The following is a 60,948-nucleotide window of genomic DNA, read 5'->3' on the forward strand; positions in this document are numbered from 1 at the left end:
ACACCAGTTGCTGCTCTCTATTCAGCTGGATCTCTTAGATGTGTTCTAGATGGGGGGCTTGGCTTGCTTAAGGACAGCAGGGAAAAAAAAGTCTTTGTTCAAGCATTGTTCTTCCTTCTGAGCACAACGGGGTTGTGTTTTTTGTCCCACAGTGCCACAGGTTTTCAACACAATGGATGGAAATGTGAACTCACAGCTTTGAGACGGCAACACATCACATTCTGGGGACTGGAATTTGCTTTTGAGCTTGAGCTGTACAGGCATTAAAGGATTCATATCTCTTGACAGTGTCATTGACATGCAAAATGAGTATGTTTATCCTGTCCTGCAAGATCTGTTTAGGAAACACATCTGACATCCTAATGAAGGACAATTTTCAGTCGGTGTTCACAGAAGATAAGCAAGTTCTGGACCACCTTTCACCTACGCACAAAGTCAGAGCTGAACAACAGCAAAAGTGTCAATGTGCTACTGATTGAGCCTGTCCTGATGCAAGATTTTGGATTCCTGCTCCATCAGTTGGAATCCTGAGCTGTGTGCACAGTACAGAAGTCTTGCCACACAGTACTAGCCCAGCTCAGGCCTGTTAGCATCCAAGAGATCAGCTACCAGCATGCAGAACCAGCCTGTTCACACACAGCAAGACAAAACATCCATCCTGGCATCCTCATGAATGTGCAGCAGCCACTTTTCAACCTGAGCATGTTGGGCCATTATAGGTGCACAAATTGATCTGGAATTATTCAGCAGCCAGATGTCTAGAACTGACTGGACCACTGAATTACCAAGAAAAACAATCAGCTATTTGCAGAAAGTAACTGGGCTGGAAAGCCTACAACCTGCAGCAAAAGGAGTCAGAGTCCAACCCATCCCTTTAATATAACTGCTGATCATCATTATTTCCTGGCTACAGAGGATGAAATAATTTGCTCATCATCTTTTAAATTAAGTTATGTAGCTACAGTACAGACACTACAAGCCTGTGATAGTAGAAGTTGCTGTCACAGAGGAGCATAGAGCAGTAGGCATTTTGAAAGCACAGTTTCATATGACTATCCAAAAGAAAGCTGGGAGAGATCCAGGCTGTGCCTACCACTGAGTCTACTGATGATGTAACCACCCCACCAACTGAAGTTTAAAAACAAACACACAAACAAAGAAAAAAGGAACCCCCATAACAATTATCCAGGGATGCACTACATCAGGGCTGGCAAATTCACAAGCTGCACCTGAGCAGCCCAAATGTTCCCCTCCCAGCAGATGTGCACTTCCAGCAATGAGCTGAACTCGCTCACCCTGCTGTGCATGGCATGGCCAGAGCTGTGCAGCCCGTGCTCAGCAGTGGATTTCACACACTGGCTCACTCCCACCTGGCTTTCTGCTCTGAGAGATGATCATCGCAGTGCAATCAGCATTAATCCCTTGGGGAAAAGCACATGTCAAGGTTTACAGTCCAAACACACACAAAAATGCACTCTATTGTGCTAGGCTGGCTCAGTTCTGCAATTGGGGAAGGGCTGACACCACCCATAGAGTCTGGATCAGCTCCTTCTCCTCAGGGCTTGGTTTATCTTCCAAACAGAGAACTCTTTTCCTGACGAAAACAGACAGCAGAAACAAAACCAGAAGTGTGCTGCTTCTCAACATCCTGTCCCCATTCCACTGCTCACAACCTCTTACCCTACAAATCTCACCTCCCAGTCTCCTTTCTTGTCCCCTCCTCACTTAGGCTGGTATGATGCTCCTGTTCACAGGGAGTTTGTCTCACCTTTGAGTCTCTGAGTGCTTGTGGTTTGCAGCCAAAATGGCATCCTCTTGTCCAAAGGGAAAACACTGCTCCTAAAAAACCTTCACATAAAGCAGGCATTAAAGTTGTCCCTCCCTTCCCTGAAGATATTTTGCCACAGCAGTGTTTGTTGGGAAGGGAACAAGTAATGTCCTCATGATAACGACAAGTATCTCAGCTGCAGAGGGAAGGAGTGAGCAGTGCTCCTTGTCTAGAGGGAAAAAACAAGTGACAAAAGAAACAGGCAGATGTTGAGGTCAACCAGCTCTTTAGATACCTGTGTGCTTCTGCAAATGCTCCTTCCTTGCTCTGTATTCTTGCCAGAGCCCATTTTTCTATTCAGACCCATACTAAAGCAGTGCTGGCTGGCTCTGGACACTCTCAGGCAATTCCTGCTGTCTCAACAGCCTTTCTTATAAAGAAAACCATTAATTTTTATCTTTTTTTTAAATTTGGTATTATTTGTTTTGCCCCCAAATCTGGCTTCAGGAACGGCTGATGAATGACTAACATTTCAAACAATCAATTTTGGTCAGAGATCAAGCAAGAACCTGGATGGTAAATGATTGGGAGTGTTATTGATGATGACAGACAGATGGTTAGCAAGACTAACACCAAAGTTACCTCCAGCACCTTGGCCCCAGTGACCCATGAAGCAGCATTTTACATGGCCATCATCTCCATCAAGCAGAGGATCAGATATGCTCACCCTGTGAACAAAATACTTGGGAAAACAGCTGTAATTTTTAACATCCTTTGATCTTCCTATTGCCTCCCAATATGCTTATTGCCACTTGAAATCAATCTCCTGATGACTTCTCCGGGAAGAGGAGACATGTCCTGCAGCCCATGTGTTACAATGGCATTCTGAATATCTCTGGTTGTCAAACACTCTTGAGCACATTTCTTTTCTAGGAGGGAGTCCCAGGTGCTCCTGTAAATTATGGCTGATGTTGGTGCCTTGGGAAGGCTGACCTGCAACAGAGACTGGACAGAGCTGGAGAATAAAGTCGGTATTTATTGAAAGGTCTTTAGGATACACCTTGGGCAGGATGGGGCCTGACCAGGGCTACACCCAAGGTGGACCCAAAATGGTCAAAAAATGGATGACCGGTCATGAGATCTTACATTTTTAAGAGTTTTGGTCCATTTGCACATTGGGGTTTAATTGTCCAATTACAGCTTCAGGTTGTGAGGTCCCATCCTTCTTGTTCCTCCCTACAGTCCACCACTGTTTGTGCTTTTGGGCCTGAAAGTTGTCCTTGGTCTCCAGCAGGAAAATGATTTTTGATTTGTTTTTCACAGAATGTGAAATACATAAAGTTAAAACTTAAGACATCAAAGTAACCACATTGCTGTCCACATAAGACTTTCCATTGTCATTCCAGAGGATAAATGTGTCTTCACTTCCCCTCTGCAGAGAAGTACAAGTGGCACCCTGCCTCCTGTCCAGAGGTAAAAGGATGATCCCTATATATGGGCTCAGAAGTGACTTGGGGACTTGCATGAGGTAAGGCCATGGTCCTACACTGGCACATGTCATTATTACATGGGTAAAGCTTCGGTAGTCAGCAGTAGTGAAAAGGAAAAAAAAAATACCAGGAAGTTTTCATATAAAATGTTCAGGAAAAATGTTTTCAGGTTTTCCAGTCTTTTGGAAATATTTGAACTGTGTGAAACTTCCCTCAGCTTATGCACAAGAGAAGGAAATAGTAAGGATTTGACCAATTTGGGTCTATAACAGGACAAAGAATTTTTATAAGCCATTTTTCATCACAATACTTTTTCAAAATTCCCCCTCTCATCATTCTCCACTAAGATGTGGAGAACTCCCATTTTACTGATGTCCCCTTTATAATTCTCTAACTTTGCTGCTTTGGTGCAGAAGCAAGTGTCTACCCAGCTCTGGCTTGGATTTTAGGGAAATACCTCTATTTTGCCTGTTGCTTTTTAGGATCTTGCACATCCAATAACCTGCAAGACTCAAGTTAGTCGAATCAGAGGCAAAGGACAAGGAATCAGAGGCAAAGGACATAGGACAGGGCAACCTGGCATGAGTCAGGCAGTGCTGTCATCAGTCCAGAGATTCTGACAGGTTTCCACAGCACAGAAAGGAGGAGGCAATATGAAATTATGGACAGAATATTAAACCAAAAGGAAGAAGCAGAGATCCTCCCCAAGCACTCCCTCACTGTTTCTCTGTAAACAAACAAACATGTTAATAAGCGAAGAGCAAAAAGTCAAAGTCCTCAAAAGGGATAGGGAGTATGAAAGCCAAGACACACGAGAATCCTGATAGGAAGAGCAGTGCTGGAGGTTAAAAAAGGCAGTGAAATATAAGATGTCAGGGAGAACTCCATCAAGATTAGAAAACATTTTTATTATACTTGGCATGAACAACAGAAGTCCTCTAACTGTGGCTAAGACATGGAAGGAACATCTATAACACTCCATTGTATATTAATTTAACATCAAGAAATATGTAACTCTCTGGGAACATGAGGCCTCCTTGTTGCCAGCTGCCTGCTGTGCCAGCCTGGCTTCTCACCCTCCTCACTCTGCTCCTGGCCAAGAACACTTCCAGAAAGAGGGTCAGAGAGCTCTGGGGCTGAGTTTGCTGTGCCACCAGGCCCTGAGAAGGGGAAAAGCCAATGTGCTTCACTGGGGACACCATCCTGCTGGCAGGGGAGACATCCTCTCTCCAGAGAAGGGATGGAGCCACAATTCCATGACACTGATGGAGATTTTCAGCGTTAGAAATCGTCCCTCAGCACAAGGTGTTACCCCTTGGGTTTTTCCACCCTGACAGCCCCTGGGCTGCTCCACAGGCAGTGCTGTGAAAGGTGCAGTGGAAAAACGGCAAAAATGGCAAAAGTAGACAAAATGCTGTGCTGAGAGACACCTCTGCTTGTGATGTATTGGGGAAAATCTCCCCACTGGAAAGCTTGGCAAGCACTGGGACAGCTTAACCAGGGAAGTGGTTCAATCTCCACCCCTGGAGGGATTTAGTGGGTGTGTAGATGTGGCACTTAGGGATGTGGTTTAGTGGTGGGCTTGGCAGTGTTAGATTTACAGTTGGATTTGATGATCTTAAAGACCCTTTTCCAACCTAAATAAATGGTTGCATGGGTTCTGTGTAATACCTCTGCTGAGCAGGAATATCACAGCTTTGTTTGACTGTCCTCCTGAAGCACAGGGTGTGACCAGGAAACTGAAGAACCCCTTTCCTATGCATAGGGACTTTCTCTCCTTCTTTCCAGCTTCTCAAAAAGATGCAAAGAATGGGATTTCAAAGCCATGGTATTTCCATGCATGGAGTATGAGCCACCAGCCCAGAGTTTTGCGCATCCTGGGCATTGCTGAGGGAAACTCACACCTTAATAAAGCATCAGCAGCCATTACTGCTGCACTTTCACCTGGTAAAGCAGAGTTCTTGGTGGGGCAGTGGTTGGTGTAGAACATACCAAAAAGAAGAAGATTTTGCTTGTAATGTTTCACTTACAAGGAAAAGCTTTGAACACTTTGCATTTCAGGGCTCAGTAGGCAAATCCTGGACCAGGCAAATGATGAGTGACTGGTGTTCTCAACCCTCTCTTTTCCTCCCTCTTCCCCAGCTGAGGAATACATCATGCAGGATCCTACACAGAGGGTGAGCAGAGGTTTGACAAACACAGGGCCAAGTACATAACAGAGACTTTCAAGTGGTTGTGCTGAGGCAGTAATTTCATGGTTTGTTCAGTTCCAGGCTTTAACTCCAGTGCCAAGAATCAATGCCACATAATAATGAAAAGTCTAAAGCAGTTTTTAAATACAGAGAGAGAGAGAAATGCAGTGCAAAATACAGCTAAAAATAAAACAACAAAAGTAAGCAAATAAGGAATGCTCAAAATGGGCATGGCAGTTTCCTCTGAATCAAAATTAAGACTCAGTTACCACCCAGTCTAGTGAACCTGGAGTGGGTCTGGAAGACATTAAAGATTTGGAATAAAAACCACAGAGTTGAAAAATTATATTTGATTACTAATTAAAATAAACTGCAAAAACAACAGCAGTATGCTGCCAGTATCATTGGTACTTCTGTAATGCATCCAAATACACTGTGTGGAATTGAACTGTTCAGTCTTTGAAAGAGGATTATTTGAATAAAGATGCATAACCAAGTTTAGGACTTTAGAAAGAGTGCAGAGACATCAGCCCATCCCCTGTAGGTTCTGAAGCTTAAAAGCCAAGCCCCAGCTGGGACTTGAGACAGGGATGAAGACCTGCATGGATCAGGCTCAGACTAGACCTGCTGCTCAGGCTGGATCCAACTGGAATCCCCAGGCCCAAAAGCAAGGTGTGCAAGGGGATGTTCTCAGGTGCCAACTCATATCCTATAAAAGATATACCATCTTAATTTACTGCATCTTTTGGCCTTTCAACTACAGAGTGTACTGAACTCCATAAAGTGCCTTTGAACTTTTATGGAAATGTCTTTATATATATTTTAGCAATTTTATTTTTTTTATGGATGTCAAGGATTCTGGAAAGGGGAAAGCAAAGTATCTGAGGGTTTGGGGGGGGGGGGTGTTTGGTTTTTTTGAGGGGTTTTGGGGTTTGTTTTTTTCTTTTGTTTGTTGGTTTGGTTTTAAACACAGTCTAAGCTGGGTTCTGCCAACTATCAGTTTGCTCTAGACAATCTGGGCTGTGATTCCATCAGATCAGCCATGGTCAGGGAAAGCAGCACAGCCCGGCTGGGAGCCTCCCAGAGGAAACACAAGTGTTGGCAGACCCGATGGCAGTAATCCCCCAGACAACGTGGATCAGGAGTCCAAAGAGCTTCTTATAGCTTGGAGACTCACAGGAGGTTAAAGATGGAACTGTGGGCCATGAAAAGCTGCCCTCAGAAATTTTGTCACCAGAGGAACCTTTGTCCCTGTCCCTACTCTCATTCCTGCCATGGCAGGACTCCAGTCAGCACCAGTTCTAGGGGAATAAATGTCCTCCAACATGAAATTTTCAAAGGACCAGGGATCTGAAAAACTAATCAGATGACTGGTTCATTTGTACTCAGGAAACTGTGGTACAGTTTAAAAAGCTCTGCAGTCTCTTTTGCCTTTGATAAATGACATACATTAGCCACCCCAAAGGTCTGCTCAGTAGCTGCCACCCCACTGCAACATCTTGCTTTCTTCTCCATGGGAACTCTATAAATTCACTATCCTTTTCTTGCAATCCATCTTCCTCATTACTTCTGTCAAGGAACTGCTTGAGCTTCTGTAATTCAACCATATTTTCCCAGGCACAGCTAAAAGCCTTTGGTTGTGTTCATGACAGGAAATGCCTGGTTATCTGTTAGGTAAACTGATTCATTAAATAAAAAAGGCTTCCAGGATAGTTTTTGATCTTTTAAAAGCAGTTCTCAGTCCAGTCCTGTTGTCCTATTTCCTTAATACAGTCTTTACCCTTGTCTAAACCCCACAGCAGTATTTCAGGGGCAGTAGTGGTTAAGACCAGCACAGATCTTCCACAGGGCACCCACCAATTCCTGAACTTATCAGAGGGCCTCAAGGTCAGATATTTTGGCTTCAAGGCTTCTCTTTGCTGTTTTTTACCAAAGTGTATCCATTCCTCTTCCATGGTGTCAAAAAATCAGCAGTCAGTCACTTTGTTTTATGCTGTCTTTTGCCCTTTGAATGCATTTAGCATTGCCCTAGAGGATAAATAATACTGGTTTGTCAGATTTCTACAATTTCTAATCAATCCAGAACTTTTCTCCTTCTGCTTTCTTTCACTCTGCCTTTCTGTATGTATTCTCCTTAGCTCAGGAAAACAGATTCTGATTTCCCCTAGGCCAGTTTTTGATTTTTGTTGTAACTTTACCTGCAAATGTCATTCTGCTCATTAGGTCAGATGTGAATTTTTGACAGCATTGAAGATGACAGCCAGAAGACATGGAAATGGTACCATACAAAAAGAATTATACCAGGGGCATTTAACAGCAGAGCACTGTCCAGAGGGAACCACTGCATCAGGCCCTCTGTAGATGGTTTATGAGTTGCTCACAGTTAATCTGGCATTTAATGCTGGACCAAGAAGGCAGCCAAGGCCATGCAATAGCACTGAGATAGTCTCTGTAAACCCTGTATAACTTTGACCTTAGCAGGCACAAAATAATACTAGTATCTTTTTATGTTTGGTTTTGTTGTTGGTTTTTTGGTGGTGGTTTTTTTTTTTTTGTTGTTGTTGTTGTTTTGTTTTGTTTTATGGAGGAAGGGAACATTCTTTATTAAATCTTTCATTAAACTAAAAACTGTTTTCACTTAAAAAGCCAAAATTGCCTTTCATCGTGGCAGACCTGTGTCTTCAACTTCTATATTTGCAGAATACATACATACCTTTTAATATATGGTGTATATATATCTATTGCATGAGCCTAACCAAACTCAGAAGTAATAGCAGGAGCTTTCAAATAAAATTAAGAAACTTCTACCCAAAGAAAATGGCACTTACTGTGTCCTCAAGTGTACCCAAAAACGCAAGTCTCAGAAAGAAATGCCATGCTCTCTTTTTTTGACCTGTTCTTTCTGCTTTCCACTCACAGTTTGAAAACTAATATCTTCTGGAAAGAGAAAGGGAAAAGGGGGAATATGACACGAAGTATGTCTGGCAAGGCAGGGTAGAAGAAGGAATGGACAAATACTGACCTCTCTGAGCTCACCAGGGGCTTGGCAGGCACCAGCAAGGGTCCTGAGCATCTCTGTGCTCCACACCCTGTCCCTGCTCTTCCCTCCTCAGCGCCCAGCAGGACGCAGCCCCTCACACAGGCTTCAGAGATGGCTTTATGACACTAAAGATCTGTGAGCTGGTGCCCTTGTGTTCCTTCTTTTACAAAAGAGGAATGTGTTTTGGCTGCTGAACAAGAACAGTAAAGATGGGTTGTAACAGATACAGTTAAATCGCTGAAACCAACTTTTTTCATTTTATCTCTTCGCCCTCCCCCCCCCATTTGATTCACACAACAAGCAAATCCACTCACTGAACATAAATAGATTTTCATGGGAAAGTTCGTTTTAAAAACCCTCAAGTATTTTTTTTTTTAATAATTTAATAGATATGTCAATGAGCAGCTGTAAGCTAAAATCTTCGTCAGTCATTCTTACTCTTCTAACAAAATCAAACCTAGAATCTTCCTGGGTAATTCCCATCTTTGCATAGGTCAAATGCATAAATTATGTTACTTTTCCCCAGGCTTCCTCCACAGCCAAAATTAAGCCAGGATGAGCAATAAATTTCCTCACTAGATGGAGCAAGAGCATCTAGATAGTAGTAGAAGGTATGCCAAAGTACTGCAATGGGACTCCATTTAAAAGCCTCGGAAAACCGCAGAGCTCGTCTCATTCCAGCTCTGTCAGTGCTCTGCTTCAGTAGCTGAGCAATGCTCAAAAATCAGGGGGAATTCCCTGATATGGTAAAGGTCTTCAAAATGAGAGGGGTTCTTGCCACCCATTTCTTCCCTGGTTCCCATCCTCAATAATGCTGACAGACCTAGACAAACCATACTCTTACTGGCTTTGTTTCTGGAGGAACAGTAATTTTCAGTGGTGGTGCCTCTTGTCCAGCTCAGCCCCCTGGGCAGGGTTTGAGTTGCTGATGGTGCAGGGACACCTCAGCTACTGCAAACCCATGGCAGGAAGGCAATTTGATTTTTGTAGCCACTGTTGGTTCTCCCTTGCTGTAATAAGTGAAATTTTCAGCCAGTGATAAATCTCCTAGTGGGGACTGGCAGCACAGAGGGTCTAGCAGGGAGTTCCATCAGTTCAGGAAACCTGGAGGGCTGCAGGGTCTCTTGAGGTAGGAGCTACTGGTTGTACTGACTGCTGGGGTGATGTTTTCTGCAGGTTGTCTGGCAGCTCCAGTTAAATCCACCACTGAAACTTATTCCTGTTTTCCCACAACCTTAGATCTGTGGAAAAAGTGTCACAATTAACCCCCAGCTCCCTGCCAGCCTTTGCACTTTGGAGGCAAACTGCATCCTCTCTCCTCCTTCCTGAGACTTCACAGTGCCTAATTAAAAAAAAAAAAAAAAAAGAAAAAAAAACAACAAAAAAAACCAGCAACAATAAAACCAGTTTCTTTCCTAACTGGAGATTCAGCAAGTCCTTTGTGATCTGGCATTTGAGACTCTTTTCTGAGGAAACTGGTGTGGAAAATACCACCACCATTCTCTAGGGCTGAAAAATATTAACAAAAGAAAATGAAATGTAGACAAGCCTAAGGATTTTTTTTAAATGTTTGGCAACCTTAATTACCAGCCTTGTTGCCAGCTTGTGCTGCCTGTGTCTGCCACCAGAGGAAATGACAGGACAAACAGAAATAAAACCTACAGGCACAGAAAGTTGCAAAATCCTACAAAAACTGTCCCATGTTAACAACAAATCACACAACAAGGATCATTTCTCCTCAGCGTTTGATAATCAAAGAACTAGACTTTGGTGCAACATGAGGAGAAAAAGCCCCCGTTTCCCTCCAACTCATTCCACCCCATAACCCAGTCCCATCCTGAACTTTCTGCTGCCTTGAGGGAGCTGCAGTTTTACACAGAGACTGGCAGTTTCTCAACACTCTATTGTGTTATTGATGTGAGAACAATCATTTGGCGAAATGACGTATGTGCAGCAATTCTAAGGGAAAGACAGCTCACAGCAAACATTCTTAGTGGGATGAAACCCCCCTGTAATATATTTATCTGCCTTCCAGAGAGCAGGAGCACAGTGATTTTCCCCCAGGAATGCTGTCTTGCAACAGGAACTTTGTCCTTTTTCCCACCTTCCTTGCAGAGCATGACGTATTTCACAAAATGCCTGGGTAAATAACATTGCATCTTGACAAGGCAAAATTACAACAAATAAGAGGCAGAGCAAGATGCAAACAAAGGCATAAAAATGTTCTTAAAATGCCAAATATTTTTGTAGCAGATTACAATAGCTTTTTTTCCCCTCCATCTTTTTGTCCTCACAAAATGTTTTCCTGTTGGACAAAGAAGCACAGACTTAAAACTGAGTTTTCTCCTGTTTTCTTAGACTATTTTCTATTAAAAAGGAATTTCGAAAAAAAAGCCCCCTCACTTCCCAAAATAATCTCCAGTTTTTATAAACAGAATCTTTGTACCCCAAAATTGTGGCTTCTCATTTCATTTTTTTAAATCCATGGGGAAAAAACAAAACAAAACAACAAAAAACAAACAAACAAAAACAACAACAACAACAACAAAAAATCCACACTTTTTTTTTTTTTCTTTCTGAAATACTCTAAGGAGGAAAAAAATCACCATAACCAGCTCTTCACAACAGTAGCACATGCTGGCTCCTGCCTTCTTTTATATAGAGATAAGCACACTTTGCTGCAGGATTAGATGGGAGACTTCCAAGTCATACAGGAGGTGGCAGGAGGATTGCTCTTTCTGCAGCTTGCACACCTCAGACTGCTGCAAGTGTGCACAAATATCTGCGCACACAGTGAGACTCAGGTGTCTGACTCAGGTTTGCTTGGATTCTCACTGTCAAACTTTGAATTGCCTTTATGGTCCTGCATGGGAAAGAGGTACATATATTCATTATCTTATGTATGGACTTTCAGGAAATACATTTTCTCTCCACCTATTCATATTTTACCTTATTTTATGGGGAAAATGGGGTTGTTGGTCATGCAGCTTGCCCATGCCCCTGATATATTTTGAAACCCCTCTGAAGTTCCTGCAGGAGTGGAGGATTCATGAGTTGCTCCCAATTACCCATGGTCTTAACCTCTGACTTTGAATGAAGCAGCTCCCAAGCCTCCTGCATAAATCATAGATTCATAGAACGGTTTAGCTTGGAAGTTTAAGGAAAACAAAGCCTCTTGTCCTGGGTTCCCACCCAGAGCTCAACCAACAGCAGCTGCTCCCCGTGCCCCTGCACTGAACATGCTCCTCAGCAGAAGGGACCTTCCAGACCATCCAATTCCTGCCCCTGCCATGGTCAGGGGAACCTTCCTCTAGACCACGCTGCTCAAAGCCCCATCCAGCCTGCCCAGGGCACATGGTAGCCACAGCTGCTCTGGACAATCTGTTTCAGGGCCTCACTACCCTCACAGCAAAGAATTTGTTCCAAATATCCAATGTGAACCTGCTCTCTTTCAGCCTGAAGCCATTCCTCCTTGTCCTGTCACTACCTGCCCTTGGAGTCCCTCTCTATTTTTCTTTTAGGCTTCCATCAGATACTGCAAAGCTACAAAGAGGTAACCCTGGAGCCTTCTCTCTGCCAGGCTGCACAATCCCAATTCTCTCAGCCTTTCCCCATAGGAGAGGTGCTCCATCCCTCTGATCATCTTGGTGGCCTCCTCTGGGCTTGCTCCAACAGGTCAGCATCCTTCCTGTGCTGTCTGCGCTGTCTCCCAAAAACAAAGAGACAACTGAGAATTGCTGTCAGGGAGACTGGAGCTTCATTATTTGAAATCTCTCTTACCTGTTGTTTATATGCACCAAACATAGACACTGACAGGTTCAGCTGGGATTGAGCTCTTAATTATCAGATGCATCCAATTAAACTGACTGCAAAGTAATGACTGGATGCTGACATTAATACTGTAAAATATGTTTTACAGTTACAATTGCATCAATGAGAACCGTAATACACTAATTTCCTGAGGCTGTTTTATTTACTTCAAGTGGTTTGAACTTGAGAAACACAACTGGGAAAGCATAACAAATGCATTTCTTGGTGGTTTGCCTAGATGTGTTACAAAGCTGAAATCTAGACACTGGTCAAATGGTTCTTTATGAATATTGGTCATAGGTCTTTCTTTTTTACTTTAATTTCCTGTTACATTTCTATTTAGAATTTGAAATTGTCTGTCCTGAGAATTTCCCTTGTGGTTGCTCCACTTCAATCAGAGAAATTCATGTGGGCATTTTCTGGAAGCTAAATATGCAGGTCTGAACTTTTTCTCAACATCAGAATTCTGCAAAATATTTAACACTCCAATAACGAGAGAAAATAGTTCAGTTCCCTCCATCTTGACCTGTCTCTCCAGCAGGACCTGCTGGAGCCTACAGAAAATGAAAATCAAAGGTCTGTAAAGCCTTTGACTTTCTAAGAAAAGATGTGGATGTGTTTCTCTCCTGAGTCACACTGCATTGACCCTGATGTAATCCTCATCCCTGGCACAATCACAGCCTGGAACCAGGAGCAAGGTCACAGCCCCAGGATGTCCTTGGACACTGGATTTTCCTGTGCTGCAGCTGAGGAGCAAAGACATTAGTCTGCAGACATCCTCTCAGGGTGGTTTTGGGCAGCACAGGACACTGCAAGCTGTGCTGGAAAGCCACAGCCCTAAATAGGGTGGAAAAGAAGCTGAAGTTACACAGGACACCAAGCTTACTGGGTCATCTTTATGGACAGCAAAATCCAGCTTTGGGGCAAATGATTAAAAAGATATAAATGTGACTATCCGTGGTTTTGTTTGCATGCTACATTTATGACCTACCAAAATCAACTCTGCAGCTCAGAAAGCAAGCTAATCAGGCATGGTGATGCCTCTGTGCAGATAAAACACATCCTAAGTCGGATCTAGTCACACTGGAGCACCAAGTCACTGGAGAGAAGAAAACAGTGGGAGGCCACTATTAATCTAAACTAAGTGAAATGTCTAAAATTGGTCTGATGATTCACATCCTAAAAAGGCCTGATAGTCCTTCTTATCAATAAAAGGAGCCAAGGGAGAACTAGTGGAAATATTGATACTGCAGACATGTCCAAGGAGGTGAGGCAAAGCCTGTCCCATCAGTCCCCCTTGGTAAAGAAAACAGTGTTATCAGGAACATGCCTTGAAGTGCTCCATCAAAAAAGGCAGGAACTCTTTCTCTGCTTTCAACTTGGCATCGTGGTTGTTTAAATTGAACTTGAAAAACTTCCTGGCCATTTGCAATAGCATTACAAGGACTTGTGAGAATGATCTTCATGCTTTTTGCAGAGCTGGAAGTTTTTTGGATATTGATCTACTTACATGAATGAACTCTTATAGAGATACCTATGGCATGGTTCTACAAATGCAATGTAAATTGCCACTGAAGACTTCTGAGCTCTCTACAATTTTTACATACTAAATGCTTCTTACAGTTCTTGGAGCATGAGTGAAGAGGCAGGGAAACTCCATTTTAAAAACAAGTGACTCTTTTAAGCACATTGCAAAGGCAAAATGCACAAAGCTGTTGTAAATAGAAGGCAAGGTAGAAATCTCAAGCTTTCCCAGAAACCTCATTTTATTACTCAGAGCTCCTTTAGGTTGATGATCAGGCTAGAATTCAGGATTATTCATGCTTTGCAATGTCTAGTTCTCTTCCTGTCTGTCCACGGAGGCTGCTGTCGTTAAGGGCCCTCCCAGGAATCTCACAAGAAATATGCTGACAAGATATGAAGGCTGCATTTCAAAGCTTACTCTTTATTTCTGCATCCAGGGGAAAAAAAAGCTTGTGGGGAGTCTGGTCCTCTCCCTCTGCAGGCAGTGGGACCTCCACAATTTACTGCAAAGAAAACAAGCCTCGGGATCCCAGGTTATAAGAATCAAGGTGAACACAGCAAAAGGAGCGTGTAAAGAGCTAAGTTCAGTGCTGTTTTCAGTCAGGAGTTCTGTGGTCGGCAGTAGACACGTTGAACACACAAGGGCTGAACACTTGTCCAGCAACTGGACCTGCATGACAAAGGCACTTCCTCCCCTCATCCTTATCCCCATGCTGTCTCAGAGCTGGACAAGATCACACATTCACACACTCTGCATCCACTTAAGACAGCTCTTCAAGTGACCTGCTTTTTTTTTCAAGTGACATAAATGCTGAGTTCAGTGGAAATTATTGTGCATAACACTCAAAAACAGGGACATAGGAGGCAAACCTATTAAGCACCTTCTGAACCAAGACGAAATAATGAGGTTTTGTGGAGCTTTTTTTCTCATCTCTGTGAAAACCAAGTCAAAGCTACATAAAACTGCAAAAGAGACTGCTCAGTGTTTCAACAGCCCTTAGATGATCCTTTGGGGAGTACAGGCATATCTAATATAGCACCCCTAATATTTCTGTAATTGATTTTTCCATTCGTTAACTCAACCAATTCCTCTTTATTCCTGGCACGCCACCCTTGGACACTGAAGGAATTAACATCAAGCAGTGCCTGTTAAGTATGATGCTTTTTTGAGGGATATCATTAACAAAAGACCTGATCCATGAGGTGATGAACAACCACAGATCTCAGCAGCAGTGGTGGAGGCACACACTGGCCTTTGGCCAGCCACAGCAGTAGAAAGTCATTTGTCATGTAGCACTGCTGAGCCCATGCATGACAGAAACTCACTGCAAGAGCCCCCCAGGTCACAGAGCCCTGTTCCACCACTGTCAGCTATGAAAAACTGCTGGGCATCATGGTGGGAGAGAGATTCGCTGGAGGAACAGCAAGAACAGAACAAGCAGATAAAAAATATTAAGAGGAAAACAGGTCACTCAGTGGTTCTCTCACGTGGGTGGCTTTTTCCAGCTAAAATATAAAAATCCTCATTTTCCCCTGTGCATCGTTGGAATGCAGACAGGACTGTAAAATATAAAATGTGATCCAGCTGGAAATCCATACCTCAGCACAGCAGTTCTCAGGCTTTTTCAGATGCATCTCCTTCTCAAACCTATTCCACACTTGACCCTGTCTCCCCCCATCTAAGCTGCTCTGATAAGCAGTCCGAAGCTGGCAGGACACACCATTGAGGAAGATGTCATGGAAGAAGGCTGTGTGGGAGCACCTGGATAGTACTTTGTGGTTGGATGGAGTTTAGAGTGGGGCCACACCAGGGAACAGGGAAAAAACCCACAAACCTGACAAGATGTGAGGAACACAGTAGCCAAAGGCATGACCAAGAGCCAAGTGATAACTCTTCCCCCCAAACAAACATGAAAGACCATGTGAATTTTCAGCCAACTGGCATTTGTTTCCTCAAAGTGCAAGACAGCAGCTTTCTATGGAAACCATTTTGGCACTTGCCAATGTTCTTTGGGTTTTTTTTTTTTTTTTTATTGTTCTGAACAAAGATGTCAGTATTTCTGGTGGATTCTGACCAAATCTGATTCATGCTTTCCAAGCTAAGAAAATAGGACCAAAATCCAAGCTCCTGTGGAGTTTAAGTTCTAAGGTATCAGAAGGGAAGGGCAGAGAAGCTAAATAAGGAACTGGAGGACAATAGGATATAAAGTACTTGTGCTAGTTAAAAGGAGGCATTTCTGGCCATGGAAAACACTCAAGACAACCACACAGAAGGGAAAGCCCAGAATATAAGATTTCCAGTATTGAAACAAAGTACTTTTCATTTCTGTAGGGTCTCCTAAAGCTTTCACCTGAGAAAATGAGGTCTGGGAATGTTTATTCTGTTTTGCTGTTGTCCAACAAAAACTAAGGATCAGTTCCCACAACATCTCATGAAACTGAAATGTGTATGCTCATGTACTTAAATTCCTTCAGAGATATGGGTTGAAGTATACACCAAGTGCAAACACAAAGCTCATTAGCTCATCACTAACGAGCACTTTTCACACTAATGTGTTAGGGAAGGTCATAGAATGAGAATTTACAGGAATCTTCCTCCATCAGCTACACCTACAGACTCACTCTATTTGGATAACTCACATCAGTCCACTTATTTCAAGACAGGTCTAAGGGAGTCTGAACTGTCTTTCTCAAAGCTCAATTTGACAGCATGCAAAATACTTATAAATTCCCACAAACTCTGACAGGGAGAGAGAAGAATACAAGAGCCCTTGGAAAAAAAAATAGTATGAGAGTATCTGAAATCACACCCCTGAAATCCAAGGCACCTTCCAGTCCCTGTTCTTTTTAATTTGGCATTTGGTCATTGCTGAGCACCTTTTCTCATGCAGCACTGACTGGTCTGGTGGAGCTGCTGATGCAAGACTAAAGTAGAACTAATCTGTAGAAGCAACCCCAGGTGATGACTGCAATTTATTCCACAGCAGAACTAACTCACCCTCACACCACTTGTTAAACCATAGGTCAGCTCTGGCAGAGATAAAATGTGCTGCCTCTCAGGAGAGGTTGATTACACCTTGCTGTTCCCAGGTGTACGCAGGAGTGTAAAACTGATCCTGTTTTCCTGTGCATGCTTTACCACAATGCACTTGCTCCACCTGTTGTCCACTTGCTTTTCTGCAAGTCATCTACAGCTGCAATGTGTGCACTTGCTTTGCCTTTAGGGATACTGAGGGATCTTTATGCCTGCTTTCTCACTCCTAGCACAGCCAGTATCACTGCCTTTCATAAAGAATCTGGAAAAAAAAAAACGACCTGCAATTCAGGAACAGTTGAAGAACCATAGATCTTAGAGGTCTAGCTCAGCTTTAATCACAGTACTTACTGAAAGCCTGACAAGTGTCAGTCAGGAAAGCAGGATGCACTGGGTAATTACTCAGCAAGGCATCTTCACTCCAGGTTATGTTTAATAGCACATGCCCATGCCTACTTTCCAGCTCTTCTGCTAGATTATCACCCGGAACAAGGAGGAGAAAAATGGCTTTTAATGAAAGAAACAGGCGTTTCCACAAAACAGCTCTGGCGGCATCAGGGTGCTCCGTGTGCGTGTTCAGCTGTGCCATTTGCTCCTCATGGGTATGAGAAACGACCAACATGGAAGATGGCAGCAAAGTAGTGCCTGGTTCCTCTGAGGCCAACAGCAGCCCAAATATAAGTATTTGCTGTCACTGGATTCACACTGCTTTCCTGTGAGAGAGAAAGAGAATTTCTTTCCCCAAATTAATATATACTAACACTTTCATGCAAGTACCAGACTGAAGGTGAGGAAATACCCATGTGCTGTGCTGAGGGGGAGCTGGGAGAGACCTGAGAACGGAAGAACATGGCTCTGTTAGTGAGGCAATAATGCTTGCAGATTCAACATTTTTAGTGCCAGGGGTCCTGTTAGGGCCACAACTGCTTTCAGAGGCCTGATAAGAGTAGTTGCAGAACCACAGCAACAAACACAGAATAATCTGAGCTGGAAAGGATTCACAAGGATCATCTACATTGCCATCTCCAACTGAGCTGTGTGTCAATGCCCCTCCCTTCAAAAGAACCATCATGAGTCATCTTCAGGCCACTTCTTTGCACTGGGAAGGACAGCACAGCACCGCACCAGCCATAGCCTGGTATCTGCTGCCCTCCCCTGCTCTGTCAGCATAACGGGAAGAACAAGAACAGAGAGCCTCATCGCCTGCTCCCCCTTTTTTCTGTAGCATGGGGACAGAACCTGGCTGCTAAATTCTGCTGGAATAGCCCCAAGGAAAAAGGCAGTGAGAGGAGGAGTGCCATGTCACAGCCATCCTGCTCACCGTGCTAAACTGGAGTTCCCTCTTATATTTACTCACCCCCAGAACCTTTGACCACCATAACCCAAGGAAGAGGCAGCAATACCTGTCCAGCACAGCTCTCAAAGGGAGATTCCAAACCCTTCTGCACACTCTATTTGAATCATTAGTCAGTTCCCATGACAGCTCTGAGCTTCCCTGAGTAGCAGAGTTGTCATGTCAACTTCCTCTCCTGCCCATAGGAATTTAAAGCTGAGGCCAGCAGAGAAGAAGAGAAGGCAAGTGTCATTTATTGAGAACTTTGAGAAAGAGCACTCTCTACAAACTAAAATAAAAATAAATAAAAAGGAAGAAGAAAAGCAAAGCTGAAAGTTTGAAAACCTGATCAGGTAGAGAGTCAAGTCTCTCCTCAGGCTGTGCAGAGCAGGTTCAAAGCAAAGTCGTTGGCACAGAAGTGTGGCAGACTGAAACCAGGACAAGGAACAGTGGAACAATCTGAGGTGTTACTAAAGCAAAGTACAAAAAGTGACTGGGGGAAAGGGAGGGTATACACCTTAAAATACCAATACAATTTTGAATTGGTTGGCAGAGGTGCCACATTAACTGCAAAATGATAAACATCAGTACACAAATGGCTTAGATCTGTTCCATTCCCCACTCAACCTCAACACCATCACGAGATGAAGTTTTTAGAAGTCTGTTTCTTTAGTATGCTTTTCTTTTTTAAGCCCCACAGCTGTCTTCCCCATTTCTACCTCAATGTCCAGCTTCTTAGGACTTTTATACTACCTCCCATCATCCAAGCAGCCAAGGGTTTCCATGTGAAGGCCAGCAGTAAGAGGCAGCTTGCAGTTCCATGTGCTTGTCATTGGAGTTCAACTCTGCTTGGCATCTCAGCCCTTTGGAGAGTGAGAGGGTTGGCTTTGTCTCCAGAAGCCACAGCTTTAAACACACCATCAAAATGTAATTTGATTTCTTACTGAGCAAGCATGGGAATCAGTAAGCATTTGTTTAGATCCACTGTTCTGGAACTAAAGTTCCTTGTTCTAAGTAAATGCCCCCATAGTTTTGAAGGGGAATGAATGTATTCCCTCCAACACAGCTTCTTTACACGTAAAAAAGAGGAGGTGTTGGCTCCAGCTCTATTTTAACCCAATTGACTGCATAATGTGTGACAAACAAGTGCCTGAGAAGTTTTGGAACCCTGAAGGTCAGTTTTATTTACTCATCAGCCCTGAAAAGGAAACAAAGGGGATAGGAGTAGAAGAAAACAAAGACTGAAGCCAAATTAAATTGAATTTCAGGTGAATTTATTGAGTTATAAAGAACCTGCCAGCTCCACCATATTTACAAAGGTTTTCCAAGAGGATCTTGAGCTATTTCTGCTACTGAACCACATGTTAAAAATGCATAAACAAACCAAATCAACCACATCTATGATGTTAACTGTAAAAACACCAATTACCTTATAGGACTTTGAGACACACTCAAACATAGGGAAAAATGCTTTCCAAGCACTGATCCCTAAAGCAAGATTCTCATTTCTCCCTCTGATGTAGCTATGCCTGAAGATCAGGAATCCTTATGCCACTGTTGATGGAACTTGGTTTCTGTTCCTTAATATACATGGTTTATGAAATCAGGATTTTAATTAAAAGGTTACTCAGAATTGCAAGGCGTTAAAATAATCCTCAAGAGCACAATGAAATCCCTAGTTGGTTCCATTTGATACTTTTGCCAGGTGTTATTGCTGCCAGATGTGCACATTAAAAAAATCCTGTCATCGCTTTGGAGCCACAATCCAAGCAAACAAAGTCAAATTCCCCAGAGCCCTGTCACTGTTCACATCTTAAGCAGCACTGTAGAAACAGCACCTCCCAAAAACATCACACTGGTGTTCTCATCTTCCTGTCCATGACTCAAAGGATGATTTCAGTCAATTTCATCCATTCAGCTGCAATTAATGCTCCCTAAATTCCCTCATCCACCTTTCTATTCCCCTCTCCACCCACAGAAGAGATCATGGATTCTCTGAGACAAGGGGAGGAGAGAATCTATCTCCCAGTTCAGCTGGGTTCATTTCCAAGTATATTCCAGCTGGGTGTCACATCCTGAAGAAGTTCTGCATTACAATTCCCCAACACCAAAGGGATATGGACGTGGCCTGTCTGCTCACACAACTGGATGCATGCACTTGTCACTGGCAACAGGTGGCTCTGCTAGTCTTGTTTAGAAGTCTACAGTAACATTTATTTGATATTAAGCTTCACATATTACTCTATTTGGGGAAGAATGCATTCACTTGATTGCCAGTGACCCTTCTCAGGGTTTTCACAGGTGAATGTCTAATCAGCAATCTAATGCTGTAACGCTCACTGGTAAACTATCAACTAAGATTCAGAGTTACTCTAAGCACAGAAAACTAAAACCCCAGAAACTAAGTCAGTATCAAACCAAGTAGCAGAGAAGCTGGTAGTATCATTTTGGAGGAAATAAAAACCAAAACAACCAAAAAACACTGAAATAGCTCTCTTGTGCAAAGAAAGAGGAAACCTACCAGCTTTATGTTTAAAAGAGAAACACATAACTTTGTTCCTACTGCAAGGGCTACAAAAACAAAACCAAAGAGAAGCCCAAGCACCATTCATGCATGAGAAACTACCTTCTAGCAAGAAGTCTTTTATGGAGTATGTGCTACTCTAATGTGAGCTGGCATCAGACCTGTAAAGTCTTGCTCCACATGTCAGCAAGACTGTCAGAGGCACACCACACTGTCACACTGCTCTCCTCAAAAGAAAAAAAACATCCTCTCACACTTACAAAGCAACCTACAGTGCTGCAAAGCAGCAGCTCCTCTAAGATTTTGAAACTTTATCATCATATCGAGGAAATTCCCATCATCAACACTGATATTTGTAGCTGGGCCATGCTAGAACACATTCAGTTCAAGCAGCACACACAAGTGTCACCCAAACTGAGATCCAAGGTCAGAATCAGACGCTCAGCTGTTGAGACAGGTGGGTCGGTATAAACTTTTTAACAGTTTCATATTTTCAGGTAAAATTAAGAGCAAATCTTCAGAAGTGGAACTACCCTGGGTGCTTGTGTACATAAAGAGAACACCAGGCTGCCACACCTGGTACACTGCATCCAGCCACGGGGTGAACTGGTCAAACCCAGTGCCAAACAACAGCGAGGCCACACTCAGCAGGAATCAAGCTATGATTGTGAGGAGAGGTTTACAGGAGAACACTTTCAGGTATGGCCAAACATCCTTCCTTACAGGGAGGATGGCTGAAGGAGCTGCACCCAGTAACACTTCTGACACGCTTCATGCATCTCTTCCAGCCCTTCAGAGAATTTGATACAGATAATGCGACAATAATGTCACTGTGGGACACATTTATCAAGATACCTTTGCGACTCAGGAAAGCTTAGAGGGGTTTTTCCAATGTCACTTTTGCTGAGGTGAGCAGGAATTATTTATCAGCTTGACTAAAGCCATACCTCTAGTACATGTTACCGAAGTGTTTCAAAGATATTCAGGTCCCTCACTAAGAGCTACATGATAGTTTAAACACTGAGCAAAAAACCTTTGTGCTTCTTTTGTGGACTAAAGTCTGACTTAAATCCTATTACTGCAAGCCAGCAAAATGCAGTGCTAGGCTTTGCAAAGATGGTGGAGGAAAAGGGGTTCCACCTAGATTCCTTAAAAACTGAATACAGTGTAACAAAGGACAACTATGGTAACTCTAGTAGTCAGAACATCTCTACAAAATTCTCTGGACCATGAACTGGCCACAGAAGATTCAAAATAGCAAAGGCAGAGAGAGAGTAGTCCAGCTGGAAGTGTTCTGAAAGACTGAAGGAAATCCATCGAGAACAAACTGACACGGATATTGTAAAACAGAAGAATCATAGTTGCTAACAGAGTTATCTGGTTCCATTTTATCAGTGATAGTTTTAGTGCCTATAATGTCCTGGACTTCAATTAGTCCAGTAAGCTGGTGCTTTTTTCCTTAACAGATTAGGACTAATTGTTGGTAGACACCAATAACACATCCCTTTATTCCTCTACTGGGCCACCCTCAATGGTGGATCTGGGGCAGACTGCCCTGCAAGTTGCCATTACCTGAATCATCTCTTCCTTTTCCTGTATTGAAAACCTCAATGCTGCGATCTACATTCCAGTTTTTGAAAAGGCAGAGGGTTAAACTACCAGCCTGAGGTTCAACAATTGTCCCTTCCAATTATTTAGTGCTCGAAATTGAGACATTCACACAGCACAACCTAGCAGTCATACACACATCATCACTTATTACCAGACTGAATACAGCTGCCTTAGACAGTGGGATTTGACTTCTCGGCAGATTTTACTTTCCCTTGATCTTCCACTTTTTTGATGGCAGCTTGGATAGCTTCTTGATCACCCAGGAACTGGTGAGGGCCCAGAGGGCGCAAATTCTCATCAAGTTCAAGAAGTATGGGCACACCAGTGGGTAGGGTGACATTGATGATGTCCTCATCGGAGATGCCTGCCAAAGAAAAACAAAACAGAGTTACACCTCCAGCTTCCTCATTGCCTATTACCTTATTTCTTTGGTTACCTAGTTTTGAAACAGTCAAGGACACCTTCCAGCCTCCATCAGCATCACCAAGGGTCAATTCCCAGCTAAGCTACAGCTTGGAAAGTGCTTTAGGAATAGCTGAAGGAGAGAATTCCCATCAAGGTGAAGACAGTATACATGTGAAATAAACAGGAAGAGATTGCCCTGGAGACTACACTGTTCCTTTAATACAGGACATGGAGTACAATAGGTTCCCCTCCATAATTTCCAAACTCACACATCACAGAAGATAATGACAGTCCACATGTGCTACTACTCCAACACGAAACTGCCTCTGTACACAGCCAATACAGACTCTTTAAAAAGGCAGGATAACAAGGTTAATTTTTCTCCTAAATTTTCTAGGCAACTCTTATCACACAAATTGTCATAAAAATAAGTATTTAATTCTCCTTGTGTGAGAATCACTCTTTGCCCACATCTGATTTCTCACAAGCATGTTTTCTAGCAGGGTGTACAGTGCTGTTCTCAGAATTACTACATACAGGATATTCATTTCCACTTTCCAATGAGGGGAAGAAAAAGGAGGCAGAAAGTCAACTTGTACAGCTTGAAGCATTTTTCTTTTTTCCACTTAACTAAAAGAAAAGCGTACCTAGAAACAAAGTTTATTTCATGCAGATGTGTAATTAAAATATTCTGGGCTCTCATCTCAATGAAATTGCTGGTGACTTTTATATTGAATACACATTCAAAGCCTCCAAGTGAATTTCAAGACTAAACATCCTAGTCAAGTTTCCACATGAGGTCTAAATAGTTGCATTAAAAGCAGTGACTGCAAAGACATTAACCCTCAAAAAAAAAAAAAAATCAGGCAAAAGAAAGCTAGTGTCATTGGGAATGTCAATATTTCCTTTTTCCTCCCCTTTTGAGAAACACTGAGGTCCCAGCAGCAGCCTGCTATTGTGAAGCAGGGCTGCTTTGAGTAAGTCACTTAGAAAATGCACACCACCAAGCTTCTAAAGTGATGACACCATATGAACAAGGTGCACCAAGCAAACATCCTCCTGGAGCAGCTGACAAAACAGATGGTCCTCAGAACACATGGGTGCAAATTTACTAGAGATTTTCACATTAAGTAGAAAAGCAGAGCCATCATATCCAAAGGAAAACACACACAAGTCCAGCAAATGAGCAACAGTGGGGTGACAACAGATCAGAAAGAACAGACTTGTTCATGAGGTGAGGATCATGTGCTCCTGCCCTGAGACTACACCAGCACCCACCTTCTGCAGTGACCTATTCTTGCTTTAAGCTCAGCACCTGGGTGAGCCCTAAGTTCCAGAAGGGCATGGAGCACCAGAAGCAAGCCTTTGCAAAAATCTTACACCTTGTTACACATTAAGCATCATTCCATTGAAACAAGTCACGCTTAGATAGCTTAAGCAATTCTTGCATACAAGGAACAAATAATTCACTTGGTGTAGGCCACAGAATCAGACCTACAGGGAAAAAAATCCTCAAAGAATACCTAAAATTTAAAAACGGTACAGAAAGCAATGGGAAAAATGCTGCATCCGTTCACCAGGCACAAGCACTGCTCTCAAGGACTTGCTTGCAAAACAAGCAGCCAAGCTGCCTGAGCTCCTTTTTCAAGGATTCTTAAGCATTAGATTTTAACAACACTCACATCACCATGTATATTCCCAGAGAATCTGTGCCTAGGAAGTGTTCTGACCACCTCCTAAGTTCAGTCTCCCAGACTAAACCATTCATATACACACAAAGCAGATGAAGTCATGCAGGAGAGTTTAGGCAAACCACATAATGTGGTCAGGAGACATGATATTTAAAAGTTGCCTCTGGAGATGGATTAAACAAAACTAGCTGTAGCTACATGGATTCGAAGATGCATTTTACTGTTTTTACAGAACACAAAGTGACCACAATGTCAACTAGTGCTGATTTACGAAGCAAAACAGTGCACTCTAGGATAAACACACAGCAGCAAACATGATGGGTTCTCTCCTCAGGACTTTTCCTCATACAGAAGTGTTGCCTCACAGCCAGAAGTCTGAAGAGTCAGATGAAAACCCTGAAGAAACAACAGTGTCCCGTTGCTGTGTACAGTATTTCTGTTCTTCAGGAAGCAAGAAGCTGAGAAGGCTGGTCACACAAGCTCTGTGGTTGCAGGGAGAGCTCATCAGAACATTCCCCAGCCAGCAGGCCAGGAGGACAGCCCAGGGATCACACCTTACAGCTGCCATGGCTGCAGCGGGAGCTCACTGCTATCCAGTTACTCCATGTGCTGTAACTGTAACCAGCTGACCTTTTCCTGCCCTCCACCCCAGCTGCCTGTGTCACAACCCAGCCCATGGCACAGGGAAGAAGGGTGAAACCCGGGCAAGATATTAACTGCTGACTACAAGGTGCAATGGTAAATAAGATCACTGAAGAAGCAACACTCTTCCCTCCAGCTTAATACCAATCTTGGGTCTCAGCACTGCTGAAGTACTGTGCTGCTGGAAGCAGTCCTTACCCAAGAAGGTTTAAAACCCAGGTCCTACCTACTTCTAATTGTGAGAACCCACAGACATTACTGAAGTACTCAGGACAACTTCCTCAGGAACCCAGATAAAATGGTGACTAGGCAACTGCACTCCTCCAGTGGACATCTGCCATGCTCTGTCCTGAGAACACTGTTCCTCACCTGAATACAGGGACAGGAACACTACAGGAATTTGATACAGCATTATTACAAAAGAGACCTTTCAAAATCACAGCCAAAATTCTTCTCCAGCTCATTTATCCTCCATTAGCTGAACTGGGTAACCAAACACACCATTTGGAAATATCTCCAGGCAAGCTTAACAATTCACCTTCACATGGTAGCTCATGAAGTGTCTTTTCCTACAGAGAAAAATGCCGTGTTTCTGAGCACCTACAGCACTTTCACAGGGGCTGGTTCAGCTCCCCCTTCCCCCTCTCACCTGTTCTTACCAAATTCCTCCCTTCTACTCTTATGGTCAGAGGAACCCAAAACCCACACAAGTTATTGAGAATAAACAACAACCATCCTCTCTGCATGTCAACTGCACTTGAGGCCAGATGATTCATCCAATAAAAGAGCATTTACAAGATCAAATACATAAATTCAGCCACAAAAGCTTATTTAATACTGGTGCACTGTGAGTTCCACATCAGGTCATAGCATCCTTCCCACATGCTTAATGAAAATACTACAGCTTTAGCCTAGTAAGGTAAATGTCCAGAGCCACTTTCTGCCCTCCCTGCAGGCTGACAGAAGATCTTCCTTCAACAGGGCACAGGAGGGAAATTAGCACACTGTCAGAATCTGGCTCTTGATCTTGACAGAATGCTATCTTGCTGTGCAAATTTTAAGGAAAGAAAGATGGGTGGGCTACAACCATGGTTGTAGCATATCATTTACATTTATTTCACTCATGTCTGCCAAGATTTTCTGTCTGTGTTAGGTTTGCACAGCCAGGCTTTAGTAGTAGGGAGCTACAGTGGGGCCCCAGAAAGGAACTGTGGTGGGTTGACAGTAGCAGGACAGCAGGTGCCTACCAAGCTGCTCTATCAGTCCCATCCTCAGCACAATGGGTGAGGAGAAGACACAAAAATGATTGTGGGTAAAGATAAAGGAGGTTCACTAAAGCACAAGTAGAGGCCAAATACAGAAGCAAGGAAAAACAAAGGATTTATTCTCTACTTCCCATCAGCAGGCAATCCAGTCACTTCCCCCTAATCAGAGCTTCAGTATGCACAGCTATTGCTCCAACATCATTACAAATACCCTTACTCCTTTCCCTTAGCTTTTACTGCTGAGCAGACATCATAAGGGGTAAGGAATGTCCCTTTGGTCAGTTTGGGTCAGTTCTCCTGGCTACATCCCCTCCCAAGAGCTTGCCCAATCCCAGCCTATGTTTGGGGACAATGTTGGAGAGACATTGCTGATGGTGTGGGAGCACTGCTTAGCAGTCACCAAAACACAGGCCAAGGTAATTTCCAACCAGCTCACAAGAAACAAGCAGCAGAAGCACTGAGCAAAGACTGGGGGAAATGACAGGGAGAGCAAGACCACCTCATTTCAAGAGCACTGAGTTGTTAGATCTCAAACTGTTTCCTGCAACTGCACTCATGACACCACATTCACATAAGTAGTATCTCCTCAAGAAGCCTAAGCAGCAAAACTAGTGGAATAACTCTGCACACAATCTACACAAGGTGTCACAATGGGCAGCTCCACTATGTAAACTATTGGAATACTACTGGAAATTCTAGAATCAGGCATCCAACAAACCCCTGCTTTGAGGTACTTGACACCAGCCCCCGGGGTTAAATAGCTGGCAACAAAGAAAAGTTGAGACAGCCCACCAATCCTTCATGTGATAAATCAGTCCACTGGCCTTGGTCTCCAATCAGCACTTCAACAGAAACGGGACATGGTGGTCACAAGTATTACACTAATATCTTCATAAAGGGACACTGTCAAGAGGGTTCCAATATGAAGAACTCATTATTAAATAAAGAGAAAACTATTATCCCACAAAGAATTGAGGAAAAAAAAAAACCTGCAAATAGATTCTGTGCATCCAGGATGGTCATTTAGCAAAATAGATTCTACAGACATTTCATACACCTTAATGAGGTCCACTGCAGGCAATGAGAAAACAAGAACAAAATCCAAACCACAATCAAGGCTGCCTGAGCATGATACTGTAATGTTGCTCTAATGACTGCATGCAAGTAGAAAGCAGAACTACATTTCCAGCTCTTGACCAATTACTCAGAACAAAGAAAACAGAGATTCAGAGAATTGCAGTCCTGTTTCAAGAAAATAACCCTTTGAAATTAACTTCAAGAGACACTCTGCAGTCTTTTAAGAAAAAAAAATCAAATTGCCACTGAAACAACTAGAATTGTTTCATCAGATGCAACTGAACGAAAACATTCTTATTTCCCGCCATTTAAAGTTTGATCTACATCTTCCAAGATCAACTTAATGCCATGACTAAGACATCCAAGCAGCTATGCAAGATTGCTGCTTGAGGCATCTGGAGCCCACTTTTCAAAATACAAAAAAAAAAAAAAAATTGAAAAAAAAATAAAAAAAAAATAAAAAAAAGGGCTCCAGCTAATCTGGAGGGGCATAGAAAACTCTGTTCAAGCGCAGGACACACTAAGCTTATAAAAAAGAAAAATCCACAAAAGCACAGCCCATCTCACAGTGGGTGCTATAAATACAGTCGATTGGCAAAGTTTAAGCCCTGCTGAATCAGGTCCAACTCTAGCAGGGTTCCAGAGCAACTCACAACCTTTCAGGAGAGAAAGGGAGAGACAGTCAGCAATGCAGATAAGAAACCTCTTAGATTCAGCTAGGTTTAGGCAAAGGGGAAAAAAAAAGAAAAAAAACAAAGGCAAATAGATTGTAATACAAGAGGCCTCAAAGCTCTATCTATGCAACCCTTCAGGCCAGTTCTTCAGAAGTCCAATCTCCACTACACAAAGGGCAGGAGAGGCAGCAGGTACCTGCCAGTTGTTCCTGTGTGGGAGCTGGGGTAGCTCACAAATGGTCCTTGGGCAACAGAATTAGATCCTCTGCCAAGGACTGCTCACATTCCCTATGTAAGCACATGCTGGGAGGGTGAAGGTATAATGCAAGACAAAGGATAGCTTTATCATACTTGGAATATGGACAGTCCTGGAAGAGCTACACAGAGTTAACAATTGTCCCAAATAAACGCTCTGCAGCACTGCTCCTCTCTGGAACAGCAAGAAATCCAGCCATGCCAACTCCAAAGCAACCCCTTCCAGTCCCTGATGCTGCCAGCCCCTGTTGCAGGCCTGCACAGAAGGGTGGCCCAGGATTTCTGCTGGAACCCTCATTCAGCTGTTACCATTTCACCCCCAAACCAGCACGGTTTCATGGAGCTGGTTCAGTTCTTGGGAGGCAGGGGAGTCACCACAGCTGCAGATCCCTCTTCCCCTTTTTCCTTCATCATTACGCACAGTGTGGACAACCACTCTGACCACACCATGGAACTGACTGAACCAGCCCTTCCTCCTTCATCCAAGCAGTGACCTGCAGCCCAGGATTCACAGCCTCTCTAGTTCCAGAAGCCATTTGTACCTTCTCATTTCACAGGCTTCAGGCTCCTGAAATCCTGACTGTTCCAGCACGGCCAAATACAAGAAGTACTCAGCAGGCTACAGTACCACAGTACTCAGTACCACAGAACAGAAGATTTTGTAACTAAAAACACAAACAACTGAGTGGACACAATTCAATCTGTGCATATTTGTAACTACAGCTATACTAGGCTGCATTCACATATATATAATCACTGAATTCTGCTCTACCCACAAAGAAATTGATATAGTTCAACTTCCAGTTCAGGAAGGCCTGGAGACCAGGAGATGAAAGAGGAAGGGAGGGAGGACTAACAATGAAAATAATGGTTTTTATCATGAAGCCCCAAATAAGTCCTTTTCAAAACCAGTTGTGGGATTTTCAGCCCAGGTAAGGCTTGCTGGAGCAGGACCAGAGGAGGGCCACAAAAATGAACAGAGGGATGGAACACATCTCCTGTGAGGAAAAATGGAGTTGAGGCTGTTCAGCTTGGAGAAGAGAAAGTTCCAGAGTGCCTCTAGGATGGAAACAGACATTTTAGCAGGGCCTAATCGGACAACAAGTAATGGTTTTAAACTAAAAGAAGATAGTTTCAGACTAGATATAAGGAAGACAATTTCTGTGATGAGGCTGGTAAAACACTGGAACATGTTGCTCAAAAAGGCAGCAGATATCTCATTCCTAGAAACATTCAAGGCCAGGATGAAGAGGACTCTTAACAACCTGATCTAGTTGAAGATGTCTCTGCTCATCGCACAGGGACTGGACTAGACAGCCTTTAAAAGCTATCTACCAACAGAAACCCTTCTGTGGAAAATCAACAACTTTATGCTAAGCTACCAACTTGGCTGTTTATTGGGATGCATTTTCTGTATTGGGACATAGAAAAGTATTTGCACAAGCTTTAGTAAGTGCCTATCCTCTGCAGAACTCCCTGTCACATAACTTATGTACAAAATTATCAGGGTGACCCATCAGGATAACAAGAACATCTTCCACAACCCAAGCCAAGCATTTTTATTCTGCCGTGTTACAGCAATGCTTTTTTAATTAAAAAAAAGAGATGATTATCACAAAGCTGACAAAGCAGCTGAAAAAAACCCAAAATAATGTGAGCCTGCAGAGTTTTTGTCCATCTAAACCAACCACAAAGTTTGTTTGAATGTAGTTGTTTTAAATGAACAATGAGTAATAAAACCAAAGCATCTGGCCCTTTTCTTAACTACATTAACCTAACTAATTCTCTTCCCTTTCCACATCTCTCAGTTTGCTTCAAACTTCTACTTCCTCCTCGGAGATCACAGACATTATTACCTTGCCCAGGTAAGTAAACATGACAGAATAAGACACAAAGCTCCAAGCCATTGAGTAAGGAGGAGAGGGGAAGGCTAAAACAAAGACCCTTACCTTCCAAGTGTTTCAGCAACGCCCTGCTGCTGTTGCCATGAGCAGAGATAAGAATCATTTTGCCACTTTTCAGTTCTGGCACTATCTTTTCATTCCAGTAGGGAAGGAGTCTATCGAGCACATCTTTGAGACTTTCAGCCTTTGGCAGATTCTCCTGAGAGACATCACTGCATTTATAGCGGCGGTCGTTGTAGATCTCTGCATAGTAGGGGTGACACTCGGAGATAGGAGGAGGGGTAACGTCATAGCTCCTCCTCCAGATCTTCACTTGCTCCTCGCCGTGATTCAGAGCCATCTCTGCCCTGTTGAGCCCGATCAGAGCTCCATAATGACGCTCATTCAGCCGCCAGGAGCTCTGGATAGGGACCCACTCCTGGCCCATCTCCTCCAGGATCAGCCAGGCAGTCTGGATGGAGCGGCTCAGCACTGAGGTGAAGACAAGGTCGAACTCGAAGCCCAGAGCTTTGAGGTGTTTGCCACAGTTCTGAGCTTCCTTTATCCCATCACTGCTCAGCTTCTGGTCCACCCAGCTGCAGAAGCGATTCTCCTTGGTCCAGGCTCCTTCCCCATGTCTCAGGAGAACGAGCCTATACTTTGCCATTTTGGTTGCAGCTTAGCACAGATGGCAGCTGGTCTGGCATCTAATAACTATACATCTGGACAAAAACATGAGATAGACACATCAAACATCCCACAGATAATGCATTACAAATAGCTCACACATAGCTCAATGCATCACATGGCAGTGAAAAGTAAACAACTATCAGAATCAAAACAACCAAAAAAAACAAGCATGATTTTACAACTGAGAGTGGGAGGAACTCCAAACCAAGAGATCTCATGTGGGAAGGGAAGTGTCATCCTTCACCCAGCTTGTTGCAACTAGCCCACTTAAAACAATTGATTAGGAGCAGATTTGTACAAGCTGTTCCAGCCTACAGGTTTCCCCTCACGTGCTTAAACAGAGCCTCAGTACCAAAGGCTCCCAGAGCAGCAGCTCCCTCTCACTGGGCAACTCTGAGGTGCCACATGTAGCTAGAGCCCACAAGGGCTGTCCACATCCTCAGTGCTCCAAGGGAATGCAGGCACAGACAGCTGCTGTGGCCTTCAGCCAGAGGAACTGGAGACTGGGACAGAATTGCAACTGGCAATGCACGAAACCTTATCAGCTTTTCTCAAAGGAGATGTCAACATAGTCACACTCTGCATAATTTCCTCACATCCCTATTCTGTCCTGCTAATTATGCCAGTCTATGCTTGATTTTTTTCCCCAGGCCACCTCCCCCATCATTCCTCCACACTGAAGCGTGACAACACAGATACTCTGGGATGCAATGCACAGCTAGAGAGTTCTCATTTCATTGAATCCACAAGTGACCTCACAGATTACCCATCCTCTTCCTGACTTTCAAGTCTATTTTTCCTCTCCTGTCTGTGAATTACAATGCCAGATTCTTAGGCACCAGGACTAATGTTTTTACTTTTGGAATGGGCACAAAAAGCCTATTTGCTGTCCTCACGTAAGTGAGACAGCTACACTTTCGTAAGGTCAAACAATACCTTTCTCTTTGTTCTTGACCAAGCAACGCAACCTCTGGGATGTCTTCAGTGGCAGATACATTTTGACCACACACCTGAGGGTCTGCCAAGTAGTCAGTGGGATGCCTGAAAGGTTCATCTAACACAGGATGGCAACCCTGAGAACCTCACCTGACCCCTCTGACCTGAGACACAGGCTAGAGGGCAACAGACAGAGCAGAGGGAAAAATGTAAAAATACAGCTCTCTGCACTGGGGGAACTGCTGCACCTCAGATCAATTTTAACTGCTCTCAAAATCATGGACAGTGGGAGACTCAGCTCTGATTTCTGCACACCCACCCTTGGGCTAGATTTCCGTAAGAAACATACTTAAGGGAGTTCCCATCATCTCAAATCAGTTGGAGCTGCTTCAGTCACACTCCAAGTGCCTCAAACTCAGGCCCATTGTGACCCTGTATTAGGTCAGCAGGATGGGATAGGCCTGTGCATTTTGGGTTTTGGGAAACACCCAGCACAATACCAGCATTCATTTTTCCAGACGTTTGTCACTGTTAGGGACATGAAAAAACAAGCAGGCAGCAGAAAGGTCAGCAGGGAAAGCTCTCCACTTCATTTTTCTGACTCCATCTTATACACACTTTGACAAAGAGGCCAAAGATTGGCTACACAGGTAGCCACCTCTTCGACCCCGTTCGTGAACATCACCATCAATCATCTTTCTCCTCCCAGGGGAGAGATATGTAAACAAAATAGATAAATTCTAAAAATATACATAGTTTTCTTGAAGCTGCTTGAGAACAAAATGCAAACAGTGAAAAGCAGGCAAACTTGAGGTGACAGACTTTCAAAAAAACAAAAGTGTCTAGAAAAATTGAATTCATTAGCAGATTAAGCAATCTGATCTTGCTTCTAACAGCAACTTAGTTCTCCTCTAATCTCACGTTAAGACAGTATACATCACACAAGGGCACTATGCAAACCCCCCCCAGTGCTAACTTCTGCCTAACGGCACAGCTAGGGATTAAAAAGCCTTTGAGGACTGAGATTTTTACAAAATATCAGGAAGTACTGTTTGACACACAATACAAAATACAAAAACTTTGTATTTGATAAATACAAAAGAAATTTCATTATTATTTCATGCAAAGGCAGGCTGAGATTTGTGTATGGCAAGGAACATCTCAGACAAAACCGCCTGCACGGTCCACTTTTTCATTCCCAATAACCAGCTGCACTTTAGCAAAGAAATCGGCTATTGCCTGGAGTCAGGTGACCTGTCACATCAGATCCAACACTAAACTGCACCACGTAAGATCTAGGTTAATAACAAAAACAAGTATTTGACAGCATTTCCACCTAAAGCAAGTGATCCTTACTCAACGTGCCCCATATACAATTAAAAAATTGCAGTGTGTTCACAGCATGAGCTACTACACATAGAGCTTTCTGTGGAGCTATTTTTTTCTCTACAGATATCTCATTATTCAGATTGATTCTATCACCCACAGGAATAGATTACATAATCTACAAAACCAAACTAATACCCAACAATAGGGGTGATGTACCTCTTTGCCAAAGTTTAGTTGGCATTTTAGCCAGAAGCAATAAAAATTTAGTGTTAAGAGACACACTTGCACAAAGACCAAATATCATCTGGGTGCCATAAACTCCAGTTCACTTATATAAAACGTGAGGCAGAAGCACAATTCTCAAACAAATTTAGAAAGAACTAGCAGCCACAGTGCTGTTTAAATATCAGTCCGCTTCTGGAAGCATTTAAACTAGAAAGCCTTAGAGCAACACATGGAAATAATCCTACTCACCTTTCCTGTGGCAAAGGAACAACCTCCACAAATCCTAGCACAGGCTCAAGAGCTCCTTTATACAGAGGCCACCACACACTCTTGGCTGGTTACCTGCAGGGAAAGAACAAACACCGAGTGCTCACAGAAAGAGCCCACAAGTGCAAATGGCTGTACCAGCCACCATTTGCTCTCAAAGCTGTTAAAAAAGCCCTTGTTACAGGCTGCAAAAGCTATCAATATTCTCCCAAAAAGAGATGCCAACACAGCTCCTGCATTTCTAACAAGGGAAAGTTTCTGGTCTCCCACATGCCCCGGGATATCATTTGCTCTCTAAGATTTGTTTAGACTGCAGTTACCATCTCTCCAATGTGCAGAAATCTACCAAAAGCTCTGGGACACCAGCAGTCCTGGACCCAGCACAGAGGCACTGGAACAGGTTGCCCAGAGAAGCTGTGGGTGCCCCATCGCTACAGGTATTCAAGGCCAGGCTGGTTGGAGGCTTGAGCAACGCGGTCTAGTGAAAAGTGTCCCTGCCCATGGCACGGGGGTTGGAACAGATGGTCTTTAAGGTCTCCTCTACCCCAAACCATTCAGTGGTTCCATCTATGAGAGCACAGAAACCCGGAGCCCCAGCTCAGCACAGGAGAACAGCGCACCGTGCTCAGGATAACATCTTACACGGGCGGATCTCTTGGCCAAGCACAGCTTTAAGGTCTAATACCAGAGGCGGTCACTTCCAGGGCTCTTGCTCCAGCCGGGACGAGCTCCCCTACTCACCCCTTTTATAAGGCGTCCCTGGCGGAGCACCTGCGTGTCCCAGCCCTGCCCGAGCACGGAGGCTCAGCCAGAAGTAGGGCAGCACGTCCCGGACACGCGCAAACACCCGCGGCGGCCAGCGCGGGGCGGCGACCCGCACACAGACACAAACACGGGCTCGCAGGCACAAACACGGGCACACGCGCGGCGCCTCGCCGCCACCGCTCCCTCCAGAAGCCGCCGCCTGCCCGGGGACAACACCGCCATCCCTCCCCGGAGCGCCCGAACAGCCCCGCCGAGGGAGCCCCCCGAACCCAGGGCCGCTCCCCGCGCCCAACGCGGAGCTCCCGGGAATTACCGGGCCGAAGCCGCGCCGCTTCCCGGGGAGCGCCGCCGCCGCCGGGCCGGGTGAGGGGCGGGCCGCGCGTCTTATTGCCTCGGCGCCCGCCACAGCGGCGCGCTCTGATTGGCGGACCAGTGCGATGGGCAGCGGGTTCAGCCAATGGGCGCGGGGCGGGGCGGTGACGCGGAGCCCCGGCGCGCTGAGCCCGGCGCGGCCGTGCCCGGCGGCGCTCGGGGATGCTGCGGCCATCCCGGCGCTCCTCCCTCCCTCCCTCGGCAATCCCGGCCTCCCGGAGCGGGCCCATCCGCCGCCAGGGATCGCGGCGGAGACGCTGGCTCCCCCCGCGGGTCCGGGCACGCAGGCGCCGCTTTGTGCAACGGGGAAACGGGGTCGCGCCAGCGCGCGCAGAGCACGACCGGAGGCATCCAAACCTCTGGCTTCTCCTGAAACCGCTTTAGGACCTGTTGGGTTTGGTGAAAAGCAGGTGTTCAAAAAATTAATTGCTCGTAATGAAATCAGTAGCAAAAAAAAAAAAAAAAAAAAAAAAAAAAAAAAGTCCTCCTAAGGATCATGCTAGCTCCCTCGTTCCCACAGGCTGTAATCCCAACCTAAAGTAATTTAAAACAAGTGATGGAGCAGCTCTGGTTCAAAACAAGAGGGAAGTGGTGTGGGAAGATGTGTCCTTTACCGCTTCTATTGCCATAGGTCTGATCTTATTTTAAAAAAGAAGCAGAGCATATCTTTCATACCCCATCAGAGTCACTTTTTCTTCTCTAAATGCTTACCCCTAAACAGCCACAGGCTAAAGCTTACAGGGCCACAAACTGGATGTACACCAAATGTACTCTGTCATCCTCTCTACATGGGATAGAGGTGATCTTCGCTTTTTATCAGAAACAAAAAAGTGCACGAAAATAAAAGATGAGGGATTCAGATTCTGATAGGAAAAAGTGACATGAGTAAATTTAAGAAAATTTAGGGCAGAGGTATTAAAATAATGTCTCTGTTGTGCTGTGAGAAGAAATGGTATCTAATTTTACATTTATAAGGATTAGATCCTAAGATGTCAGTGGGAAAGAAGGCTAATCCAGATGAAACACTGCTTTGCTAGGCTCACAGCAGTGTGTGGTAAGTGTGGTAAGTGCTGCTGGTGAGCAGCATCCTGCACCTCTTTGGTGGTCATTGCACTTTGTTCCTCGTTCATTTGGGAAGCTCTAGAAAGCATTCTGCATCTCAGGGTGAATATGCCTTTCAATGCCTTTCCTGATAGAGCTATTCCTGACCTCATCACAGAACTACAATAAAATCTGCTGCTTCTGCAGAATATTTCTACTGGATGTGCATTGTACTTAACAGTTACCCATTAAATCCTTTTCACCTCATCCATCAAATTTAATATGAACAACTACCTTTCATTTCTGTCAGCTTTGTCTAAGCCAGAACTTAGAGTATGAACCCAATCCAGCCTATGTAATCAAAGCAATACTCAAGTTCACAGGGTAGAAGAGTTTGATTTGCCAGCCAGCAGCTCGAACTGGTGATGAGAAATGCTCCCACATCCCCCTGCACAACCACACAGCTGCAGTCACCACGCCTTCAGGCAAACTGGTTAGTTGACTCTGTAAGGAAAAGAAGCACAGTTCCTTGAGACAGAAGAAAAAATATCTATTCTTGAATATCAGCACTATGTGCATTGGCTGTACGTCAGTCATTAAGAACACAATTAAAAGAAAGAAACATTCTATGCTAATATGCAATTGTGAGTGAGTAGACAGCAACCCATGCCACAATCCAGGACCTCTAAGGCCATTAAATAGCGATTTTTGTCTCCTTTAGTCTTTAGGCAAGACCATTCCATTAGCATGGCAAAAACAGCCTAATGACTTTGATTCACATTTCAATCTATCCAAGGACACAAGAGTCAAAGCCACATCCCTGTCCGTGACTTCTTGCAGACAGCTACACTCACTTGGCAGCTATTATCTCTCAGACCAGCTGGGTTGTGTTTTTCAGGTCTCTGCTCTGGAGCCCTTCCAGGCTGTTGCATGTAGCTGGAATGTTTGTGGCAGAATTAGTCCAGGAAACTCCTTTCCTCAATGCGTAAACTTCCGCCAGGGCACCAGTGCAACTGCACCACACTGAATAAAGGCCTGGAGCTGAGCAAGGCAGAAGAAAACAGAACTGGAAAGAAGGGAGGCTGATTAATGATTGATTAAAACTGTGGCAAACAGGAGCGTTCTTCACTGATTATGCCCTTGGTACCCTTTCACAGAATAGTTACTTTGTTCGAAGCCAGATCCAGTGTTTGCCACAGAGCATTGCAGACATGGCCATTCTAATTTCCAGAAAACCCCGATCTCTTTGTTTAGAGCTATTTGATACATGATCTGTCTCCATTAATAATTTCATGCTCAAAATACAGTTCTGTAATCAAGTCCTTGCACTCTTTAATAACCCTAAAACCCTCTCTCTAAAACTTCTCCTGTGTGTTTTCCTACTGCACGAATTTATGTCTCCTTTTCTAGACCCTCCGTACTCCTTTTCAGTCCATTCTCTCTGCCACCCAGATGTGTGTCAAGGGAATCCACCCCCACCTTTTTCTGAGATACAGGCCCTGTCAGGCCATTCTCAACACTTGACATATTTTCCCCAGCAAAAGTACTAGATACTGTCTTTCTCCTATCTGCTATCCATGCTATTGTCTCACATTCCTCTGCAATATTCTGATGTTTCATTTCCACCCGTGGACAAATCTGTATGGAGAAAGCTCTGTGAGTATAACACACTATGAAGAGAAAAACATCCTTACTGCCTCCTGAGGATTCAGAATTACAACACTATAAAACTCCTCTGGCTAAATCCATCTCTTCATATGTCTCTACACGCCAGACCTCAGTCTGTAACACAAGGAAAATGATCCTTTTCCCACCAGAGCTCAGGGAGCAGGAGCAGGCAAGGACGTGCCAGGCTCCCTTCTCTCTGTTGGAGCCACTCACCACGTCTTGCAGTACCCACACACGTGGTGCTCAGCCTTTCCTTGGCTCGAGCACAGCTGTGCGTGGGGAGTTCTTCATCACACATCTACCCCTATTTGTCAACATATCACACCACCACATCACATAAACCAAGCCCATTATTACCTCAAACTTGGGGGTGCACCTGACAGAGCAGCGAGGCATGGCTTGCACAGCAGGTAGTCACCCAATTACAATTTAAGCTCTTAGCAAGGCCCTTTTTTACCTTTTGTTTTACTAGTTTAGGCACTGTTTGAAACCTGCTTAATACAGTGCTGCTTTCGTGTGCTAACATGGTAGGGCTTTCATCCTGTTTGGGTATGGAGGCAATACACAACTTCAGTGGATTCTCTTCATATCAAAACCTGAAGTATAAGTCCATGTGAAAAGAATAAAGAACCCTACCTTTTTCTTTTTTTTTTTTTTTTCCCTTCTTGCTCTCTCTCTGTAACTGCATTACTTGGAGGGAAAATCTGTAAAAAAAAAAAAAAAAAAAAAGATGAGCATGTAAACACTTAAACTAATCCTGCATTTGTCACCAGGATGACAGCTTTAGTCTTTAAGTAAGTGCAGAAGTTTTTCTGAATCATTAATATCAAATAAATGAGCGAGAAGGAGGAAGAAAATACATAAAAGCCCTCATTATACACAAAACAGACGCTGTGTGAGGCATTCATATTCTAAACCTGAAGTGGGCTGAAGTGGGAACTGATTTTTCTATGTAATCCCAAGGGCTGGGTACTGGTAGTGTTATTCTGAACTACAAAAGGTGACTTCTGAAATATTGACTAAAAAAAATAATAATTATTTCTGCATATCCCAAGCTGAGAACATATGCATGGGAAAAAACCTTATATTCTCTATGCCCTTAAAACCATTACATTGTCATCTTCAAATAAACATCTCAGCACAGGGTGCCTAGAATATACAAAAAAGTGTGCGGAACACAATGTTCTGAAGAAATCCTCATGGATACAGTTCTAGTCTTCAAAAATACCTCTAAAAAAAGTTTTACGAGGTATCAATGGCTGGGAAAACAAAATTCTTTCTCACAATCAAAAGTTTTCCCATTTCTAGAGCCAGAGACAAAATATGAAGGTTCACTTTTAAATTTTGTGGGTTTGGAGGGGTTTACAATTTCAGATTTTGGTTTGGAGCATTTTACTGATTTTTAGTCACAATATTGTACAAATTTCCTTACTGTAGTAGTATCAAAAGCAAAGAAAATCCTGTGATGAATCTGCTTTTTTTCCCCCATGATAAACAAAGTGCTCCAGACACCAGACGTCAGTAAGGAACTGTCTGGGAAGAGATAATTTTAAAGGGCTTTGAAAAAAAGAAAGCAGCAGGGTGGTGTCTAGTCATGATAAGTTATTTTGAAAACAGACTGGTTAGTGCTGATACTAGAGCATGATGACAGCACATAACAATCTGGGCAAATACAACCAAAAGGGTAAAATGAGAACGTCAGTGTCATTGCAGAGAATGGTGAGAACAACAAACACATGCCACACGTACTCAAGTTCGTGTGTATTAATGTCTTGCTATGAAAAATGAATGAATCACCTCAAAAAAAAAGCTGTTTTGAAGTCTTTTATTTCCATGTTACAATGAACCCTGGATTAACTAAGACCTTGTTGATGTGTGTGTGTAGAGTTACCTCTGTTTGTATTTACGATGTTTGTTTTCTCACAAATTTGATTTTCTTGTACAAATCACAAAGACCTTTCTGGTGTTTCTTATGTTTCTGTCTATGGTATACAGCTCTCTTGCACCACACCAGTTTACAAAACAAAACTGGCTGAAAGTTCAGTTTGGTTTTGAATGGAGCACAAAAATGAGCTTCCTATATAAAAAGTCTGTCCTATGTGCCATAGTTAGATAATATCAAGAGAAGGACTGAGTCACACTGTTCTCCTACTTTCCTGTAACTCCTCAGAATTCACTGGGGCTGCTCCTGACCGTAAAAGCAACCAAATCAGGCCTCTCTTTTACAGGATTGTTTCCCAGGAAATTTTAGGAGTTAGGCTGCTAAATAAATAACTGTGTATCACAAGTTAATTCATGCTTCCTCTCCCTCCACCCCTCCCTCATTTCTTTAACAAAAAAGGAACATGAGTGGAAAGACAGACAGGACTAATAAATCATGCATGATAGGGAGTCAGAATATCCAACTTCCCAGAGTTTTTCAACTCGAATTTTCATCTGTTTTACTTACATGGAAAACCATTCATGTCAGTAATTTTGTGCCTGACTTCCACTCCTTTTCTATTCAGAATCAGTCTATTCCTCTACACTGTCACCAGATCTAGCTGTCCCTGGAACGGCCAGGAAAAAATATTTTGCCTGCAATTCAGTATCTCCTTTTTATCGTACGAAGAAAGAGACTTTTCTGCTTCAGCACTATCCAACATTCAACATTTTGGATAGGTCAAGTACTTGTTCAAACATTCAGTATTGCTGTCCTTATTCTCTGTACATCTGTAATGTATCAAACAAGGGACTGAGCCAAGATCAATACAAAGGATGTGTGAAGGAAAAAAAAAAAAAGGGCACTATGATCCTGCCCTTCCTAAGAAGGAATTCGCAGCAGTAGATACATCTGGCAACAACCTGTCTTCTTCTTAGGGAAGGGCATAATGTCTCTAGAAAGGCACCACAAAACAAGGCATGTGCTGTTGGACCAAGGTCTCCTGCCCTTCTGAAGATGCAGAAACTTTAGAGATGAAGATAGCACTTCATCTGCACTTATGGTCGCTTGTAGTTTGGGGAGGCAGCTGGGAGCACACACAGGCCAAACCAATTTCCCTGGCTTCTGCAGCAACCCACACCATCTCTTCCCAGCCCCTGGGGTTCCGCATGTCTTCTGGTTGCAAGACAAGCAGAGTCCCCAGCCAAGGCTGGAAGCCTTGTGCTAGAACAATGTTCAGCTCAGGGCCTCCTCCCTGCACATCCTGAATTCCTTCTGGAAATGACAGATGCTGAGAGTGCAGGAGCCCATCTGACCAACCCTAGAGCAGACCTGGAGCACAGAGTGCAATAACTGCACAGCAATGGATTAGTGAAGGACAATGAGCCGAACTTCTGTGGGAATCACTGGACCTTCCACATCCCCACTAAACATTCCTATTGCCCACGGGTCCTGCCATGTGATGGGAGAAACACCACATGAGGTTCTGCTCTCGTATTTACAAAACCTGAGTAACTCAGTCAGCTAAAACAATCTGGCTCCCCTGTTGTGTACGAGTTCAGGTTATAAAGCAATTTCTATTCAGCTCTAATTGTACAGATTCCACAGTGGTATTTTTTCATGTTGTTCCTAATCGAGATGAACTCATTGGTTTTACTGTGTGCTTCATTTTGTTTTGTTTTTTCAAACATGAGGAAAGTATTTCCAACACTTTTCCAAACTTTTGTGTTTTTTAAAAGGGAAACATATCTCTTCCTCCACACTTAGGATATTTAATGCATCCCTTTCTTGTCAAAAGCAGACATGGCTTACTGCTGAAACTTGAAAGGAAGCATGAAAATATTTTTCCATGAGAACAAGAGCCTCCACTTGGCAAGAAAAATAGTCAACTGTTCTCTAAAGTGATGAGCTTTGGAAAACCTACAGTCTGCATATATGAGAAAGGAAAATCCCATTCCTGTGATAACCATGCCTACCAACAGAACTGGACAGGAATGTAGGTCTAGGATGGGTGAATTTTCCATTTATAGATGAGATGGGTTTGGATGCTGGCCATGGTGTTCTTCCTATTTAATTGAAGTTGTTGCCTATCCTCTCAACACAAAGCTCATTCTCCCACAGAAACAACTGAGAAGGTTTGGTGTTTGTTGATGCTTTGGTACCTGCTCTTTATGCAGGGCTTGACCCAGAGAAAGTCAAGCAAAGTATTTGCCAGTCCCACATTAATCCACCTCTCCAGTCTGTGATCAGAAGGTTTCTTTTTAAAAGTTAAAGAAAAGACACAAAAGACACTGACATGTTTCTGCTTCCACAGCAACCAGTCCTGGCCTGTGCAAGGAAGTTGCAGCTTAATTAAACCAGTTCAAAAATTGATGCTGTTAAATTAATGTGAAGTCTGTGGGAGGATGGATGTTATTTTGCTGGAGTAGTTTCTACTGTTTTAACTGAAGTGGTATGGAAGGGATTTAAGCTAAATCAATACACAACATACTTCAACTGATACGTGTCCAAAAAAGGCATTTGCATCAGCATAATGAAACAGTGCAAGATTTTCATGTAGACAAGACTCAGAAGAAAATGTAACTATATTATTCTTTGGGACTATGGTGAACATGCCTTGTTTTGCCCTTGTCTGCTGTCAACACCTCCTCCACTGCCTCCAGGGGTCTGCTTCCCACTGCCTGACAGTTTTATTAACTATATCTTCCTGTCCTGTTTACCCTCAGGTATCCACTTGCTGGCAAGTTACACTTCTCTTTATCACCAAACCACCACCACCCCATTTGATGTAGTTCTCAAAAACTGTAGCTTCCTGCACTTCTGCTAAGTTAAAAGGTTCCTCTTCAGGGTAGTTTCAACCTGGTGTTCCCCCGATTCTCCCCTTTCCTCTATTTGTAACAGTAGTAATGACTCCAGCTTCAGGACATAATTGGCTGGGGTTTTCTCAGAACCCAAAATATATAGTTTCAGGCTTCTTGTGTGCCCAGTGCTGTGGAAATGTCAGACTGTGACAACTCCTAGGAAGCCCATCTTGCTCCAGAGGGTGACATACAATGAGTGAGGAAAAAGTATGAAAAAAAGGCCATCTTTAGCACCTACTTTCTTAGCTTTGCATGATATCCCAGCAGCTCTTGAGCTCACTGGTTTACCCTACAGAGTGGGGAATGTCCTTGGGAAGAAGGAAAAGGACAATCTTTACTCTCTTTACTGTTCTTGGTTTTGTCCCCCAGAGGTCAGCATGGCCAGGCCAACACTGGGATACAGATCCTGAGCAATGTTCTGTCCCAATTTTGCCCGAGCCACCAGCACTGCTGCAGGGGGAACACGGGGATCTCTGGGGATGGGGCACTGGAAAACAGTGCTGAAATCACAACACCCACCCAGCCGTTCCCAGCACACCAGGGCCAATGTGCAGAATAGGTTAGCCAGAGTTTGGTACTACACTGGCTGAACAAAGAGCTGGCACTGCTGGCAGACATTTGAACAAATGGCTCGTTTCCACGCTGTTGAATCCATGGCAAACTTCCCAAAGGAAGCAGCCCCTGGGTGCAAATGTGCAGTTAACAACCCAAGTCTGTACAGCACACTCTGCTTCCTACCAGCTGCACATGGCCCACAGTCCCCACAGACAGCTGCAGCCAACAAGCTCGAGATGTTGAGCAGGAGAGTGTTCCCAGTTGTAAATCCAACCATACTAAATTTTAGATAGTCGTTCTGCTTCTCCTCGGGCATAAATGTTGAGGGTAAGTGCTTTGTTAACAGAAGGGAGAAAATAGACTTGATCTCCCCTCAATGTGCATAACAATGCTTAAAAGTGCAAGTTTTGGAACATCTCTGAGACACAGTGGTGAGCTGAAGCAGGAGATCATCTCATACATTTCAGTGCAAAAGACAGCAGGGAAAAGGTGTTTTTTTTTTTTATTTCTTTAACTTAAGGATCAGACAATTCAGAAATTTGATATGTTAGTGATAGCTAGCTAGTTTCCTCTTTAAACCCAGGTTTGTATCTTTGGAGTCTGTACCAGAAAATTTTCAAGTCTATTTATTGACTACAAATGTAAGACACCTTTATTTTTTTCCTTCTTATCCTTTTTTAGGAAAAGAGGCAGAGGATGAGAGATTTCCACTTTCTCATTTTTACAAAATCTAAGGAATACAACATCCAATTCAATCTGTTGGGTTAAGACTGAAGAAATGCAAAAGCAGTGGCCACACACAGGTTTAACTCTGCCCCCGTGTGTACAAACATTAAAACACATCCACCCTGGATTCTGCTCTGGTTTTGTGCTAAGGGGTGTGTTAGTTTGTGGCAATAATTATATTTGGCCTCCATAATGACCATGAAGCTACAGGAGACCTTTTCTCTTCTACACTCCCATGTCTTTGCATTATGAAACTCCTTTATGACTGCACTGGCTGCTAAAAAGGTTAAAAAAAAAAAAAAAAAAAAAAAAAAAAAAAAGCCATAGAGATATGCCTGCTGTCCACAATAATAAAACAAGAAGTGAAAAAAAAAAAAAAGTCAGTTCTAGAATTTTACTAAAGGGATGATTATGTTAAGACTGGGGAAAAACAGGGACTTAATTTGACTTCTCATGTTTGGCACTTTCACTGTGAACTTTCCTGTTCTACTATGCCTTACCTGAGGTGTGGATACCAACACCTTTGGGGAGGGTGAAAACTCCTTCTGCCCCTGCAAACTCACACTGATGTTTCTACAGCTGTCTCACTTCATCAACACAAAAGGTGACAAGGCTCTGTCAAGGGGAGAGCAGCCCACAGTGGTGGGGATACTCTGCTCCAGCCAAGGGCTCAGCCCACAGTCACACACCAGCAGCGAAGGGCTTCTGCATCACATCCTACCCCGGGGCTCGTTTATTGACACTTTTCAGGACACTCCCAGGCTTTACCAGTGACAATCCTGGGCCAAAGTGCCCCTGAATGAAACCTTCTCTCTCAGGAAATCTATGGGAGGAACTGCAACAGGGCGTCTGGGCACATGGCACAAGAGAGACACATGGACGATCCCTGGGACATGGACAGGGCACTGCAGGAGCTGATTCTGGCAGGAGCACCAGCCAGACCAGGACATACCTGCCCTCAACCCTTATCTTTCGATAAGGGAAAGGTCCACAGGGCACACCCCAAGTAATCACTTCCTCGGTTTTGAATTGATTTCAGCTTTCACATTAACCTTTGTGAGGTGAGCGCACAGAGAAAAAGCCACAGCCTTGTTTGCCGGATATGGGAGGATCCAGAGCACCAGTGACAGCCCAGGATTGTCCCTTGCCCTGGCCAGTGACCACTGTTAAACCAGACAGGCAAGAGGCAGCTGTGGTGAGTCAGCCAGGAGGGAGTGCAGGACCATGGCAACCTACGTGCAGCTCAACACCACTGCCAAGATGCCCCTCGTGGGGCTGGGCACCTGGAAGGTAAAAGCTACAGAGAAAAGCTCTGTACTGCAGAGCTCCCAGGAACAAAACTCCAGCTCTGGAGACCTGTCCTGGAGCCTGGGGCTCTGCTCTGCCTGGCTGTTGGGCTGAGTGTGAGTTGGAGTGGAGCTACAGATAAATGGCTGGAGGTAGATTTCCAGCCCTGGAGTCCATGTTTATTACTGAAAAAATAGTGTTCTTGTAAAGGAAAAAAAAAACCACGAACCTGGACTGGGGTGGAGGGGCGGATTGCTTTCCCTAACATGGTTTCCCTGGTTTTATTTTGCTAGAATACAGGTCTTTAACAAGCATTGATTTGAGATTCTTCATATTTATTCCATTCATTTTTTGCAGTCCCCAGCTGGGCAAGTCAAAGCTGCAGTGATGGCTGCCATCGATGCTGGGTACCGCCACTTGGACTGTGCCTATGCTTATATGAATGAGGATGAGATTGGGCAAGGGATCCAGCAGAAAATCAAGGAAGGTGTTGTCAAAAGAGAAGACCTCTTTGTTGTCAGCAAGGTAAGGATCCAATCATCCTGCAGCACAGCTGGGGGAATGCTTTGTGTATTTTCCTAGCAGGAGGGTAAGTAACGGAGACAAACTTTATGCTGTAGGATAAAGCAAATCATAACAGCATTCAGGTCACTCCTGACACAAGCTGACAGCTGCACCCCATTCTGTAGGGAGAGTTAGGAAAGATACACTGTGTCTGCACCCTGCCGTGGTTACCCAGCAGTCCTGGGGGAGGGATGGATTAGTGCAAAGAAGGGACGCAGGAAAAGGCTGAGTGGGCCAGGTCGTCCCAAGCATGGTAGAAACACGTGATGTAGAGGTCAGACCACTCAGTGTAAAGGACTGACAGAGGCAGAAGCAGCTTACTGACACCCTGCTGACTGCTAAGGCATAGCAGAGCACATGGGCCTGTCACTACCTGGGGCTTGTTCCAGCAGCTGGGCTAAGAGCATTGCCAAAGGGGTGTCCCTGCTCTGGGAGGCATCCTTCTGGGCACTGTAATCTGCCCAGCACATGTCCCAAGAAAGATCAGGTTGGTTTGTTTTATTTCTTACTACAAAAATCAGGCTACTTAGCTGGAATCTGGAGTTACTTCTTACCTAAGTAAAGGCTGGTGGCAACCACTCTTTGTGGCTTGTTTAATATCTTCTTGGCTTTGCCTGCTACGTTCAGTGCAGAGTTTTGTGCGTGCTCAGGAACAAGAAAAACACCACTGTCTCTGAAAGCTCCCTACTGCCAAGGCAGACCCTGGGGTACCACAAACGGTGTGTGAACTCATGGAACCAGAGCCTGGCACACACTGCCCCCAGAGTCACAGGCAAGGCCCAGCCCAGAGCTTGCCACATCTGAAGAGCACAAGGATGGCCTCGTGTCACCTTCCAAAGAACAGAGAGTGTTCCGGTGCTGTGCAGGAGAGCACCTGAGAGCATTAACCAGGTCACAGTCTGCCCTGGTTTTGTTTCCAGCTGTGGTGCACCTTTCATGAGAAGCCTCTGGTGAAGGGAGCCTGCCAGAAGACTCTTGCCAAGCTGAAATTGGATTACCTGGATCTCTACATCATCCACTGGCCTTTTGGCTTCAAGGTACAGTAACAGCAGGTCTCATTCCTGGCAGAGCCCCTCAGAAGTGCCAGGAGCACTTGCAGCAGCACTGCTGCTCCAGGAAGAGCCTGTGCCTGCCGTGCCAGCACTGTGCCAGTGCTGCCCATCCTGCTCTGCTCTGCCCCTGATCTCTGCCCCGACACTGCTGCCTGCACAGCGTCCTCTGCCCTCCTGATAACGGGCACACAGCACAGCACTGAGGTCAGGTCTCTGGCTGCAAGCAAAAGCTGTGCCTCTTTCCCTTTCCTATACAAACCCCTAAGAGTGCTCTTCTGAAAGAAAACCCCCTGGGACAGAGGGCTGCAGTTTGCTGCCTGATGGAAATTCTTTCCTCTGCAGGTTGCAGAATCACATGGTGCAAGTAAACACTTCCATTTCTCATTCTTCTCTTTCATCACCACATCTTTAGTAGAGTACAGATTAAGCTGACCTTGCCTGTAGGAGCCTTAGTGTTGTTTCACAGACTGGATTTCAAAAAGATGATACCTATCAAAATCTCTCTCCTACTTTTGAGCTCAACTCCATTCCTTCTATATTGTTTCAGTTAGCCTTATGTGGACAAAGTTGTCAAGTGAAACTGCACAATATTGAGGCATTTAGATAATTCCAATAATTCAAAATATTGTCTAGTTACAGGCTGTTCTAGTGTTTCTAATACAGCAATTTCAACAGTGAGCCTCCCCATGGGACATCTGTCAGCAGATGCATGCACTCCAGTATAAGTATCTGTGTTCACAGGATCAAAGTCAATTCTGAATATAGCTTTTTGAAAACAACTAAAGAAAGTGTTACTTGAACAATACTTGAAATGAAATCATGTAAGACTGCAGAATATGGTTCTATAAGTAAACCACTTCCTTGCATGCACTTTGTGGATCATCACTTCAGCGGGTCCAGCAGGAACACCTGTGTTTATTGGGATGGTAGATGACAAAAATGCATGATGTAAGAAGTGACTGAAGAACTAGTTAAGTTATGGTGAGAATTACTTGATTTTTTTAATGCAGTATTAGCTTTAGCTCCTTACATCCCTGTTGGGTGATTTTACATAGCTGTTGTCTCAGCAGAGATTATTTCAAGCCTTTTTTTTCTCTCTGACAGGCTGGAGAGGAATTGTTTCCCAAAGATGACAAAGGCATGGCCATACCCAGCAGCAGTGATCTTCTGGAGACATGGGAGGTAAGTCCAGCCAGAGCAGAAGAGGAATGTCCTCTGTCCTCATCAGTGTCTTCCATGCTTTCATTATCTTCAGCAGCCACAGAACTGTTGTCTCATTCACACAAAATTAGTTGGAAGGAACATAAGGCAGTACCAAATAGCTTTTCATAATGGGCATGCTTAATCCTTCCCTGGTTATTCCTATTCTCTGAGTGTTTTACTTGACTGGAGCTGCACAAGCACTTCCAGTGGAGCTGCACACCAGACTGAAGCTAGAAAAAGTTCACTGAGGAACAATAACAACTGTACAGTTGTTTTCACCACAGTTGATGTACCTTTTTTGAGTTGCTCAAACAAATTTCACAGAAATAAAGACATTTTAGGTTGAGAGCTGGCCTACAATGTGTGGGACAGCCCCCCAGTGCTTGCACAACAGTGGATTTACTGAGTATCATAATTCTTCTCCTCATGCAACTCAGTGTGAATTTCTAGACACTCAGGGAATGGGAATTTGGGCTTGGGTGAGATGGCATTAATGTGCCAACATCTGCTTTTCCCTCAGAGAACTTTGCAACTCTAAATAGCTCTTGTGTGCTGCTCATGGTGGGAAACAAGTCACATCAGGAAGAACATCATCATGAGCTGCCTTGCTCACTGGATGATGATTTTGGTATTTTAGGCCATGGAAGAGCTGGTGGACTGTGGCCTGGTAAAAGCCATTGGATTCTCCAACTTCAACCATGAGCAGATTGAAAGAATCTTGAACAAACCAGGACTGAAGCACAAGCCTGCAAATGTCCAGGTGAGCTGCAAAGTGACTGGTTTTGTGGGATTATAAAGATCCAATTACAGTTGAAATAGGAGGTGGGAAAAGGGTGAACAAAGTAGCATAGCCTGTGCTTTAAATCCCTCTCTATGGATATTTCAGAATACAGCAGTTGGATACTTCTATTTTTTTGTATCACCTTGCTCAACCACTGTTTAAGGACGTAGCAGAATTACCCTGAAAACAGTCTTTCTGGAACAATAAAGAACCCAGAGCTTTGTGAAACCCCCTAAGCATAAACTGTATAAGCACTTTGTATCAAAATAGGTGTTTTTAGTACTAAGGATGGGTATTATCATGCAAGCCATTGTCAAATTAGGGAAAAAAGCAGCCTCTGATTGGTTTAGAAGGTAATTTATGGAGCACAACAATATTGCAGCAGTTCTGCCACTGTCAGACTCTTCATTTTTGTGTTGGCAGATTGAATCTCATCCATACCTCACCCAGGAGAAGCTGATCAAGTACTGTCAGTCCAAAGGGCTGGCTGTGACTGCATATTGTCCCCTTGGCTCTCCCGACAGACCATGGTAAATTTGCTTTGCCATCTGCCAGGGAGCTGCTGGGAGTTATGACTGAGGCACGGAGAATATACACACACCACTCATTTCTTATTTCCATACAGATCTCTGTTGATGTACTGGATCTTTCCGTGGAGGTTTCCTGCCACTGATTTGTTTTCTCTGTGTAGGGCTAAGCCTGAGGATCCTTTCCTTCTGGAGGACCCCAAAATCAAAGAGATTGCAGCCAAGCACAACAAAACCCCAGCACAGGTGAGTACTCATTCCCAATGTAGGAAAACAGAGCTCTGGAAAGGGCAAGACCTTCTATCCTTTCCCCATGAATTGTGCCACTCCTCTGATTTTTCCCTAACAATGCAGATTTTTTTTATTATATCACCTCCAGAACACACTATTAACTCTTTGGCCATCAAAAAAATTCTTGAGCACTTCAAGATCTCACTTCCTCTCTCAAGTCCTCTTGCAGAGAATGTAAGCCTTGCATAGACTGCTAAAATCCCAGGTGAAAACAAAAGGAATTGACTGGCCCAAACCTGGACGGGAACTGAGTTTTCCTGTGAGCCCCCAGCACTCTCCCCTCAGCCAAGGCTGCAGGGACAGGGATGATTAGAAATGCAGCTCTGCAGAAGCAGGTACAGCTTAGGGAAAATAGCTTTTGGAGAACAGGAGGAATGATTCAGTTGTCTGTTCTTGCAGGTTCTCCTTCGCTTCCAGATCCAGAGAAACGTGATTGTGATCCCCAAATCCGTCACCCCACAGCGCATTGTGGAGAACTTCCAGGTGAGGATCAGGAGTGAGCTGGGTGCAGCCCCTCAGGGATGGCTTGGCAGTGATCCTTTATCACCCTTGCCATGGCCTCCTGCAGCAAGAGGACTGGGCTTCTTCCTTCTTTATGCTTAACTACACTTTACTGAGTGTTAACCCAGGCCTACTTTTTGAGAGTGTAATCAGCAATCCTTACATGATATTATTCCCTGTTCCGTGGCTTGTGGATGGATGAGCAGGCACAACTTCCTTGGAATCCCCACACAGGAACATGCCAGAAACATCTTATCTAGAATTAGCAATTAAATATTCCCTTATGTCCACAAAACAAGTTGTTCTTCATAGTTCAGTGATCTGTGTGTGAAAACGGATTCTCCAGTGTGGAGCTGCTCTTGTATTTCTCTTAGGTTTGTTCAAAGAAGTGATTTCCACTTTTATCTCTATTTAGGTGTTTGACTTTGAACTGACTAAAGAGGAGATGGCAACTATTCTGAGCTTCAACAGAAACTGGAGGATCTGTCAAATGAACGTGTAAGTGATGCTGCCTGTTTTCTTTTAAATCTTAAATTCTGAATGCTCTTTACAAGGAATGTTGTGTCACAGCCTCTAGGTAAAATGAAATTTAATTTATTTAAAAATCACGCCAACTCAAATTCCAACTGATTTGTCCCAAAAAAAATAACATTTTCAGGAGAAAGCTTAATATTTTCACTTTAAAAAATGAAACAAAACAAAATTAAACCAAACTTCATTCTAATTTTTAATTCTTAGTTTTCAGGAAACTCTCTGTAACTTGAATTACAAAGAATAGGTTCTGGATGTTCAACTCATCTCTGTCTGAATTAGAGAAAGGAGGACATGTATCTCCCACCTATTTTTGCTGTAACTCCATGATGCAGGTCTTCCTTTGGTGGCTCCTCCATGCACACAACATATCTCTACATCACATTTAGATAATGTGTGAAAATAACATTCTCACGTTCATTTCTTTCAGGTCCAAACATCTCAAGGAATACCCTTTCCATGCAGAATACTGAAGGTGCCTGTAGCATGGCCTTCGCTAGACTTCTGGTGTCTCATTTGCCTCTGCTCTAACTTTATCAAATCCTCTTATTGTATCCTGCCCTACTGCTGCCAATGAAGACATGGGATGTTCATCCCATTAAATTTGGGTTTTGTGGAAGAAGGAAAGAGTATTTTCTACAGCACAAAATTTTCAGTGATTGCCTTCAGTCTCCCATCAGCAGAAACCAGAGGTCGACAAACCACAAAACACACCCCACAGGTCCACAATTTCATCAGAGGTGTCCTGTATTTAAAATAAAATTAACTTTAAAATGCAAAAACCTAATTGGCACAAAGTTTTCTGTAGGAAAAACCCAAAGCCTCTCACCCAGAGATGCACAGAGGGGTGGGTTGCAGTCACCTGCACTGGGGGACACAGATCTGCCTGGGACACTCAGCATTTTCCCTGTAATCCCTCAGCACCCACCTTGTCCCCTTCTCGCTGGCCACAGCCTCCATACCCTGGGCATGGCCCTGCTTTTAATTGACAAACACAAGAATTATCACAGGTTAAAGTCTTAAAAAAACAAAAAAACAAAATACAAGACACAAAAAACCAAACCAAACAAATCCCCCCACAAAAAAAAAAAAAAAAAAAAAAAAAAAAAAAAAAGCAAAATCAACCAACCAACCAAAACAAAAACAAGCAAACAAACAAAAACTCCAAAAAAACCAAAACTCTTGAGAAGACACAGAGAGATTGGTGGGACCTCAGAAGATGCTCCTGGCTTGATCTGAACTCAGTGCAAGAAAGAGCCAATATCTTAAAATCAGATTAAATCTCTACCACCCTGTTTTATTCCTGCCTTAACATGCATCTGGAAGTTGAACCAATGCACACCATTTAACAACATAAACATCATATTCCAATATATACTCTTCTCTCAAAGGCTCTGCCATCATCTGACCATCCCAGCCACACCTTCAGGACAGAAACAAGTGACACCTCCCGGGTATTGCCATGGTCTGGGCAAGGCCTCCCACCAATGGGCACAAACAAAGCAAAACACAAAACCTTCTGCCCAAAATCCTGTCTTAAAGGACCGAGGTGTCCCTCTCACAGCATGCCTTGGGAATAGCAAGCACCAACCTTCACAGCAGAACGTGAGTTGACAGAAGAGACAGGAAGGACAAATTGCATTTCTCAGCCCTGCTCTCCTTATGTGATTAAACTGCAATGCCACGTCCTGCAGAGGACAGCTGACAGCATTGACAGAAAACTGGAGGAAGATTAAAGGGAAATCCAATTGTCTTGCCTGCCTTCAGTTAAATGTAGCAGAAAAATCTTGGGCATCTGCTGTTGGAGAGGCGTCCAGAGAAAAACGCACCATTGTACATATTTCCGATTTATGTTTGTAGCTGAATGAATTCCCCAAGCACAAGCAAACAGCAAAGCCTCCCAAGCAGCCCTAACAGGCTGTTACGGAGAATTGGAAGGATCCTGTTGATAAACTAATTCTTTTTAATTGCCCTTTCTACACCTCATGCGTACAGCATATTTTGCCTCTCCAAAACTGCCAAGTCAGTTTCTATTGTGAAATTAAAAGACCACTAAACATTTATTTCTATACTTGTATGTTTCCGTCTGAAATACGGTCTGCACCTCCCCAAAGGCACTGGGACAAAGTGATCACTGTGATATTCGCTGAAAACTCCGTGGTCTTCAGTCGTTTTGAAAACACACTAAAACACGCTTTCCCTCAGCATTTACAACGAAGTGATTTGTACTGTTCATTTCCGCAATTACTCGCAAACTCACCCCGAGGTGAAACTATTTGTCCCATGTTTGTGTCTCTCTCAGGGAACCGAGAAGGTATCAGAACACCCGGGAACACGGCACAAGCCGTGGCACAGGGCCAGGGCGCTGCAGGAGCTGATCCGTGCAGGAGCTCCAGCCGGCCGGGGCACACCTGCGCTCAGCCCTCATCCTTCCATGAGGAATTTCACTTTCTCCCGGGGGAACGCCCGGATCGCGCCCGGCCTCCTTCACACACGGACTGCCCCCACCGCATAGCCGCGGGCCGCCCGGCGGGCCCCATTGGCTGCCGGCTCCACTGCTGATTGGGCGGCGCGGCGGGCTGCAGCGGGGACAGGGGCGATGATTGGTTGACGCGGCGGGCTGGAGCGGGGACAGGGCGATGATTGGTTGGCGCGGCGGAATGGCGCGGGGAGGGGGACGATGATTGGTTGGCGCGGCGGGCTCGCGCGGGGGCGGTGATTGGCCGCGGGCGCAGAGCAAGCATGGCGGGCACGGCGGGGTACGTGCGGCTCGGGGCCGCTGCCAGCGCGCCCCTCATGGGGCTGGGCACATGGAAGGTGAGGCGGGCACCGCGCCGGCCGCGCTGCGCCACGCGCGAGCACCTGAGGATCCCTCACCGACACCTGCCCTGCCCTTCTTTCTCTTTAGTCCCCCCCAGGTAAGGTGACAGCCGCGGTGATGGCTGCCATCGATGCCGGGTACCGCCACTTCGACGGTGCCTATGTGTACCAGAATGAGAAGGAAGTTGGAGAAGGGATCCAGCAGAAAATCAAGGAAGGTGTTGTGAAACGAGAGGATCTCTTCATCGTCAGTAAGGTATGGATTAGATGGTCATGGATTGTGGACACAGTGGCTTTACCGGCGGTGTTCTTACAGTAGGAGCATCTAAGGTTTAACATAGTTAAATGCCGTAGCACTGGAGAAGTTTGTAATGTAAATGAGTTAATTCCTGATACTATTTTCTTGTTTCCGGTGCTGCCACACAGCCCAGACCTCAGTGCCTGTGAAGAGCACTAAGCTTGCCTCGTCCCCCATTTTATTCCAAAGAACTGGGAGCGTTCCTGTGCTGTGCAGGAGAGCACCCGAGAGCTTTAACCCAGGAATTCACAGTGTGCCCTGTTTTTTGTCCCCAGCTGTGGTGCACCTTTCATGAGAAGCCTCTGGTGAAGGGAGCCTGCCAGAAGACCCTTGCAGACCTGAAGTTGGATTACCTGGATCTGTACCTTGTCCACTGGCCTTTTGGCTTCAAGGTGTAGTAGCAGCAATGCCCTTGACTTTGTTTCTTGTGGCTGGCTTAACAGCCCAACTATTGTTCTGGCTATAAAGACAATTACATGCCTGTTATCTGTGCCAGCACTTATCTGGTGCTCAGCTTGACCTTGGCCATGTGACTCAGGCTCTAGGTCTCTGCCCTAGAGGCAACTGGCTGTGTACCCCTTTGATCCTGGGAATGATGGCCTGAAAACTGGAGAAACTAGAGGCAGCTCTCCCAGCTCCAAGCATAAGACAGGCTGCTTTTCTTTTCTCTTGGAAATCCAGTGTGTGTTCATCTCAAAATCACCCCTCGTGGGAAGGAGGGTTGCTTTTTGCTGCTTCTCTGCAATTTTCCTTTGTGTGCTACAGAATCAGAAAGCAGAAGAAAGTATTTCTGTTTTCCATTTTCTCTCTTTAATCACCAAGTTCTTAATGCAGTACAGATTGAGATGACCTTGCCTGTAGGAGCCTTAGTGTTGTTCCACTGAGACTGGAATTTAAAAGGTGAAACTTCTGTGGAAGAGTTTAGGCCCCCCAAGATCAGTGAAAGATTTGATATCTGAGTTCGAATATTTCTAGTCACAGCCTGCCTGTCCTCTTGTCTGATTCCTCCCCATTTTATTTGGTGCCTTTGAAATGCTTATCTTTTTTTCATGCTTTATTTTAACTTTATATTAACAGAGCCATGAAAATGATACTGTCTCATGGTGACAGCAGCAAACAGCTGCTAAACACAGTTCAGTCTTGGCATCTTTTCATAACTTGTCCACAAAGGCTCTTCTAACTTTCCTTGTGTTGGTGTCTTTACACTGAGTGTTGCCATGGAAGAACTGTCAGTGCACACAATACCTCTTTTCAGCAGATCTAGTGTTGTAGACAAAAGTGTTGATACCCCCCCCCCCCCCCGGGAAAAGAACAAAACAGTTCTTGCTAAGTGGGAGCTAAAGAACAGCACTTGAAGGGAGCACTTGTGAGACTGGAGGCTGTAGCTCTGCCTGGTTTGTTTCCCAGCAGGTGTTTGGGTGAGCTATCACTTCCAGGGGTCCAGCAGAAAAACCTGTTCTTAGGCGGAGTGGCCACTGGCAAAAATGCCTTAAATTCCTTCCACTTCTAAGGAAGGAATGACTGAATATAGACAAGAATTAGCACTCTTGCACTAGAAGTTTAAAATACTGTGGTTGTGAGCACTCAAGTGGACTTGTCAAGAGATTTTCAAGCATTTTCTTTGTCACTGACAGGCAGGAGAGGACCTGTTCCCTGTAGATGACAAAGGCATGGCTGTCCCCAGCAACACTGATATTCTACAGACGTGGGAGGTGAGTCCATCCTGAGTGGAAGAGTCACACCTTCTGTCCTCAGAAGCGGTGTTGGCTTCAGCAGCTGCAGAATGTTCATCCATGGATGCAGAATTAGTTGGAAAGAATTCACAGAAGCATATGGTAGCTTTTAAAAATGTGCTTCGCATGAAGAAGAGCAGAGCATATCCGGAAGAATGTGTTCAGTCATGTCTTACCCACTGCATGCTGCCTGTGCTCCTCTTTCTGCCAGGCCATGGAAGAGCTGGTGGACTGTGGCCTGGTAAAAGCCATTGGCATCTCCAACTTCAACCGTGAGCAAATTGAAAGACTCTTGAACAAGCCAGGACTGAAGCACAAGCCTGCAAATAACCAGGTGAGCTGCAAAGTGACTGCAGGGGAATACTTTTCAGGGATTATAAAGTTCTGATTACAGTTGAATGAGGAGGTGGGAAAAGGGAGAACAAAGTAGACACAGCCTGTGGTTTAAATCCCTCTCTCTGGATATTTCTTCATACAAACAGAACCAGAATATTTCCTTTCTGTCTCACCTTGTTGAACCACTAACTTAGGAGTATTTTCCTAGGAACCATTCTCTCTTGGAGGCATGAAGAATCCAGATATGAGCGATGGTTCTGACATAATGATTGACTCTTTTAAAGCCTCAGAAAAAAAAAAATCCAAAAAGCACATAAAGACTCAGTATAAAAGTTGGTGTTCTATAGAATTATAGTCCTGTATTGCCACATAGGCCACCTGCAGAGTTGGGTGAAGGCAACCTGTAATTAGGGAATTAGGATTCAGAAAAACCTCTGGAGCAAGGGAAAACTGCAGCAGTTTTACAGCTCTCAGTCTCTGCTTCTGTTTTGGCAGGTGGAGTGTCATCCATACCTTTCCCAGCAGAAGCTGATTGACTACTGCCACTCCAAAGGGATCACTGTGACAGCATACTGTCCCCTTGGACGTCCTGACGGGTAATTTCCAAGTGGGTTCTTGTGATTTAAGGCTGAAGCGTTCAGACTAATTGAGTAATGGTGCAGGTGTATATATATATGTATTTTTTTTTAATTAATGGGGCTAGATAGAATCTTTCTGGAGTGATTCTTCGTTGTTTCATCATTTTCTCCCCCACTTTGTGTAGTTCTAAGCCAGAGGCACCTTCCCTTCTGGATGACCCCAAGATCAAGGAGATTGCAGCCAAGCACAACAAAACCCCAGCACAGGTGAGTAGGTGCCAGACAGCGGATATCCCTTCCTGTAACACAGCAAGTTAGGAAGCTATGTCTGAAGAGAGGGAGCAGCCTCTGTGGTGTTACCTGGGAACACTGCTGCTTTTTTGTCTTGTGTACAAGCAATGCAGTTGTCCATTCTGTGGCCTGCAAGATATGCTACTACTAACTCTGGCCATCAGTCAAGAAAATATTCTTGACTCATCTTCAGTTGGCACTTCCCTCCTCAAGTCCTCTTGCAGAAATGAAAGCCTTGTATATAGTGCAAGACTTCTGGGTGCTAAGAAAAGGGCTTGACTGGCCCAAAACCAGAATGGAAAGGAGACCTTTCATGGAGGCTTCCACCACTTCCCTCTTTGCTCTCCAAGCACTGCAGCCAAGGCTGCAGGGACAGGATGGTTTGAAAAGCAGCTCATAGCTTAGGGAAAACAACTGTTTAAACAGGAGGAATGATTCAGTTGTCTGTTCTTGCAGGTTCTCCTTCGCTTCCAGATCCAGAGAAACGTGATTGTGATTCCCAAATCCGTCACCCCACAGCGCATTGTGGAGAACTTCCAGGTAAGGATCAGGAGTGAGCTGGGTGCAGCCCCTCAGGGGTGGCTTGGCAGTGATCCTTTATCACCCTTGCCATGGCCTCCTGCAGCAAGAGGACTGGGCTCGCTCTGTCTATCTGGAAGTCAGGGCTGCAGTGAAATGTACAGGGAAGAGTAGACCGAGCTCTTGGAAACAGTATGCTGATAATCTTATCAGGCATTTTACATTTCTTCTATTTCTTCACTCTGCCAGTACAGTCTGGAAAATCTAAAGATAATTCTTTTCCTTTACATGTTTCATGAATCCATCACTTGTAAACAGCATCCTTTCTCATATGAGCTCGTTCTTTCATCTTGTGAATCTTGCTTCTGATTTGATTTGTTCAAAGAAGTTAAATCCAGCTGTTTTCTCTTTTTAGGTGTTTGACTTTGAACTGACTAAAGAGGAGATGGCAACCCTCCTTAGCTTAAACAGAAACTGGAGGATCTGTGAAATGGTCACGTAAGTGACAGTTTGTGTCCTTCAAACTCTTATATTTTCAATGATCGTTATTCTGATCTCACAGGAACTGGTATAGCCAGTTCAAATGGGGTATATTTTGAAATCTGAAAGAATTTTGGGGATGAAGCATCTGTTGTTATACTTCCACTTGATTGATTGAAAGGCGACTATAAGTCATGCTATTGTCATTAACTATAAGTCATTCATTGTAAATCCATTCTCCAGGAATCTTTGTATGCCTGGAATTCCAAAATGAGGGTTCTAGTTGATAACCTTGGCTGTGTCCATATGGGAGAAATGAGCATTAGGCAGTTTTAAACTTGGAGGGATTTTTTTTCCTGTGGGGTATTACGAGTTGATGTCAGCTCTTACACAGGAGGTTGTGGTGGGGATGACCATCTGCTGTGCAGTACAAAGCACAGCTGCTTGCAGACAGGCACCTTGGAAGCCAAGACACAAGTCTTGGCTGCAAGGCCACAGAAACTGCTGCTGAGTCTGTAAGCAGCGTGAATTCTAACTAGGAAGTATCTAGAAAATAACTTGGTCCCACCACTGTTCAGTGCCTGAATAATAGAAAAAAGCTGGAACTTGTTGGTCCTGTAGTCTGTTTCTATACTATGAAATCTCTTAAGGTCACTCTGCAGTTACTCAGTTCAGAGCCTCCTTTGAAGGCTCCTTTGTACACCCACTATTGTTCTATATAGCAATTATTTTAGCCTTGAGTAATCGTCCCTCTTTGATTTCCTCCAGGTGCAAAAATCTCAAGGAGTACCCTTTCAATGCAGAATACTGAAGATGGGTTTTTTCCCTGCCCTGTCTCAGGCCTCCAGGTTCTAATGAGCTTCTACCATTGCCTCAAATTATGCACTGTGTAGCTTAGACACTGTACCCCACTTGCCAGCAAAGGCACAGGATATGTGTTCAGTGACTTTGGGCTTTTTTCTTTGGTGGAAGGAAATTGTACAGTTGTTCTGAAGAACAAAATGCGGGCTATGATAGTTCTCATTACCTGAGTGTCTCTGCATGGCTGAAATAGCAAAGCAGAAAACTGGGAGAAGGAGCAAAGGAGAAGAGGGAACTGGCACCTGATTTTGTCTACTGTCTTGCATCAGAACACTTAAAGCTGCAGGGTTAAGAATATGTAAGTGCAGGAGAAAAATCCATCCTGAATAATAATATAATCACTGCCTGAAGGTAAAAGACAAAATTAACTTCTAGATTATAATCCAAAGCTTTCTGGAAAAGAAAAATAAAAGAGCAGTGTCCAGACCTACAGATGAATTGCCAGCTCGTACTGGGCCTTATTTCAGTCACATTTTTACAGGCTGAAACTGGACAGAGATTGATGTTCAATTTCATTCTGAGCCAAAATAAAAATCTTTGGATTACTGCTGGTTTGGAAGTTCTGTTCTAATGTTAAAGTTAACAAACCAAGAAGCTTGCATTAACAATGTCATTGGAAATAATCATCCCTATTCAATTTTAAATGATGTCACAAGAGCATTGAGATGTTGTCTTGATCAAAAGTTGAATAATTTGGTATAACAAGCGTTGACAGAGCAATGCTGAAAAGAACAGTTGAGCAGGACAAGCCTTAGTATGGACTGTGGGTCAACAAACAACAGGAGACCAACACTTGAAACTGCTGGAAAACTGCATTGGTAATGACTGTGGACTGGTGTGGTTGGTAGCCAGTGGTGGTATCTGGCTAATAAAAGCCCAGAGTAAGAGACTAGGGTGAGAGGGGAGATGAGCAGTGTTAAGCAGGTGTCTGGTACAGCACAGAAGCAGAGGATGCATGGTGGAACTGGAACATGTTAATACTGAGCTGCTGCCCAGAGCCTGATGCTGGAGCAAGCGTTAATGTGTCCTTCAGGCTGTGCTGATTCACTGGGATGGGTCTCTGCTCTCTGTAACCGTGTGAAGAAGTAAAGGCTTCCCCTGACAAAGCCTCTCCCTCCTGCTGGAGGGTGCAGGTGAGCCTGGCTGGGCAGTGCTAGGATAGCTGGGAGGCAGTTTGGGTGTCCATATGTTGTGGGTGGGCATGGGGCACCTGCAGAACATCTGCTGCATTCTGATCCACGACATCCACACCAGACCAAGCTGTGGGCTCTGACAAATGCATGTGAAGTTTGAGTTGTGTCTTGAGTAACTGAGTGGTCAAGAGACTTTCTTGAGAATGAGATGATTAACAAAAAGCAGCATTTGTGAAAGTTAATAGCATTAGGCCCCAATGCTGACTGACTTAGTGTTCGTGCTGTACTATTATTTAACTCAATATGCAGTGGGTGAAATACACTCAGACAAGTTTGAGCTACTTGCATTGTAGATCACTGGGTTGTAGGTGTGAGTGCATGGATGAAAGGTGCTTGGCAGATGCCAGAAAGGCTGAGATACTGACTGTCACAGGAGCATCAAGAACTTGGCATGATTAGGAGTTAACTGGATATAATGAACCATGACTGACCAGTTGGTGCAGACAAGAACTGTGGGAGCAATCTTGGTCCATATGATGTGAAAGTGCCAGGAAATAACTGGAAATGCTGGAAAACTCTGTGGTGAAAGTGTGGACTGCTCTGGCTGCCAGGCTGTGCTGACATCGATCTAGCTTTAAAAGCCCTCAATAAAACAGACTACGGGGAAACAAGACTACACCCATGCAGATACCCAAAATGATGAGAACACGAGGTGTAAGAGCATGTGTTAGTGCTGAGCCACTGCCCAGAGCCTGACACAGGTCAGAGCTGAGTGCTGTGTTTCCCCCAGGTGAGGCCACACTGACCCGCTGGAATACTTTATGAGAGACACACACTATTATACATTGTGAATTTTTCCAGATATCATTCTTCTGTTGCTTTGTCATCCACAGCTCATATGTACCAAGATTCCTTCAGTGCATATGTCACATTCTCCCAGCCAGGCTTTTCCTACACTGGTGCACTTGGTGAATCCAGTTTAGCACTATCACATTGTCTGGTGTTTTCTTACCCCATGAGAGATGCAAAAAGAACTTGGCCTTTGTACATGATTAATAAGGAAGAAGCCTTTGTTCTCAAATGAGGTGTGAACAAAAGTGGTGCTTTTGGCTTGAGCATTTTAGTTATGAGAGACAGGACAATGGACCTCAGATACCTTATAGCACATGCAGATCTGCACAAAATCCTTTCTAAAAGACAGAGACATCTCTCAGTCAAGAAACCATGGGGGGATAAAACCCAGACTAGGATGGCAGCAGGCCTGTCATGCAGACAGCTCTGCTTTAATACTGTATTCCTAATATCACAATATTTCCATTGATTTCACTGTCCCCCAAACCAAACACAAGAGTCTGAGCATGCTCAGAGCAGATTTACAGAGAAAGAATTCGAGGGGAAAAAAAAAAAGGCAAACACTGTGTTACGTAACTATTTGTGATGTTAACTGAAACATCACATCCTGCTGAGGATGGCTGACGGTGCTGACAAAAAACAGGAGGATGACAGAGACCAACTATTATCTGCCTTCAGGTAAGCAGGGAAAAAAAAGAGCTACAAAGCAGCTGGGCATCTGCTGTGGGAAAGGCAC

At 44.2% G+C, this 60,948-nt stretch overlaps 2 protein-coding genes across 5 annotated transcripts; one reads left to right on the forward strand and one right to left on the reverse strand.

The window, feature by feature from the left end:
• Window positions 1–19,443: 19,443 nt before the first annotated feature.
• Window positions 19,444–34,778, reverse strand: BPGM (bisphosphoglycerate mutase). The gene is made up of 4 exons (XM_066319564.1): window positions 34,744–34,778; window positions 33,648–33,740; window positions 30,285–30,940; window positions 19,444–22,690 (listed from the first exon to the last, which is right to left on the reverse strand). Exons 3-4 carry the CDS (start codon window positions 30,883–30,885, stop codon window positions 22,497–22,499), a joined length of 795 nt encoding a protein of 264 aa, XP_066175661.1. The 5' UTR covers window positions 30,886–30,940; window positions 33,648–33,740; window positions 34,744–34,778; the 3' UTR covers window positions 19,444–22,496.
• Window positions 34,779–44,797: 10,019 nt separating this feature from the next.
• LOC136361549 (aldo-keto reductase family 1 member B1-like) lies at window positions 44,798–58,772 on the forward strand. Of its 4 annotated transcripts, none has more exons than XM_066319558.1 (10): window positions 44,798–44,864; window positions 45,219–45,386; window positions 46,346–46,462; window positions 55,064–55,141; window positions 55,374–55,496; window positions 55,994–56,094; window positions 56,262–56,343; window positions 56,824–56,907; window positions 57,302–57,384; window positions 58,135–58,772. In XM_066319558.1, the coding sequence occupies exons 1-10, from the start codon at window positions 44,799–44,801 to the stop codon at window positions 58,175–58,177; spliced, it is 945 nt and encodes a 314-aa protein (XP_066175655.1). In that variant the 5' UTR covers window position 44,798; the 3' UTR covers window positions 58,178–58,772. The 4 variants fall into 4 exon arrangements, with proteins under 4 accessions (XP_066175655.1, XP_066175654.1, XP_066175656.1 ...); XM_066319557.1 differs by lacking the exons at window positions 45,219–45,386; window positions 46,346–46,462 and adding exons at window positions 53,220–53,387; window positions 53,705–53,821; XM_066319556.1 differs by lacking the exons at window positions 44,798–44,864; window positions 45,219–45,386; window positions 46,346–46,462 and adding exons at window positions 53,032–53,128; window positions 53,220–53,387; window positions 53,705–53,821.
• Window positions 58,773–60,948: the final 2,176 nt, after the last annotated feature.

This window comes from Sylvia atricapilla, chromosome 5 (genome assembly GCF_009819655.1).
Source record: "Sylvia atricapilla isolate bSylAtr1 chromosome 5, bSylAtr1.pri, whole genome shotgun sequence".
In the NCBI taxonomy this organism is placed as follows: domain Eukaryota; kingdom Metazoa; phylum Chordata; class Aves; order Passeriformes; family Sylviidae; genus Sylvia; species Sylvia atricapilla.

Bases quoted from the DNA above. Each gene is read 5' to 3' on its own strand.
- LOC136361549 (XM_066319556.1), top strand. From the start codon at position 53,054: ATGGCGGGCACGGCGGGGTACGTGCGGCTCGGGGCCGCTGCCAGCGCG. The intron at 53,388-53,704 runs GTATGGATTAGA...TTTTGTCCCCAG, and splicing joins ATCTCTTCATCGTCAGTAAG to CTGTGGTGCACCTTTCATGA. The intron at 55,497-55,993 runs GTGAGCTGCAAA...CTGTTTTGGCAG, and splicing joins ACAAGCCTGCAAATAACCAG to GTGGAGTGTCATCCATACCT.
- BPGM (XM_066319564.1), bottom strand. From the start codon at position 30,885: ATGGCAAAGTATAGGCTCGTTCTCCTGAGACATGGGGAAGGAGCCTGG. The intron at 22,691-30,284 runs GTAAGGGTCTTT...TTTCTTTGGCAG, and splicing joins GTTGCTGAAACACTTGGAAG to GCATCTCCGATGAGGACATC.